Source organism: Heterocephalus glaber, unplaced genomic scaffold (genome assembly GCF_053883595.1).
Source record: "Heterocephalus glaber isolate CG9 unplaced genomic scaffold, H.glaber_assembly_v1.0 deba00001461, whole genome shotgun sequence".
In the NCBI taxonomy this organism is placed as follows: Eukaryota; Metazoa; Chordata; class Mammalia; order Rodentia; family Bathyergidae; genus Heterocephalus; species Heterocephalus glaber.
The window spans coordinates 48,675,350-48,742,043 of record NW_028258308.1 but is presented as its reverse complement, the minus strand read 5'-3'; the positions used below and the strand labels follow the sequence as shown (position 1 = coordinate 48,742,043).

General features: G+C 39.1%; 2 protein-coding genes and 2 pseudogenes across 2 annotated transcripts; 1 reads left to right on the top strand and 3 right to left on the bottom strand.

The window, feature by feature from the left end:
* Positions 1-16,902: 16,902 nt before the first annotated feature.
* Positions 16,903-17,891, bottom strand: LOC101707957 (olfactory receptor 2AJ1-like; annotated as a pseudogene).
* Positions 17,892-23,132: 5,241 nt separating this feature from the next.
* Positions 23,133-24,074, bottom strand: LOC101707593 (olfactory receptor 2AJ1-like). Its single transcript, XM_004870972.2, has one exon. The coding sequence runs from the start codon at positions 24,072-24,074 to the stop codon at positions 23,133-23,135; it is 942 nt and encodes a 313-aa protein (XP_004871029.2).
* Positions 24,075-31,704: 7,630 nt separating this feature from the next.
* LOC101706861 (olfactory receptor 2L3) lies at positions 31,705-32,643 on the bottom strand. Its single transcript, XM_004870971.2, has one exon. The coding sequence runs from the start codon at positions 32,641-32,643 to the stop codon at positions 31,705-31,707; it is 939 nt and encodes a 312-aa protein (XP_004871028.1).
* A 16,789-nt stretch (positions 32,644-49,432) lies between these two features.
* Positions 49,433-55,342, top strand: LOC101706495 (olfactory receptor 2T33-like; annotated as a pseudogene).
* The last annotated feature ends 11,352 nt before the right edge of the window (positions 55,343-66,694 follow it).

The window sequence follows — 66,694 nt, the reverse complement described above, 5'->3', positions numbered from 1 at the left end:
TTCTTTTCTTAGTGCCTCAGGCTAAAAAAATTTAAATCTTTCTCATTTTATTTGTTTTTTTGTCATTCTAAATATTGTTAATCTGCTGTTCTCATTTTTTTTCTAAATATGGTGAATTCTTTATTTGCTATTTCTTCATTGTTCAGAATTTCCTCTTTTCCTCAATTAATAATATTTCAATTAAGTTTTCCAAATTATTTTTTTTCTTGAATAAAGAACTCCTTTTCCAGACAGTGTATTTTAAGGTAGCCCTCTCTCATGGTTTAGATCTAAACCTACCCCACCACCCTATCTTGTGTGTTCAGAGGTGGGGCTTTTGGAAGATGATTAGATTGTGAAGGCTCCATACTCATCATCAGACTGACCCACAGACAAGATCAAAGCTCAGTGTGCTCTTAGCAGGCAGGGCCTGTATGCCAGAGGTAGCCACTGTGTTATGACCTGGAAGGGTGTTTTCCAATCATCCAGTCCTCCCTTCTCCTTTGCTTCCTGCCTGCCTTGGGTAGAGCAGCTTGTCTCCACCATGCCCTTTCAATGTTGTTTCTCCCTTGGAGCTCAACAGCCACAGCCTGAGCCTCTGACACCGTGAGGCAAATGCACATCTTCTTCAGGCTGCAGGTGTCAAGTATCTTATTCTAGTGATAGAAAGTGACTAATCACTCTCCAAGAGCAAACTGTCAAAGCCAGTGTTAGTGAGGAAGCTCAGTCCTCTTCTCCTCCCTCACCATGAACATCCTCCACAGTGCTACCTGGTTGAAGTATTTAGAATATCTTGTGCACATTTAAATTGCAATTATGGTTCCTCTTCTTATAATTTCTCCTCTTCAAGTAATTGCCAACAAAGTAGCAGGTTCTCTTTTTAATGAAGGTATCATTTATGCTCTTACAATAAACAAAATCCTTCAGTGACTCTTCACATTTCTACCAAAAATAAAATAAAATAAAAACTGAAGTTTTGCATCATTTTTTATTCCCTTTCATTGTATGAAGCACATTTACACTTACCCTCACTTTCCATTATTCCGCAAACCCATTTTACACATAAGACACTCAGGGCTGTTTCTTCATTTTTCACATTTTTAACAAGTACTCCTTAAAACACTCATCCCTACTTTCTGTAGTATTATAATGTCATTTTTTCTGTGATCAACAAATGAAAATCTCCAAGAACCAGCAAATCATCTATCTGACTCATAGGTATCATCTTATCTCCATGTCCTGGAACTTTCTCATATATGTTACATTGAAGACATCTGGGTGTTGAAAGATTATAAAATGTTGAAAAATCAATACCTTCATTCATAGTTTTAAATCTTAATATGTTTTGAATCCTTTAAGTTGATTTTGTCTATGGAGAAAAGTACGGGTCTAGTTTCATTCCTTGGCATGTGGGAACTGAGTTTTCTCAGCACCATTTGTTGAAGAGAAGGTTTACCCTCAACCTGTGCTCATGGTGCTTTTGTCAAAACCCACTGACAGTGAGCACCTGCTATAGTATTGGTACACACAGTGTTTCTCTACTTTATATTGTGTAAATCCTCTTCATTAGTATATGTGCTGCTGAAGAGAGCACATATATTAAGAAGTTCTTAATGCCTGGTCTACATATCTAGATTCTGCATAGTTGGTCCAAGCCAGCAGCCCTCCCAATTTGATTCCACATTCAGATGGCATTTTTACTTCTAATTATCTTGATACTCAAAGTACCTCAGTAGCACACTTTCATTTTTTCTGCTTTTTATCTCAAATATCTTCTTTTTTCTGCTTTCATTCAATAGCCATTAAGGCTCTACTTAATTTTAAGACCTAATGCAAAGATTTTTCACACAATGCTGCAAGGAAATTTTATTTCTGACATAAAATCCTTTATTTCCGGTGTTGTACATTATTTCATCACATGTGTACATCAGCTGAGGTTCAAACTCCACAAGGTATTTAAATCACTGCTATAATTACAGCAGGGATTCTATAGTACTTATTATTTCTTTTTGATAAAGGAAGCCACCCTTACATAGACTTTCCTTAAGGAGTGATTGCAGTTGCATTCTTCATTGGAACCATGATGTGTTCATTTTTAGAGCTGCATATCAGTTAGTAATTTTAAAAGAATGAACCCTCACAAGGACATTTGGCACCTGCAAACATGTTTTAATATTGAAAATAATATAAATCTCCAAAAATATGCATACATTCCTATCTGCTTAAAGGAACAATAATATTACAAATAAGTTGACAAAATATTAAATATACGCTGAAGCAAAAAAAAGAGAAACAGCAGTGTTTTTATATTCTTAAATTATAGCATGTTTATTACCATCAATCATCAGGTGTATAATTACACGTAGTTACAAAAACACTATTTCCTTACCTGGAAATTTAGATTGTAAGTTCCTACCTCAGGAGATTTTGATGAGAAGCTACAGACTTTATGTATGAAATACTTAGCATACATGCTGTGAGCAATTTATCGCATGTTTTTCTTAGGGTTGTTCATTGACCCTAAAGAATCAGGTTTAAAATGTTTAGAAGATAGCTATTTCAGTTTTATAAAATGAGGTTTACAAGTGTCAATAGACTATTAAAGAGAATAAGTCTAGTAAGAAATAAATGTTGGTCCACATATTAGGAAGTAAATCTAATCTGAGTATGTGACTGAGTAATTTCCATGGGTGTCATACTGATTGGGTTCCATAAACATTGGCTGTGGAAAGAGTACATGACTTAATGATTGTTTCAAGGTGCAGGAAGGTAGGGATATCAGAAAAGAGAAATAAATAGTCAGATCAATGGAACAAATAAATATGAGCTTGAAGAGTAATGAGGGGGTTGAAGTAGGGTAATTGGAAAACAATCTCTAAAGAGTAGCTTTAATTTCACATTTTCATTCTCTAGAGCATATCATGACATATGAATAACCAAGGTGTTGTAAAACCAGAAAATAAAAACACAGCAAAAATGAAACACAGTACTTTCTAATAAATAATCTGAACATATCTTCTTAGAATCCACTTTATACTAGAAGTTCTTTCTCAGGATTTTTGGTCTCTACAAAATTATATATCTTAGAACTCTATAAAAATGGAATGATATACCAAACTGAAACAATTAAACAAATGTGTTTGTTACCTAAGTCGATCTTGGGGGATAAAAACACAAGAAATTTTTTTCTGCCCCCGAGACACTTAAAGACACTGACATATAACAAATTAACAAAGAATTGTATTTGGTCAATGATGTGGAATTATACATTGAGCAATTTTATACTTACCCAATTTGTATTTTGAGCTAGTGGATGATATGGACAGACTCAATCACTCTTACTCTCAAATTTATTTATAGAACCTAAATTTCAAGTAGACAGAAAAGGCCAAGCAAATGGGACTGACTGCACCCTTCTTTACTGGCTCCAGAGCTACCCCCCTACAAGTGCTGCTGCTTTTACTGATGCATCCGGCAGCTTCCAATGGGAATGGACTTACTGTTCTTAACCAGGTGTTTCATATCTCCATGCATTTCAGATGAGTAGTGAACTTTGCTTAGATATCTGCCTCATGAATCTTACTGATTATGAAAGTATTTAATAAATAGTGCACAGCATCTGAAAACACCTATTTACTTAGAATCCACTTTATACTAGAGGTTCTTTCTGGGGACTTTTGGTCTCTTAAAAACATTACTTCAGGTTGAAACCTTCCAGTTGAAAGATTCCTTTATGTTTTCTTGCTTTAAGAGCAGCAGCTCTCATTAGCTGTGCTGCTCTGTGTCCACAGCCTCTGCGACCTGGAATCAGCATAAACCTCATCTCTGGCTTTGCTCCTCTGTTTTCTTCAGTTTGGATGGTGTCCATTTGTTTTGCAGTGAACTATTTCAGTTTCTGCTCAAATTAACTTTTCAGAGACATGTCTGCATCCACATATAAGCATTTATTGCAGTAAAAAGAAACAGGATTAATAAGACACTTTTATTCCATTTCATGGTAAAAAAGTCATGGATCCTGGGTCAACATCTGAGGACATTCATCAGATATTCTTTCCCAGAAATCATAGATAACGTCTGTCAGGTTTCCAGTTGGTTTTGCATAGTGTTTTTCATGTCTGCCTTAACTTTTCCCACTTCATTTACTTTACAAGTCACGTCCCCATTATATCACACTTGGTTAATATAATGTAGCATCTTAACATTGTCCTTCCCTTCCTTTCTTATATACATTGTCTAATTAGGAAAAATTATGAAATATAACTTTAAAATATTGCACATTGCAAGTCAAAGCTTCCACTCTTTCATTTTACTTGAGTAGGAGATTAAAACAAACTTCCTTGTTAAGACAAGATGTGATCATAATTTGTTTTTGAGCATCCACTTGTTTTTGACATTTCTTTCTTGGCAAAATTATCATCAAGTTGACCAATTTCAGATAGTTGAATATCATATTTTTTCTTGTATATAGAATCTAAGAGAGGAGGAGAAGAAGGAGGAGGAGGAGGGGAGAGAGACAGAGAGGGAGAGAGAGAGAGAAAACATGAAACCAGAAGGGGGAGCACTAGAGAAAAGCAAGGGGATGGGAGAAAGTTATGTTGGGTAATGGGAAGTGAAAATAGCTAAATTATGCTCTATGCATTTCCAAATATGACAACATATAACCCATTATTCTATGTAACAAATATACATTAATAAAATAAATGAAATTTAAAAATTATGTTGACATAGTGCTTCATCCCACAGTTTTTATTGAGACAGTAAGTTTTCCACTGAAATTAGAGCTTTTCAATTTCTTTGTCATTATTAGCATGTTGGAAGAGGAATATAATAGAACTAAATAAAAATAAATGTTCTTAAAATTAAATCTTTTAATTTTTTAAATGTAATACTCTACATCAAATCAATTTATGGTTACATTATCAAGTGTCATAAAAACTCTAGATGGGGATTTTGGTTGAAAAGAAAATATCAGTTCCTTTAAACACTTATTTATATTATGCAATCAAATTAAATGTTGTAATAGAATATGTCCATTAAGATGGTTTATGGTTTGGGTCAGAAACGTTCCTCAAAAAGCTCACGGTTGGATGTGGGGCTTTGGTAATGAGTAGGTCTTGGGGTGTGAACTTCTTCAATGGCTTAATCCATGGATGAGCTCACAGCAGAATGTCTGAAAGGGGGTGGGGGCTGGTTAGAGGTAACAGGTCACTGGGATGTGACCAAGAGGGTGTATTCTTGTCCCTGAAATCAATTTCTCCCTCTCTCTATATCTCTCTCTCCTTCTTGGCTGTCATGAGGTGAGCAGCTTTCATCCACCACGCCAGTCCCATTCCTTCTTTGGAGCCAGCTGGTCAAGAAGTGAAACTCTGAAACAAAACACACCTTTCCTCCTGTTGCTGTACTTCTGACTATTTCGTCACAGTGATGAAAGCTGACCAATACAGGTGTGGACCTCATAAAATATGAATGCTATAGATGAACACTTCTCCACTGCCTCACTCCATGAAATCACTAAATTATGGCTTTGTAACCCAAATGCCAAAAGTTTCAATATTGCAACAGAAGGAACACAAAGATTTATACTGAAAATAGCACATCTAAGGCCTACTGGTGTATTATATCCTGAATTAAATTCCTATCTGAAATTAAATTGAATCTAAATGAGGTGATCGGTCTAAGCTAGTCTTCATCATTTATGTGTATATTTGTGTGTCTGAAACTGTACAATATTGTAGGTTATAACTCAATAAAACTGGGAAAGGAAAGCAGATCATCAGAGTAGAAATAAGTGCTCACTTACCAATGATAACTGTGAATATAAATGTTTTTAAAAATTCACTGTAAAGCGCAGTGTTCCAGATTAGAGTAAGAAATGTCTCAATTATAAAATGTGTCCATGTAATATTCACTTTAAATGAAAAAGCACAGAAACTAAATATAAAAGGATGAAGTAGGATAATTCAAAGAGAGTAGGATGATTCATGCACATACTAACAAAAAGAAAGCTTTGTGGTCATTTCATTGACACACAAAAAGACTTTTGGTTACAAAAGATTACAGATAGTGAAGAAGAGAGCTGTATACTAATGGAAGGGTAAATTACCAAGCAGATATAATTATAAAGGCTTACATCTTTGAAACACAGCTTCAAAATATATGAAGTAAAATCGACAGAATCAAAGGTAGAAATAAACTTTTCCACAATAACTATAGAAGCCTTCCACATCCCACTTTCAAGCATGGACAGAACTGCTGCAGGGTTGTCGTGTACAGACGGACATGAGGCCTTTCCCAGGAAGCAGATTTATTGGTGGACACTGACCCCGTGGTCAGGTCCAGGCTGAGTGCATAACATGGCATAGTCGCACCATTTTATACAGTATTTGTGTCTGTGTCTCCCTTATGTGTGCATACACCAACCCTCCACAGTCTGCTGGGTGTGATTTATATTGCAGAGTCACATCAGCTACACACGTGTTCTGATACACACCGGCTGGTATCGCTGCATGGTAAGAAGTTCCCATGCCACACTGGGAGGGGCGCTGCCACAGAGCAGGTAAATGGAAATCCATAGTGAACACCTCTACAACCCAACTGGACCTGCCAGACACACCCAGGAAGTTCCACCCAAGAGAGGAAGAATATGCTTTTTTCCCAACTGTACATGGAGCATTCTCCAAGGGAGACCATATTGTAGGCCAACAAAAATAGTTTCTATATATTTAAAAATTCAAATCATACAAAATTTCTATTCCCATTACAAGAGAATAAAACCAAAGATGAGAGACCTCCAAGGTGGGTGGAGGCAGCTGTGCTCAGACGGCTCAGAAGACACAGCAACTGCGGGTGCTCAGAAAAGGGGAGGTCAGAGGCCCAACACAGGACAGCAGTTGCAGAGAAGCTGCGAATGAACCTGGATTTGAGGTATTTCTCACAGCCTGGGTCGCCAACAGGCCACCAGGAACAAGGTTCATGCCAGGGAGTGGCCATAGGGCCCCAGCTCCAGGCCCTGTGCTCAGTGCCTGTCCTGTCCTGACTCTGCCCCCAGAGAGGACTCAGAAGTAGGATGTCAGGAGAGGCCCTCAGATCTGGCCACCAAGCAGTGGCCAGCTGGGGTCACCAGAGCATCAAGAGAGCCAGGCTGCTGAGCTCCAATCAGAAAGGACACAGGCCAGTGCTCATCAGGGACCTGGATCCCAGCCTGGGGATCTCCTCTGCAAGTCACAGGGTGCAGTGGGTGCGACCACAAACGGTGTAATGGTGTCCAGGGGAGACACAGGAGCAGGGCCACAGCTAGGGTACAGACCCTGATTTCCTTGAAAGAGCTGAATTCTGGGTTCCCTTGAGGAAGAACCCTGGTGCATTGTCAAGAAGTTACACTGTCAATCTTTCTGTCGACCTTCCCCTAAAGGGGCCAAGGGCCCTTTATCGGGTAAGTGTACTTAGGGGAAAGAGATGAGCAGACATCTGGGGGTCTACTGGACATCAGTTCTGAATTAACACTGATTCTCACAAACTGAAATCATCACTGTGATCCCAGTGAGAGTTGGGGCCATGAACATCTGGTGATCAATGTGGTTTTAGCCACAGTCTGAATCACAGTTCCTGGTCCATGCTGTCGTCATTTCCCCAGTTGCAGGATGCATAGTGGGATAGATACACTTAGTACTTGGCAGAATCTCCACACTGGCTCCATAAGCCAAAATGTGATGCTACTGTTTACAGCAGGAAAGGCCAAGAGGGGGCCATCATAGTTTAACCACATGTACACTGGTTTGTACCCAGTTGTGCTGAGTCCATTTGGTGAGGGCTGTTGTGAGCTGCCCTGAGGTGGAGGTTGAATTAAAGCAACAAAAAGCTGCATCTTTTCCTATAATTTCTTATCTCCTTTGCCTCTCCTGCCTGTTCCCAGTTATTACAGACCTTGAAGGCCTCTACTCTAAGGTAGATAATAGAGTTTGGGCCCTGCCTCAGCTTTTTGTAAATTACTCCCAATACCTGGAGCAGATGACATTATAAAATGTGTGGTCAGGAGGGCTCTGCTCACCACTGCCTGGGGCAGTGTTAGTCTAACAATTGACCTGAAAATACAGCAGCGTCCTCCTCCCTGTGTTACCTCTTTCACTCTGTCATAATTGACAGGCTTAACTGTATATCTTACTTTCCTTCTGAAACCCAAGTTACAAAATGTTCCATTCTCTCCTTGTAGGTACAACTGTCAGGGTCACATTCAGGGCTGTACAGGAGCCTGCATTCTCTGCAGATCTCTGTACATCAGGGTCTGCAGTGCCAGCTGCCAAACAGTCAGCTACTTCGGCAGCTTTTTTGTTTTGTTTTTATAGGTTAGAATTTTTTAATAAATATGGTTGGGAACATTTTATTTATATCAGTACTTCAATTTTTTTACTTCTCCACTTCTCTCACTGCCACATCACCCTATACCTCGATCTCCTTTGTATTTGCAAAAGAACTATCTCCCTATTTCCTATTATCTATCTTTTATTTGTTCTTTAACTTATGTATACCTTTTGTTTCTCATATCAAACCATGCAATATTTAAGCTTGTCTTTCTAATAAGTACTCAGGTAGAGTACTAATACCTAAAATATATAAAGAATTTAAATAAATAGACCCTTTTCCAAAAGAAGAGATTCAATCAAAAAATGAGCAATGGAAATGAATTGAGAATTCTTAAAGAAAAAAAAGATGAGTTCTGGGAAGATGGTGGAGCAGCAAGCAGAAACAAATCAACCTCTACAATATTCAGAATGCAGACTCTACAGATGACAACTTGTGGAAGAAAAGAAGGAAGGAGGTGGATCCCCAGGACTCAGGCAGGACCTGAAGGAAAACTGGAGCCCATAGACAAATTGAAGAGACAGACCACAACATAGAAAATAGAAAGGGTAGTGTAAATTTTCTCCTCCTCCTGTTTCATGGTATGAGAAAAGAGGATCAAATCAACAGACAGAGTGAAAGTGAATGACTCCAGAGACCTGCAGGGAGAAACACACCAGTGGAAGAGAGCAGTGAATGGTGTGCGCTACACCAGCTGGTGAGCGACTCCAGTCCAAGGGACTGCAGTGTCCCTCACCCAGGCACTGTGGGAGCTTAGCCCTGGGAGCCCTGATTTGAAATCAACCAATGGCTGCTCTAAGTCCCATGTTCAGTTGGCCCCTCCCTACAATGGTGTCTGATTGGCAGCTTTTAAGAATAGGTTCTTTCTCTTCAGGACTGCAACAGTGAGTTAACACTGCAATCACTTCCTGGATATTTCCCTTAGGTCTATACAGGAGAGAGCACTATAAATTGAAAATGCAGGATGGTGGCTGTGGTCACCAGAAGAGACCCTGAACGAGGTGTACCAGTCCCTGGGAGTCCGGGAGCAAAGGGAAGCAGGGAGGGAAGGACGTCCCTTAGCAAACCACACTCCCTTCTGGCCGGCCTGGGAAAGCAGAGCAGTCAGGAGCTTTTCTATCTCAATAGAGGAAGAGGTGCGCTTAGCACCTTGGGGAGGACCTGGCCCTCAGGAATTGGTGCCAGCGCCCTGGGGTGCCAGAAAGTAACGGCTAAGAGGCTTAGCTTCTGGACATATCCAACGGAGCCAGGGCTGCTCCTGTTTCCTACACAGCATCTCCTGGTGAGAGGAGAAGCTGAGATCTGGACCTGAACCCCGCGGCCGCCTTACCTTGGGAGGTGAACTTCTCCTCGACCCCACCAGGGGGCGCTGCCCCCAGACCAGGGCCGCTGCCCCTGGACCAGGGCCGCAGTGTGGAGGAGCGGATCCGCTCCCACAGGAGGCGCTAGTGTCGGGAGGCAGTGCACACAGCCTGCTCAACAACACGCCGTTCCCTCCAGTGTGGTGACTGACAACTGCTGACCGGGTGCCGGCGCCCACTCTTTCTCCCCGGCCTGCAGACCTGCTTTTCTCTGGGGAGCCTCAGCCACGCCCAGCGACCTCTGCTCCCTCCGCTTCGGCTCCTCTGCAGGGAACACGTCTGTGCTTGCGCACTCCCGCTCTGGCGCAGGGAGCCTCGCAGCTGCGGGCCGTGCGTGTCCTCACCCCTGCAGAGGGTCTGACCCAGGTCTTGCTCTGCACAAAGTCCCCCATCTGCGGGGCGGCGGTGTGGAGGGGAGCTCTCGGGGCTCAGTCCCGCCTTTTGGCTGTCGTCCTCCGCTGCACAGTGTCACTCTGGGGAAGGCAGTGCGGAGGCGTCTCAGGGTCCCGTGACAGCTCAGGTCACGCGTGTGCAGAGAGGGAGCCTGGAGGGCGGCCGGGCAGGGTCTCCCAAGGGTCCTGGGTTGGGGGCACCCGGTGTGGGCGGGGAAAGCAGAGCGGGGGAACCGCACACACAGGGAGGGTGAGAAACCAGGGACGGGGCTGAGGGCGCTGGTCCGGGACCTGACACACAAGAAGTGTGCTTTGCCAATCCGCTAGGTGGCGCACGAGACGATCAAGTTGACACTACAGGTAAGGGTGACAAGTGGGACAGTGATACAAAGAAATTACTATTCTTTATGTCAGGAAAGCACAAACTGCTGGCCAGACACTTCAGTTTCCTATAATGGAGCCTAGAGGCTCGCCTGTCCATCATGTTTTGATTATAAAAGCAGATGTCCCAAAGCTCAGCATGACCACTAAGTCAGGTTGAGTATATGGCAGAGCGAGGTAAGGTCCCCTGAGGTGTTCTAGCTGCAGCTCTGGGCGACCTCCCCTGGCCTGGGTTACTGGCATGTCACCATGGTGCTGGGACAGGTCACGTGTCCCCAGACCCACTGAATGTCTGGGCACACTCAGCATTAATTGAGTGACTACCAGCGTTTTTGGAGTACGGGAGCCTGACTATCAAGCACCAGATATGATGAAGCTTGATGTCATCTTGCTGATTTTCATCCTTTGCCCAGGGCGTTATACATCAATATGAGACTCAACGATCCTATTGCTTTTCCTCTCAGTCTCAGGGGAGAGAACCGACCACCCATCCACTCCTGGAGCTCATACTGGTCAACAACATGACTGAAACCTACTCATTTAATCCAAGCAATACATGGAGGTGTTACTATGAGGAACAAAGTGTCCTGCACACTGTGAAAATATTAAAATCTGCTAGAATTTCAACTTTGTTTTTAATACAATGCAGTAAAAATTAAAAATATTGTTGCAGCAAATCTACAAAGTCTAATTGCATTGGGATTTGTTTTCCTCCTTTTCACTCACATAAGAAAATGTTATTTTCACCACTTAAAGTAACTTCATTCTTATTCTATAAAAGTTTTTTACTATGTAAGTCATCCAAATATACCAAAACAGTGGGCTCAAACCAATATTAAGACATCAAGGTACTAATAATATCACAGCTTCTTTTTAAGAAAAAATGCTGCCTTTTCTTAATTTTGATGCTCTGCCAAGAGGCTTGTCCATTTCTGCTCTTGAAGAGCTGATGAAGTCCACACCCCAGAGCGGTTGTCTTGGTTTCACGTTTGGGCCACACCCCCCACCCACCCACCTGCTGCCTGGCAGCAGATAGCACACAGCTGGGACAGACCTGTGCCCCAGAGGCCAGGACAGCATTCAGATTAGCCAGTCCACAGGGTGCAGAGAGAGTGGACCCCAGAAGCCCCACTGCTGTTACTTGTGTGCTCCTCAGTGGCCCTGCCGGCAGCTGCTCCCTTTGGAAAGTGAGTAACACTCCTGTTTTCTTCTATCCAAGGGTCCCTGTGCTGTGACTCCTCATCAGGAAGACCTCAGAATGACACAGCACTTTGTCCAGGAAGCCTGCATGTGTTGGGGTCAGCGCCTCCTCTGAGGGTCTTGAGGCCATTGGCGAAGACAGCAGTGTCACAGCATCGTTCCTTATGGAACTGCTGCATGACCTGTGGGTTTTTATTGGCACTGCTTATTTTTTGATTTGAGTTGTGTTTATTTTTTGTCATCATGTCTTAATAACCATCTTACAGGTTTAACCCAGAAACCCGGGCTGTGTGTCCCCATGCTGTGACTGTGTCAATCCCTTCCGAGGTCCATTCGCATGGCCACCTCCACCATCAGGATGCGGCACGGCCCCTTCCCCTTCGCTCATGCTGTCCTGGTGTCCTCTCCCTGACTGCCCTCTGCCCTGGGTCTCTCCCTGGTCTCCTGAGCTCCCGCACACAGGTCAGGGAGTGGAGCTCATAGCAGGGAACTGGAGACCAGCCTCGCTTATGCAGCACAGCGCCTCTCTGCTGCAGCCCTGTTCCCTGGGTCACTGCTCATATTCCTCCCAGAGCCAGAGCAACTGTCCATGTCCACTGTGGACTCCTGTGTGCTGTTTTTGAGTTTGAGAAATGTGAAGGAGGCTGCTGGGGGTGTTTATGCTCAGGTTTGTGTATGGACCTGTTATTTGTCTTCCCTGGAACCTGAGATAAGGGAGTGTTGATAGGAAATGACAAACTATTCTCAATAAGCACTGGGTGTGCCTTCTTATTAGCACTGCATCAGATTAGTATTTGCTCCAATCCCCACCAGCCTGTGAAATTTGTTATCAGTTTCCCTTTTCTGTCTTTGGCCTGAAGATTGTGCAATGTTTTCCCATAAGGTTGTGCTGGAGATTCCTAAGGACTGACAGTGTGAAAATCTTATAAAGATCAAATGAGTCGTTATCGATTTCAGTTCAGAAAAACAGTCCCAGAACTGAGCAGAGTTCAGTGCCTCTGCTTTCAGTTTGCTGGAAAAGTTGACCATATTCTCATGTGCTTGTTGCTCGTGTGCACATCTTCCTCAGAAGGATGTGCCTTCAAATCAAATGCCTACTTTAGGATAACGCAGGGCAGTGAACCTAGAGCCTCACCCCTGCTGCCCCAGTGCCCTACCACTGAGCTACACCTGACCTTTGCTTGTTTATAAAGATTGTGTACTTGCTTCTGTAGTCACTGTTGCTGTTCAGTAGGAAGTAATGTAGATACTGTTGATGTTTATGACTATAATTTATACAAATACTTCTCCAGTCCATGGAGTGTCCTTTCCCCCTATTGAAAGTGTTCCTTGGGGAGTTTATTTTTTAAATTGACAGAGTATTATGTATCTATTTTTATATCTGAGCTTTTGATGTTTTACCTATGAGGTCTTTGCTAAAATCCATGTGATAAAGATTTTATATGAAGACTGTATTTTTCTTAAAAGTTGCATATCTCTTGTTACTACATTCAAGGCTTTAACCCACGTTCAGAAAACTGAATATATATATATTTTAGAATGATTGAAATTGAATGGTTTCATGTTAATACCAGGTTTGGCTAGCATACTTATTGAAAACATTATACTTTTGCAATTGAATAGTTTTAGCACATTTGTGGAAAATAATACAATCATTTATGTGATTCTTTTTTCTGGGCTCCATGTGCTGCTCAATTGGTCCCTGAATCTTTTTGTCACTACCTCACTCTTCACTACTGTCACTTCACAGGTGATTTTAAAATCAGAAACTCTAAGTTGTCCCATGCTGGGCACTCTAAAGGTTGCTTTCATGCTTGGGGTGTCTGCCTTTGATCCCTGTCCCAGAACATGACCTGGTGCACTCAGAGTGCTGGGTTCAGTTCTTCCCCAAAGCACAGGACACATTGGGCTGGAAAGGGGTTGAGGCCCTTTATGTGGTGCGGGTGCGGCTGCATCACAGAGGATTTCCATGGGGAAGAAGACATCAGAGTTGGCCACATCAATGTCCATTCGAGTCACAGTCATCGCTGCAGGAGCCCAGACAGACAGTCACAGAGCCATGTATGGGTGACACTGAGGGGCTGGGGTCCCAGTCCCAGGGACACTTCTGCCTCTGAGGACCCCTCTGGCCCCACCTGACCCAATGCAGGCAGAAGCTCAGGTGAGTTCCTTGCTTTGCTCTGAGCAGTCCTGACCAAGTGCTCACAGCTCCCAAGGTGGCAGCTGAGGAGCCAGAGCCAGGCCATGGTGCTGCTCAGGAGCCACAGGGGGCTGAGGGACTCACGCCTGCCCCACAGACCCCACACCAATGTGGCCTGGGCCCTGGTGCTTGGGGCTTAATTAATCCTAAGGAAGAGAGAAGTGTATGGGACATAATAAACACAATGACAATGTGTGTGAGGGTGAGTGCCTGTCTGTATGTACATGTTTGTGTTTACAGCTGTGTCAAATTTTTATCTTCAATCTACCTATATCATTCACTAAATCACACATGACCTTAAATGATTAGCATCCATGCTGAAAGTGACACTTCTCATAGATTCCCAAATTTTACTCACAGTAGCCCCAAATGAATGACATAGACCCTGATTCAGCAGAGGAAATACAGAATGTTTAACTTTATTTTGTATTTCCCCTCTCTTTAGCCACATATTAGACTGTAGAAGTTCTAGTATCCATGCTAGGACTCAAATAATCTCTTACCTGTCTCAGCCACAGCCTAAGCACATGAGCAGTGTCTTTGATGGGAGACTTTCACTTGAGAAGGGGTTAGTGGGTGAATCAAGGTGCACATCCACCCAAGATCCATGGATGCCACAGGGCCAAGGTCACCAGGTGTCCTTCTGTCCCTGCTGTGACACCCTGTGGGGCACCAGTGGCCTATTTGCAAGACAGGTCTCAGGCACATACTGGGCATTGTGCATGCTTGGGGAGTTGCAGATGGGATTCTCCGTACTCCAGGGAGATCCTGCACTCCTTCCTTCTACTGCTGTTGCTGCAGTGCTGGGGATGGAACTCAGGACTTTGCACAAGTTAGGAAAGTCCTCTACACTGTGCTGCATGCCTGCCTTCTATATTACTATTTTTATTATTTCCAAATTTTGAGGCAGGATCTGCTTAAGTGGAGCAAACTGGCTTAGCTCTTATAATCCTCCTCCTTCAGCCACCTGTGTCTCTGGAAAGAGGCATGTGCCCCTGAGCCTGGCCATCATTTGCTGTCAATATTATACTTTGTGTTGCAGTAGATACATTAATTTATGTGATTTAAACCAAGATGCACAGTGATTCTGCTCCTGATTCCATTTCGATTCAGTTGTAAACTTGGTAGGAGACAGAGATGCTCCGTGCAGTATTTGGCCATTAACCTTATTCAGGAAATGTCTTGTTTTTCCTCCATATGAGTTAATTCTGTGATGTGAGGGAAATGTTTCAACACCAGGCAGCTGATTTCTTCCTAAAGGTGCTACTCCATTCTCATATGTTTCATATTGACAATATCATCCACATCGACAATATCATCCACATCAGCTGTGTTTCCAGGTGCATCCATTGTTTTGACTGACTTGAGTCACAGTAAAGAGCAGTTGTGTGAGTTCACATACAAGATATGGAATGTGTGCAGTATATAAGTAACAAAATTCACCTTATTATATTTTAACTTATTATTATATCATTTACAAAATAATACAAGTCCAAGTTTAATAGTAAATCAACACATCTCATGTCACAGCTCAGGGTCTCAGACTGGACAGGAGATCAGCCTGTCATGCTCACTGGCCACGCCAAACTCAAGCTATTGATCTGCTCTTTTAAAAAAAGTCCATCAAAGGTCACTTCTTTATATGAACATCATACAGACCCACAAAACAGTCTCTAACATGCTGACCTGGTCTGGAGAAGTACTTATTTGCAGTCTCCATCAGTGCCATGGTTGGAGGACCGGAGCTCTCCTCACCCTCTCTCTGTCCTCCTCACCCAGGCTCTCAGGAGTGAGCAGCACATCCAGACTCACTGCCCAGGCTAAGGGCCTTCCGCATAGCGCAGCTCAGCTGGAGGAAGTGGTGGGACCCTCTGTGTCTGTGAGTGAGCAGCTGGACTCCTGAGATAAGGGGCAGAGATCTTGCCTAAGCCAAACTATCACACTGGGTGGGCAGGAGTGGGGAATGGCACAAGGGCAGGGATGTACCTGTGATGGAAGTTACCTCCTCAGGGTGACAGCATCCATGTGGGAGCAGGCTGTGAGGGAGATTTGGAGCAGAGCTCTAGGTTGGAGCAGAGGTAGATGAGCCTGCACTGCATGTTCTGAAACATCCATTCATATTTCATAACGTGATGCTCAGTCCACTTCTCACTGTTCATCTTCCTAAGCCTAACAGTTTATGCTGTCATAGCATTCTTAGTAAGTTAGTTTCATCAGATTAACTCAGGTCCCCTCAAGTGGAAAATATAAATTTGAATTTTCTCTCTATTGGTATAAGGGCTTCTATTTTTCTAGCTTAATGCCTACCCAATATCTCTAATATTTCTCCTGGGCCAGGAGTTAGCTCAGTGGTTCCATCACCTGCCACGCAAGTGCAAGGTCCCGAGTTTGATCCCCCGTACAAAAAAAAATCAGCAGTCTAGTATTTCTCCTGAAAATTAGATTTACATGAAGGTATTTGTATTTCTCACTTTAATAAATAAAAAAAATCAGTATATATGAAGGTATCTAGAAGGGATTTCAATTTGTGGATTTAAATAGCAGATTGTAAAATTTGAAAAAGTAGTTTACTCACTTTCAAAAAACTACCAGAAATACAGATATGTTTTTCTCAGGTAATATATACAGGATTAGTGTTTTAGAGTATTTCCCTTAAATTATTATAATTTTATTAGAAGTTCAAAGCGTTGTTTTACTTTCTTTTACTGCCTACATATACAAGATGAGTATAATTCATATCATATCATGATATATATTAAAACTATGCATTCAAAATTCAAAACGTCTTCCAAACTACTTTTTTCATCAATTAGTGTCTTAGAATATATGTTTCTTCCCCACGATGTAGACATGTAGCATTTATATTCTTTCCAAAACAAGTAATATCTACACTCTGGGGATGAAATATGAATATATAGAGTTCCAGCATCTTTCTTACCTCATTTTTATTTGTGGTACTGGGGATTGACCCCAGGACCTTGTGTATGCTCACCAAGTGCTATGCCACTGAGCTACCACCTCAGACCCCTACCTAATTTTTATGATGAAAATTACTTTTGAGCATGTTTTTCATGGCCTTCAAAACATCTTTATTCTTGAAGCTGTAGATGACAAGGTTGAGGGTGGGTGTGAGAATGGTGTAGAATATGTAATGGAACTTATCCTGGCCTGGAGTGTGGTAGGATTTGGGTCTCATGTATGTGAAAATAAGGAGCCCATAGTTCATGACAACCACAACTATGTGGAAGGAACAGGTGAAAAAGGACTTTTTTCGGGCCTCTCACCATTTGGTTTGCAAGACTGTATGTAGAATTTTGACATAAGATACAGAGATCATGGAAAAAGAGGTGAACAGGAAAATAACAGCATTAACATAAAGTCCTTGTTCATAGTGTGATGTGTCCACACAAGACAACTTCAGCAAGGCAGGAACTTCACAGAAATAGCGATCGATCACCCTAGGCTCACAGAAGGGAAAGTGGAGCACATAGGCTATGAGGACTATGGAGTTCAGGGTCCCCCACCAGCCAGGACCCCATGGCCTGGAGCATACTGACACTGTCACTCAGGAGCATGGCATAATGCAGGGGGTGGGTGATGGCCATGTACCTATCATAGATCATGGCAGCCAGGAGAAGGCACTTGCCACCTGGCAGGATGATGGACAGGAAGACCTGGAATCCATAGCCTGCAAAGGAGATAGCTCTAGTGCCAGACAGGAAGTTAGTGATCATTTGGGAATGATGTTGTGTAAGATGTCCATGAAGGAGAGGTGGCTGAGCAGGAAGTACATTGGGGAGTGGAGGTGGGAGTCCCTGCAGATGAGGAGGATCAGAAGGGCATTTTCTGTGACAGTCAGGATGAAAAGAATGAGCAGAGAGGAGAAGACCAGGCTGGTGTGGGAGGAAGAGAACAGTCCCAGAAAAATGAAATCAGTGCTGGACGTCTGATTCTCAGGGATCATCTTGAATCCTCTATTTTTTCCTTTAAAAAGAATAATCATAATGAATTAATTAGTTAGTTAAACAAGTGCCTGGATTCAATTAAATTGAAATGATAAAAGTAATTAAGTGGCAATCACCTTCACATTTGACTACATAATACATTGAAAGTTGATTATGCATCTTTTCTGATCAACACCAAGGGCCTCTCAACCAGTGTTGTCAGTGCAGATTCTCTAAAAGGTGAACAATTCCTTTTCTGATTCCAATGGTGACACTGATATGTTGGCTGTGCTCCTGGTTCCACACTGAGTCTCAGGTGTAGCTAATTCCATGTGCTTCACTCTGGAGCACCCTGTCAGGGAACCTGGCCCACTCTCTCTTGTGAAGTCTCATTGCTCCCCCTCAGTTCCTGGCTCTCCTGGTCCACCTTATGCTGATCATTCTCCATATTTTCATGCCCAACTCTGTCACACCTGGAGTAGTGCACAGTAAACTATGTGTTGTGGGTGTTGCCCTGATGTGCTCCTGCTTCCTGCTGTGGGTGAAATGCTGTGGGAGACACTGCCTGGGGCACAGCCAGCCCTGCCTTGTCTGTCTCTTTCAGAAGTGCAACATATGAGCTGGGGAACATGCTTATCATATTGTGTTTTCACTCATACAAAACTTTTAGAAAGTAAAGTACCTTATTTCTAAGACTACTGATATGAATAAGTGGCAAAGTAACACCATTTAGCTTAGCCTGTGTATGCAATTTGAAACATCAGTCAAACTTTATCAGAGAAAATCAAAGGCTTGAGTCAGGGACAACCAATAGTCCATCTTCAGAAATATATTTTAGTTTTGTCTGTTTTAAGATTTTAAAATTTGGATTATTTAAAAAATTTTTATATATGGCAACACAGTGTGAAAGCTGCAATGACAAATTTCAAATAAACAATTTGGCTCATAATCAATTAATTCAAAGGATGCAACTGTTTTATACCTTGAGACAAACTGCTTGAACTTATTGATGGAAATCCTTTGGACATACACATTCAACTGGTAACCGACTTGCTCTGGCCTGATTTCTGTGCAAATGTTCCACTGAATTCACTCCTGGATTGAAATAATTCTCTTCTTATAAACAAGGTCATATCACAATATCTCCTCCAAAGAGAAATAAATTCTATGGTACCTTTTACTCTCTACTGATTCTACACTCAAGTTTTTATCATTTGTTTTGTTCTTAGTCAAGATTTATGAAATGCCCTATGTATCCACTAATTTTAACTTGCTGAGACTTAAAATATTTTCCTTTCCCTTCCCAGGTACTCATTATACAAATGAATAAAACAATCTGTTACATTTTGATGGAAGATTCATGTAACTGCACATTCATGTGCTCAACATGTCTTATTCAGTCCTACATTATTTCCTGTCTTTATAATTTTGACTCTAATGTGTGAAAAGACAAAAATAACACTGTTGATTCTTCACTGAAAAAATTATTGTGACAGGTATTTTATATTGGAAACCTGGAAAATATTAATTGTGATATGTTCAGTTATATTTTGTACTATGCGGAGGTGACAATTTATTTTTAAAATACAAGCTATTAATATTAATGACCCTCTTGGTTTCAATACTTCTATGTTCTATGAGAAAATTTCAAATAGGGATATATCCTGTGTTGGTGACCAACAGAATAAAAGTAGCTGGCTGTTGCTCATAATTGTCTGACATACATCGGAACTATTAGGGAGAGGCATGTGTTGAACACTGAATTGCCCTAAATGCAGATTTCATACAATTGAGGACTTTATGAGCATGGCATGGAGGAGGTACAGTAAATATATAACACTCTGCCTTGCCTAGGATTGAGTTTCCTATTTTTTCATGTAATTATGTTAAGAAAATAGCAACATAAGCAATTTATTTCCTATTTTTTAAAAAGAGGAATAAGACCCAAAATTGGGTGAAATGCAATATTCTGGAATGAATTGATCTGAAATCAATTTCTATTATATGAAGTGCCTCATAATATTTTGGAAATTAAAAGACAGTTAAAAACACAACAGCCACACACACACACACACACACACACACACACACACACTCACACCGGAACCTGGTACTGGCAAGTACTCTGAGACAATGACTAAATTTTTTTCAATTATTGCTATATCATCATTTTTATTATTACAGTGTGATTATGATAGGTATTCTTTCTGGATAGTTTAGATAAACATTTGAGCTATTATTGCTAACTAGGAAAGAGAGAGGTTGAGGAAATGATAGAATATAAGTGAATAAAGTGGAATGGAATACACTTCTGCAGGTCAGAATTATGTAATGGACTCACACCCTGCAAAGATCCTTGTTTTTGGAGCTCTCTGAGGGCTGGAGGACATGATTGTATCTGGGGAGAAGGTGGAGTTAGGTTTCTCTCTCACATCCACACAGCTGTGTGTGAGAGGGCAAGGCCCTGCTCCTCCTGTTGGAGGTGGTCACCCCATCTGCTCACACTTTCATGTTTACCAGCCACTGCCAGGTGTAATTAAGTATTCTGCCCCTGTGACTCTTTGCAGCACTCCGTATCTTCTATAAAATCATGGTATAGTGTATCGACCCAGAAAAAATCTAGGGATTTAGCCTAGTGTTCCTGAAATGCCCTTCTGTCTTCTGAAGTTCCTTGCCAAGTAGAAGGAACACTCTAAGGGACTGGAGCTGGAATGGGGCATCTGTAGCAGTGTTTCCTGACTTCCCCCAGGCAGAGGACTGGCAGGTTCCCCCCACCTATGGGAAGGCTCTCCCTGTCCCTTGTAATGCTGGGCCTATGAGGGAACACACAATCAAGTGATGCCAGTGTAGCTTATGTTAACCTGCAGCAGCCTCCCTGTGGGTCCAGCTATGGGACAAGGCATTGCAATCCAGCTGGACTCCATGGCACTTCCAGAATTCTACAGCAGTTTCCCTGTGAAGCCCCTGCCTCTGGTGATGTCCAGCCAGGTGCAGTGGGCATACTGAGTGCCCTGGGGTTCCTGTCTCATCCATTCTGGCACCACTGGGCTCCATCCTTTCCCACTAGCCCTTCACTAGAACATCTCCCTCATAGGACACTGGGAATTTTCTCCCATCTCCCTGTAACCTGCCCAGGACAGCAGGACTGTGGTCCTGATGCACACTGCCCCCATCTGCAGTGTGACTGGTGTCCCAGGGTGAGGTCACTGCATCCTAGAGAGCTGCATCTGTGCAGTTAGTTCCCCAGCAGTGAGTGTCACCACCATGTGCAGCAGCTCAGACCTGAAATAAAATTGCATCCTGGGTTTAACCTATGTGTCCCTACCTTGCATGCAAGGTAATCTCCATATTCTTCCTCCGTAAGCACCTCTCCCAAGTTTCCCATCTGGCCAGTCCATGTGGTCCTGATGGCTGGAACACATCTCCCCCTTCCCTGTCAGACACACAGTGCACAAGTGCCCTTGTCCCTCCCACATCAAACTTAACCATTCTCAGCACTCAGCAGATGCAGGACTGAGACACCACTGAGCTCTGGACAACTGAATGTGGTGTGGTGGGACCTGCGGTCACAGACCTAATTCCTGCATCTCCCTGGCTTTTCAGTGGAGGGCCAAGATGGTGAAAGCTTCTGCAATGGTTCTGTGCTGTCCTACAGAGAGCAGCCCACAGAGACTCTGAGACAGAAGGCTGAAGCCACTAGGACATTTCCTGCTGATGAAGGGGCACCAGAGCCTTCTGGGGCTGTTACATCAGCCCTTGCCTCCAATGCATGGCTTAAAAATGACTTCTCATTTTATTAATTGAAATAAATTTTACAGTCCATATTTGGCATTTATAACATGGTTCTCTAGGTTATAAGTTGATAGGAAAATGACTAGCACACACATAGATATGTTTTGTGAAGATAACAATAGAAGTATAATTATTAAACAAAGATGCTTCATACAATATAGTTTTATTAACTGTGGCCTTGTTTTGTACCTTAATTCTCTAAATATGTATATCTCTTTGTTGTAAAATTTCCTATCTAATAGTTGTATTATACTGAAGACAGAAGCAAATTCTCTCTGATTATGCACTGGGAATTTTAAAAGTAAGTCCTTTGAAGGAAGAAGAAGATAGCAAAGATCCAGCACTTTGGAGAAGGCTGAGGGATGTGCAATGTGGTGATTAGCAAAATATTCAACTTTTCTTTCTTTGCTTTTGCCTAGAAGACAAAGGTGCAGCAATGAGTTAGTAAACCAGATAAGAATAAAAATAGTGCTGATTAATTTGCTGTTTTCAGTGAAGGCCAGCAGGAATAAGATGAACTCAATCTAGAGTTAGCAGACATGAGGACATACAGCATTACAGAAAAAAAGATATGTCTGCTGACCCATGCAGAACATGCTGGCCACCATGCATTATAATTCAACACACTCAGACTCTAGGCTTCTGTGTGCAGGGTTTATGCAATGCACATGCAGTCAAGAAGATGAAAAGTTCCTGTGAACTCCTCTTTCCAGACACAACCTGAGATTTTCTGAGTTGTCAGGGTGGGGAAGGAAAGGCCTATGGAAGTGGCTATGTGGGGAAGGGGCAGTGAGTCACTAGCTATGCGAAGAGGGTTGGGACACCGGAACCTGTCACAGAAGATGGGCATGTTGTTTGCAAATACAGTCAAATACACACCTGAGTTCATAAGAGCAGAAGATGCTCAGGACATCTAATTGCAAAGCAACTGTCTATCCATAAATAAATTTATAAATATAATATTGTATGTGTTTACAGAAATACGCATCAATATTAAAAGATGAGTCCCCAGGGATAAAACAAGATTTTATTGTACTCTTCCTTTTATAGAAAATGAAAATTTTCATTATTGTCATGCTAGGAAACTGCATATTATAAGTGATATGATTTGCATGACTTATTGCAAGTTACCTATGAAATAATTCATCCTGAGATCTGAGTGCATATTAGATATAAGGTGAAAATCCAGACAAGATAAGAATTCATATTTCACATAGAAAGTCTGTGTGAGTGATTCTTTAAATATGATAACATGAAGTTCTTATAAATTTATTAGAAACCTTGGATCAACTCTTACCATAAGTACATCACAATTAGTACCAGAGAAGGAAGAGTACATTTTTAGAGGTTTGTATTTACAAAAACAACATATTTATTGCTTAGTTATTGTCAGCAAGCTTCCCAACAACACACTTTGAAAGCAAGAAAGAAGCTTTGATTGTCTTGCCAGGTAAACATAGTGAATATCCTGGAGTTACAAGATATGAAAAGAAGAGAAAACCCAAAGTAGAGGCCTATTCTCCATTCACTTTTTAGCTAGGGGAAGACATTTGAGCATGTTTTTCATTGCCTTCAGAACATCTTTATTTCTGAAGCTGTAAATAACAGGGTTGAGGGTGGGTGTGAGGATGGTGTAGAATATGGCCAGGAACTTATCCTGGCCTGGAGTGTGGTAGGATTTGGGTCTCATGTATATGAAAATAAAGGGCCCATAGTACATGACAACCACAACCATGTGGAAGGAACAGGTGGAAAAGGACTTTTTCCGGGCCTCTGAGGATTTGGTTTGCAAGACAGTGTGCAAAATTTTGACATAAGATACAGAGATCATGGAGAAAGGGATCAACAGGAAAATAATGCTGCTTACATCAACTCCTTGTTCATAGTGTGATGTGTCCACACAGGACAACTTCAGCAAGGCAGGGATCTCACAGAAATAGTGATCAATCACCCTAGGCTCACAGAAGGGAAAGTGGAGCACATAGGCTGTGTGGACTATGGAGTTCAGGATCCCCACCAGCCAGGCCCCTGCAGCCAGGAGCACACTGACACTGTCACTCATGAGCATGGCATAGCGCAGGGGGTGGCAGATGGCCACATAGCGATCATAGGACATGGCAGCCAGGAGAAGGCACTCGCCACCAAGCAGGATGACATAAAGGAAGACCTGGAATCCACAGCCTGCAAAGGAAATAGTTCTGGTGCCAGACAGGAAGTTGGTGATCATTTTGGGGACAATGCTGGAAATTTGCAAGATGTCCATGAAGGAGAGGTGGCTGAGCAGGAAGTACATTGGGGAGTGGAGCCGGGAGTCCCTGCGGATGAGGAGGATCAGGAGGGCATTTTCTGTGACAGTCAGGATGAAAACAATGAAGAGAGTTGAGAAGAAGACCAGGCTGGTGTGGGAGGAAGAGAACAGTCCCAGAAGAATGAAATCAGTGCTGGAAGTCTGATTCTCAGGAATCATTTTGCATTTCTGTGTTTTAGCTAAAGAGAAAATGAAAAGATGAAAAAGTAGATAAATCCCAAACTCATTCCCATGGATCTATGTAACAAAATGAGGCCTTTTGAAGTATTTTACATCAATATCAAAGGTCTACTAGAGAGTTTTACTGATGCCAAACTTACAGAATGGGCATTTATGGGTGTCAGTCACCTGGGGAGACTTAGCATATTGAATCTACCCTGGCTCTACATTGAGCCTCAAGGTCATAGTGAATTCTGTGAACTTTCCTCCAATTACCTCTCAGATGTGGCCTGTAGTGGCCTACCCTTCACACCTCTGAAAGTCTTGAACCCTGACTTTCCTGGTCCTCTGAACCTGCTCCATTTCACATTTTGCCTGCCCAATTCCACTTTCTATCATATTAAATAATGAATATGAGTTGGGTCTATTCCTATTGTCATTTTCTCCACCAGAATTTTTAGGATACCTTTGCTCTATTCACTGGTTGAAGCCAAATGCCTAGTGCATTGCCTGGTTCATAAGAGTTGTTCAGTATCTGTCGAATTAATGAACAGAATGAGTTGATCGTACTAAGTTGGATTTTCTCTTGAGCCTGTGATCTGGAGAGTACTACTACTACTTTCTTTGTGCTCTGGTCCTACTATGAAAAGTGAATAAAACTTTTCCTTATTCATTCATCTGTTGTAGCACAGGTGTACACTCCATCCAAGATCTAGGTATCATAAGTTGTGTGCTGTAAACATGGATAGGCATGTATGCCAGTATAATGAGTTTAACTCTCTTGAGAAGTTACCTGCAAGGAGAAATAACTGGGCCAAGTGTAACATATTTTTAGTGTTTGACAGAATCACTGTATTGAACTTCATAGTGGTTGTACTATTTTACATTCCCACCAACAATGTAGGAGATTTCCTTTAAAAGGAAAATGACCTGGGAGCATTCAAACATAAGTGGATACAACTTGAGACACAATATTAAATGAAATAAGTTGGACACATAAGCTTAAATATCTTGTGGTTTCTTTTATATGAAGAAAAATATATACGGAAAGAGAGAACGAGAGCAAAATAGAAGACAGATAAATAGGAAGTAGAAAGGAGTTCAAATAATTCTCCAAATTATTCCATTAAAAATACATGCTAATTTATTTCATTTATTTTATTAGTTTCTTTTAATTTACCAAAAAGAAAGTTTAAAAAAATGTTATCTGTTATTTTTTGTGAGGCAGAATCTTGTCTATGTGTTATAAAGAACTACTTTGAAGATTATGATACACAGTGTATTATCTATTGATATTCTCTTATTTTGTTATGAAATTGTATTGTTTCTTTTCATAAAATAAATTTTTAAAAGTAAATATATATTGAGAAGAAGGAGCTTAAGTTTATAAATAAATTTTTGAAATCTGAACTTCTGAAATTGAAATGTAAGAATTCTAAGGAATTGAAAATGATAAGTGATAAAATGTTATAAAAATATTTATAGTGTTAATTAAATATGTTTATATATAAGAAATCATGTATACTTAATCAAAATAACAATACATCTTTAAGAATATATTTTAATTTTTTTCTTCCTGTCTTATAGAAATTGAACTATAATTCATTAATCTTTTGTATGAGGAATCCTAAGTCTTCATGTTACTAGTACTTATAATGTGGTGCCTTAAATGTTTACACACCCTCTGTGTCTATGATGTCTGGCTTTATATATATATATATATATATATATATATATATATATATATATATGTATTTGCAGTCATGCACATATTCACAGATAAATGATTATATTTAACTTATACTGCTCTGGAGTTCTGTCCTTCAATATCTGCTCTGATCACCAAAATTAACAAAATGTTGGACACTAATTTGCAGTGATTCACAAATTTGACTATAATAAATTTCAGTTTCACCCTTTGGGAAATTAATGTGCAGATGATGTTACTGAAATATATAAGTGCCTCATAGATAGTTTGTATTTCAGGTGTATAAATGTGATTCTTCACTGTGAAGCTCAATCCTGTTTTGTCCTGCATGTTAGCCGTGGTTTGCTCTGGTCTTCAGAGTCTGGAGAGCAGCACCTGAGTGAGGTTCAGACTCATGAAAGTGCACTGCATCTGGCCCACAGCTCTGGGCTGTGTGATCATAGACACAGATGGAGAGTTAGGGGCATGGTGCCTCATGTAACCTGGTGAACATAAGTGGATTTTCAAAATTAATGAAAATGACTGTCAACTCTAATTCAACCATATTTTACTCAAAGTTGTTAACTTTCCTTTGCTCAGTGGAACAATATTATAATTCTGGGTTTTCTTTTAAATACATGATTTGCTTTATTGAAGTCATTCTGTGTCCCTTTAGTAATTAATTCCCAATTTTTACAGAATCTCTGGCCCATAGTAAGTTTCATTAAATGCTTATTATAAAAACAATTCATTTATTCGTATGGGCACACGTATACCAGCAATTCAACTATTCATCGATTCTTCCACTTCTGCTACTTTACCTGATTTTATATTTTATAGAGTTCATGTTTTCTATACAACTATATTTATATTTTCTCTTTATTGAAACAATCTGTAGTTTATTTCTTATTTCACCAGCTATCTTCTACCATCATATACATGCTTCTAAGGGACATCTAAACATTCTTCAGTCATGTTTTATAACACTTTGCACAGTCACTAAAAATCCTGAATAAACCCCAAGAATGGTAAAATTATCAAACTGTGCTTTCAACACCAACCAAGAGTTTCTGGACTTTGGATAAAATCTACACTGGAATCCAAAGCAGAATGCTCTGGCAATGTAACTCGTACCATGGAGAAAAGCTGCATCATACAACATGTGCAGAACTCTTCCCAAGGAAAATCTGTTTTAACATCCAGGTCCCAGCATTTCCTGTTAATATTGCTAAGTAGGAAAATAGCTGAAACACACACTTCTCACCCATATCTTTTCTATAAGATTTGAGGCTAATCAGAAAACATGGTTTTCCATAATTTTGCTTCCACTTTTTCAAGAATCCTTGCAACACATGGTTTTTGAGAAGTTCTTACAGTTTCAAAGAGTCTCTCCATGTCTTTATATTTAAGTGAAGTTTCAGAATTTGGAAGAAACACTCAGTTCAGTCTACAAGATAACAACATACATTATTACCCATGTGAACTGTTTATTTTAACTTAAAATACCCATTTTATTTTAGGGAAACAAGCCTCTGATTGTGGAGTAAGAATAATACATCAGGGAACAACAATGTACTACTTTCAAATGTAAATTCTGAGCCAATAGCACACCAATTCCTAGGGTAGACTCCTATTATTACATCTACTATATCACATTCCATGTGGACTACTTTAAACAAAGCCATGACTTTATTCCACATTATTATGGCAACTCAGTGTATGAACTCTGTGTCTTGTGTTACATTGCAATGTACCTGAAAGAATTACAGTACCATCACCAAGTTTTTCAAATCAGTTCATCACAAGGCAGTAAGTACTATACTTGAAATTTTTAAGAAAGATATTATAATGTTTTAAAGCAACATTACATTAACTCATGTAGTTCATTTCATACTAAGAAATTTTAATACAATGAAACTGAGTGGAACACAATCATTTTGTCTATGTGTATACTATGTCTTTTAAATGACTGTATGCGATTAAATATTAGTGTGTGTAGGACAGAGACAGAGACAGAGACAGAAGGAGGAAAAAGGCAGGGAGGTTTTCAGTAATTGTGTGTGTGTGTGTGAGAGAGAGAGAGAGAGAGACAGACAGACAGACACACAGACAGAGAAAAACAGAGACAGCAGGACAGAGATATAGAGTTAGAGACACAGGGAGGAAAGAGGGAGGGAAGTTTCAACTCAGGCTGTCCTCATTACTTAGCAATCAGTACCACTGGTTTGTTCAGGCAGCCTCATTGTTTCTGATTGTTTGATCTGCATGAAAGAAATGACACAGGACATAATGCATCTGTTCCACTTAGGGAATCAAACTGTTACAGCTAGAACTGTGTAAATTCTGCATTAATCATCAGCCCCACTTTGAATCAAGTCCTAGCTGTAGACACAGCCACACCCTCATCTCCTAGTGCACCCCTTAACCACGGCCTGTATGTACCCCAACTCTGCCAATCATTTGGTAGTTATGTGAGTGCTTAAAATATTCTATAGATTTATTAATTTAGTCATAATTACACAAATTTTACAAGAGATATCTCCTATGGATAAATCATACAAAATACACTTTTAGTAAGGGGCCCTTGTTCACTAACTTCATTTCAACTGCACATTAAATGTATTTATTTACTCTTCTATGATTATAGTGCAATTTCTTTAAAAACTTTAAACTGTAAAACAAGCAAAAGATAAAAAAGCATAAAATTGACTTTTGTAAATGATTTGCTTCAAAAAATATTGGATATGAAACTCCTGGAGAATAGTACATTTACCTGAATATTTTACATTGTATAAGAATGTACTTTAAGTTTGTGAATTTTCAATAAACGTTCAATATCAATGAATTATATGGTACAATCATTATAAGTTCTGTCATTAAAATTTTAGGTATAAGACTTATTGAGATAGTCAGCAAATTACCCAAAAATGTTATTTTTCCTCGTAATGCATTCAGGGTCACTGCAGACTAATGAGAGAAGCAGAAATCATACACAGAATAGATATAATATGTGTGGAATAAAGTCATTATTTTAAGTAACTGATATGGAATATTGTATAATAGATATGATCAGTGTCTAGCCTAAGAATTGGTGAATTATTCCTTCAAAATATGTTTAAAAATTATCTATTTCTTAGTTCTTTGATAAAAGATAAATAAGCACATTTATACAGCACAATATAGAGAAAACATATTCTCTGTCTTCTCTGTATAGAAAATACCGATCAGTTACAAATTATACCTGAAAAATATTTCTACTAAGCAATGACAAACAATCTTCCATTGGACCAAGGTGACAGCAGACTCTGCCTGAGGACTGCTCTCTGATGATAGAGACACAGAACTGTGTTCCATGAAGAGCCCAGACCCACACAGTGAGCCCTCAGAACAGAGCTCCACAGTGCCTGCTGGTGCTATTAGTCTTTCTGCACCTGCCCTGCTTGGCTTCATATCTCTGAATTCTCAGAACATGGAATTAATCCTTTGTGTACCAGGGAGGAGAGAAGGTAGAGGAGGAAGGAGGAAAGAATAGAGGAAGACTAGGAAATCAGACTCAGGCTAGGACCGAATAAACCCAAGTAATGGAAAGTATAACTCAGGGGGTGGACTGGAAATACCTTCTGGAGGATTTCAGCATGAGGGGGCCTCGGAGTTCCCTTGGATTTTCTGCCACCCCTGCTTCTGTGACCTGGCACCCAAGGCTCCTGGAATAGCAGCACCCAGACCTGCACAGCTGCTCTGGGCTGTCCCCCACTGTGACCTCTCCAGCGGGCTCCACACAGGTTGGACTCTGGCTTCATCCACACTGTCCTACCAGGCCCCAGAGCTTCAGATGTCTGCACCCCAAGCCTCTTCACTGCTGCTGCCCTGAGAGTCCCCGGGGAGTGGGGAACCTTGGGGGACCCATGCTGAGATCCAGGCTGGGGATAGGGGGCTGAGGGTTTATGGAGCAGCAGGGGAAGGAGGAGGGTGGTGCCACCTGCTGAAGTCCCCTGGGCTGGGGCTTCTGGGGACAGCACTGCCACCTTTACCTAGGGGAGCAGGAGCAGAGGAAAACAGGGTGTCCCAAGGAGCCAGAAGGAGTTGCTTCTGCCTGAGGCTCTGGGGCCACCAGGAGTCTGGGTGTTGCAAGGGAGGAGATGGAGTCTGGCTCAGCCTTGGCTGATAGATTAAGATCAGGAAGAAGCATCTGTTGTCCCCATATAAATAAATAAATAAATAAAACCACTTCCCTGCACACTTCTGCCTCATGTCCTCATCCTCCTCCTCCTTTTGTTTTCATTAAACTTTGTTTTAATGGGTCTCAAAATTCTGTGACAGATTTTTGGTCAAGTTGTTTCTATTAAAAAGTGTTGATTTTAAAAACTAATAATTTAAAACTGCCACACACAAACACACACACAAACCCAAATGGTCCTCAAATCATTCTGCATTCTCCTTTCCTTCTGAAGGTTTTAGGATGCACTGTCATCACTAACCAGTCTTTCACTATTAAAGTTAAATGGCCAATTGGAGACACAGCTCTGAGGCTGCTGTTCAGTCTCTAATGAAGCCTGTGGTGGCAGGGCAGGGATAATATTCCTTTAGGCTTCTGAGCTCTCCAGGCAGACCTGGTCACCTGACCAGCTGCCCCAGCCTTCTTGTCCACTGCTTTGATGACACCACAGAGAGCTGCCTCCTATCATGAACAGCGAAATGACCCAGAGGAAGAGAGAAGCTTTGGACACTCATGGGCTATCTTGGAACCCTGTCAATGACAGCAGCATCACCAGATTTTAAGAATTTGAGCCCTTCTTCCATATTCTTACCAGACTTGTGGTCAATCTTTTCTCTTGGCTCAGCAAACTTGCAAGCGATGTGAACTGTGTGGCCATCCAGCACAGGCACAGCCAACATTGACCTGGCCAGGATGGCTCAGGAAAATCCCCCAGTCGGGAAACCAGCTGTTTCCATGGCTGGATCATTTTTGCTGTCACCAGCAATGTTGCTCCCTTGAACATCTTTGACAGACACATTCTTGACATTGGAATCCTTATTGTGTCCAGGAAGAGTTCCCAATGCTTCATGGTGCATTTCAACAGACTTTACTTCAGCTGTGACATTGGCTGGAGCAGAGGTGATACCATGCCAGGTTAGAGAACACCAGTCTCCACTCAGCCCAAAGGGATGGTACCAATACCACCCATGTTTTGGAACTCCTGGAAGGGCAGCCACGGAAGCCTGTCAGTTGGGCAACTGTGGGAGGATGCAGTCCTAAGCTTCAAGCAGTGTGGTTCCATTGGCATTGCCATCTTTATGAATGACCTTTTGTCCCTTGAACCAAGACATCTTAGCACTTGACTCTAGCATGTTGTCACCATTCATCTGTGCCTTCACATTGTGTTAGTGTGAGTGCCAGATGTACACTAGTAATCGGCATGTATAGGTGAAGATGTGAATTCAGATAGCTTTTCTTTATATATTCCTACTACACAGGAGAAAATTCAATATCATGATTTATCCAATCACATACATTTTTGAGAGGTCAGAATAAGAGGTGTAGCAAGGACAATGGGATAAGTGTGCTCAAAGGAGTGTGAGTATTTGAGAGGGATTCAGAGCAATGTGCTTTTTACTGTAATTTTTTAAAAATTAAAATATTCCACAAAGGTTTTGATCACACAACATATTTAAAAGGACTGCAAAGTTTTCTAGATTTTCCATTTCAAAATCTCCATAGTAAAACAATACTGTGCTCAAAATGATGAAAACTTCAGGACCAATATTTTTATTGGAAAGGTTAAACAAGGAAAGCAGAAATATATATACAAGAACACATAATGTTTATCATGTTGTAGCTCAGAGTTTTTATGTCTTAACCCTAAATTCTAGTTTCTGAGACATCAGGATTAAACAGGTTTCTAGTGCCTATCCACTGCTGAATACACTGAGGCAGAAATTCACCTACATTGTTGTAGAGCAGAACTTCCCAGCCACTCTTCTCAGGGCCCCCAGAACCTCCTTGTTCCTAAGGCTGTAGATCACAGGGTTGAGCACTGGGATGAGGATGGTGTAAAAGGCAGCTACCACCTTGTCCTTTGCTGGAGACTGGAAGGACTTTGGGCAGAGATAAGAGTAAGCAAAGCGTGCAATGTACAAAGTCACCACAGTGAGGTGGGCACTGCCAGTGGAATAGGACTTCTTCCTGCCTTCCCATGAGCACATGCAGTAGACAGTGAGGAGCACTTTCCAGTAGGAACCCAGGATGACCATGAAAGGGAACAGGAGAAAGCTGATGGTGGTGAAGAACACAATGTACTCATAGACGTGGGTGTCCCCACAAGCCAGCGTCAGCATGGCTGGGATATCACAGAAGAAATGATTGATGGATCTGGACCTGCAGTAAGGAATATGGAGGACATAGACTGTATGAGGAAAGGAGTTGATAGCACCCATTGTCCAGGATCCCAGGATCATCAGCACACACACTCTTCTGTTCATGTGGATGGGGTAGTGCAGAGGGAAGCAAATAGCCATGTAATGGTCATAGGACATAGACATCAGGAGAAGTGCCTCTGCCCCTGCTAAGGACATGAAGAAGAAACACTGAACCTCACACCTGATGAAGGAGATGGACTTCTGTCCAAATAGGAAAGCAGAAGCCATCTTGGGCACAGTGGTGCAGATGTAAATGAGGTCCATGAGGGAGAGCTGACTGAGCAGGAAGTACATGGGTGTGTGGTGCTGGGCATCCAGGAGGATGAGCAGGACCATGCACAGGTTGCCAGCCAGGGTCATCAGGAAGATGGGGATGATGAAAGTGAAGAGGAAAAGGCCAAGGCTTGATGGAGGTAACAGGCCCAGGAGGATGAAGTCAGTAGAGGTCTCATTGTAATTTTCCATCAGGCATTTGCTTAGCTTTTCCTGAGAGCACCTGCACCAATGTGGTACATATAAATAAGAAGTTATTTCAACTCATTACTTTATTAAGGCTGGCATATTCAAATATTTTAGCTCTTTAATAAAGAACACATTTCTTAAAAAAGACTTCCATTTCCTACCTCACGTATTTGCTTGAAGATGGCAAACACATTTTAACAAAATATAATAAATCTGTAAATTTATCAAAATAACATATTTCTCTAATCCCTTTATTCACACTCAGATAGGTTGTTCACTTGCAAACTCAGATGTCTTCAAGAAGAAAACTTACATGAAATGTGCACATATATAAATGAATGGTAGTATCTCAATTATGAACCCATATTTTAATACATGTTCATGACACCTAGTGATGCTTTTACTTCCTGTTTGAGAGCCAATTTTTATAATTTTTTAGCATTTACAAAGTAATTTTTAAGTTTGGTTCACTAAAAATTTTAGGAGGTGAAAGATAGACTTTTAAAAGAATAGAAATATCAAAAATGAAAACAGAATAAAAAATCCAAGAAAATTCTCCACTGTGTTTTGCCAACAGCTCACTTCCTCTGTTTTCATGCCCTGCAGGTTCTCCTCATGACCAGGAACTTTGCAGAGGGACTCTTTCTAATCACCTAAAGGCAGAAACCTTATAACCCAGGAACCAGATCAGCCTTCCCAGGACATGGAACCCACTGGCTCCCAGCACATTTGTCTTGGCTCTGAAAATCTGACCATGCCTGTGTCTGCATGCCCACTTATGAGAATGAAGTCAAATTGGCAGCAGGTTTGTGAGCTTGCAGTCATAAAATTGAAGCTAAGTGACCCCGAAAATTGTCCTCTTCAGGATCAACAAGCATTGTTCTGCAGTGTCCTGGAACAGAGTCCTTCATGAAATGCCTCCCTCCTTCAAGGGCTTTTATACCAGATTCTAGTAAAAAAGAGAAAAGAATGTAATTTCTTTTGTGGTTTTATTATATATCATGATAGTTTCTTCAGATGAATCAAAGGAGTTTTTGTTTTCAGCCATGTAGAAGGATGCAAAGCAAGACAGATAACTTTTTAGGATTTAAGGGATTTGGAGGGCACAATGAGGACATATGTTACTGTGTCCTTATAAGTCTTAAACATCCAGGAAACCCCAGGAGATCAGATCAGCAACAGACAGAGGTGAAACATAAACAGGTAAGCAAGTGTTCTGAGAGAAGAGTGAGCAAATCACAGTTTCCTCCTGTGAATGTGGGTCAGGGTGGGGTGGATTCATGCTGCTGTCTGCACAATCTGGGCAAAGAGTCTGTCACAATTCCCCTTCTCCCACTCAGCAGGGAAGTGCACTGCCCTGGTGGACAGGAACTGTGGGTCCCTCCCCAGCCTGCACAGAGGATGAACCTGCTCTAGGCTGGTCCATGGGGGAGAGTCCACATGTCCTGAGTGGGGCCTGATGTCCAGGGCTGGCCTCAGGCTCTCAGCAGCCCTGTCAGCTCCCACGAACCTGGCTCCCCATGGCCTCACTGAGAGAGTTGCCCCTCACATCTCTTTTTCTAACTCAGCTCATGGGCCTAAGGTGTGCAGGCGCTGCTATGGTTTCCCTGACAACTGAGGTGATTGTGCAGCAATGAAGGCTACTAACTGCTAATGTGACCTGTGAAGCAGCACAATCAGGCAGCGGTGGGTGGAGATATATGGATGACTGAGATGCATCCAGGATTCCAATGAAAATCTCCATTATTTCCAATAAGTATTTTTAAATATGAAAAACACAATCTCACTCCATTACTATTTCATCTAAATGTGGTGTTTAGAAATTAATAACTCATAAAAGAAGCTTTAGTAGACAGTTTCATCATATAGTGTTTTATAAAACATACATGAGAAAGCTTTTATAATCAACAGATTAATATAAGTTAAAATACTGTGGAAATGAAAATGCATTTCCTTTGAGATCTTATTTTGCTCATAGGAAAAAATAAATAAATAAACAAGACAAAAATAAATAAAGAAAGAAACCTATGTTCTGTAACACCTAAGGAGAAACAGGACTCTCAAATGCTGCTTCTTCCATCTGATTTTACAGGAGCAGCCTGAGCTCGCCTGGATGTGTCCCATTGTCATTGTCACAACATCCTGCGCTCCCTTCAAATCCAGGGCCATATTCATATGTTAGTTCAAAAAGCACTTTTGACTGTAAACTTTCAGTGACTGTGCCTGAAACTCTACTTCAGTTTCATTTTTGAACTTCACCATTTTTATACAGGTTCCTGCACTCATTTTCTAAATTAAATGAAATATGGAACTAAATATGGAATGTTAGATTAAATGTGGAATGTTTCCAATGTAGACAGTAATCCACAGGACCAACGGGATTCATACTATCTGTTTCAACACCTCATGGACCTGCATGGAAATACTCCGACTCCTGGAGAAAATAATTCAACTTACCAAGTCCAAATTCAAGAATTTTCAAATTGTCCCAATGTTTTTCATGCCCAGAAGTTGCAGTACAGGTCTAAACACGATACACCTGCTCTTGCTACTTGAAGAGTATGTATTCTGAAATACTGATTTTCTTATAAATATCTTAGTTCATTTAATACTCTATGAAATCTCAAATTTTGAAATATAATTTCAGTTTATATAAAATTTCAATATATATTGTATCATATAGTGTTATTATTATTTAAAGCAGCCATAATTTCAAGAACAGAGGAGAATTTAATGTATACCACAGTCTTACTATATTTAAATTTCAAGAAAGGTAATTTATAGACAATATCAGCCATTCTCTGGATTTATCAATCAGTTTCACTATCAATTCACATTTCATATTCAGAATCACTCTCACCTTTTTCTACATTTTGTGATAATTTATGTTTTATATATAAACCATCTTCACATTTAAAAAATATTTTAAGTTACTTAATGAGCACGTTGACTTTATCTGTTTTAGGGAAAAACCCATCAATCATCTAGGATGTATCTATTTATTTATCTATCTTTTAAAGTCATGTTAGCCAAATAAAATTTCCTTTAAAGTTGTCTTGTTAAGACTGTCTAGTTTTAAAAATTACTTATCTCCATATTTTATTATTTTAAGTGCTTCCTCAAGAGTCTGTACTCCCCAGACAACTGCATCCAAATGAACACCCAGAGCCTAGCCACATCCTCCCCTAGACATACAGTGCCAGAGCCCCAACCCCATGTTAGCAGAGCCTACCTGGTTCTGCCTAGTCCCTGCAGCCTGAATGCACTTCTGCCTGGCTTCTCTGCAGTGAGCCCCAAGCCCCAAATCCAGCAGTCCTGATGCAGGTGCTTTGTGGCCTGTGTGTTCCCCAGGAAAGTCTTCAGAGACAAGGACCACAGAGGCCATGTCCTATTCACAGGCTGGGCTTGGGCCAAGACCTGGAAGGAGCCTACAGTTCCTCAGTGTTTCCTCAGGTCCTGAGGGCCAGTTCCTGGGGAGATCCAGGTATTCTACTCAGACTCTCCCAGAGTCACTGTATCTCAGTCCAATGGGACCCACGATTTAATATTCCTTATCCATCCTGCACATCCCTAGAATGTATCTCCATGGGTTTGCCAGTTTTGATTTTACTGGTCAACAAATTTACCATATTATAATTTAATATGATAAATTTAAGATTAGCACAGTAGAAGAAATTCTTGAAATATCTGACATTTGAAGATTAATATTTAATTTGCCATAAATATTATTTATTATCAAATTTTTCACATATTGACAACTATTAAATCACAAAAAAAGTGTTTTAAGTGCTAAAAAAGATAATAAAGGTTTTGACTCAGGGTTTATCAATCTGCTTTATCTTTTCAAAGAAACTATTCTTTGTTTCATTTTTTGATTGTATTGTATTTTAGTTTTATTACATTAATTTCAGCTCTGATATTTAGTACTTATATTCTTCAATTGATTTGGAGTTTGATTTCTTCTTATTTTGTTACTTTGAAGTGTATCATTAGGATTCCTCTCTGATATTGCTCTGATTTTCTAACACAGACACTAATATCAATAAATATCTTCAGAATACCTTCAAGGCTTTACATAGTTTCTAGGGTGTTTTATTTTCATTTTTATTTGACTTTATGAATTCTTTAAGTCTTCCCCTTGCTATCTTCAAAGACATACTGCTCATTCAAAAGTTTATAGTTTAATCTCCAGATATTGCTGTATTCTTGTAATTTCTATTATTATTGATACTATTATCCTTTCATCATTATTTGATTTACAATAACCTATATAAATTTTTAGCTGCTAAATTAAGGCTTAAAACACAGTTTTAGCCTATTTGGAAATAGTTTGATGAGCTGGTTTTGTTGGAAAGAAAATTCTGAAAATGCCTGCTAAGCACAATTGAGTTATACTTCAGTTTAATTTCATTGTTATTTATGAATTGTTTTTTTGGTTTGGATGATTCATCTATGAATGAGAGTAGAGTATTGAATTTAATCATAAGTGCTATCTTGCAGCTTATCTTTTCTTTCTTTTCATTGATATTTATTTTACAACACTGAATGCATCGAACGTCATTGCATATATTTTTATGACCATTAAAGATTCATGTTATATTCTCAAAAGACAATAGCCTTCTTATACACAAATAGCAGACCCATTGAGAGAGAAATTTGGGGAATAATTCCTTTTACAATAGCATCTAAAAAAATGAAATATCTAGGAATCAACCTAACAAAGGAAGCAACAGACCTCTACACTGAAAACCATAGCACTCTGAAGAAGGAGATTGAAGAGGATATAAGAAAATGGAAAGATATCCATTGTTCCTGGTTAGGAAGAATCAGTATAGTGAAAATGGCCATACTTCCAAAACTGCTATATAGATTTAATGCAATATCAATTGAAATTACAATATCCTTCACAGAACTAGAGAAAACAATCCAAAAATTCATTTGGAAGCAGAAGAAACCTAGACTAGCAAAAGTAATTCTAGGCAACAGAGACATGGCTGGGGGTATCACAATCCCCAACTTGAAACTATGCTACAAAGCTACTGTGATAAGAACAGCATGGCACTGGCAAAGAAACAGACCCAAGGATCAGTGGAATACATTAGAAGATGCAGAAACAACTCCAGACATACTCAGCCACCTCATCTTTGACAAAAGAGCCAATCACCCCCATTGGAGAAAAGATAACATGTTCAATAAATGGTGTTGGAAAAACTGGTTTCAACCTGCCAAGGATTAAAACTAGACCCATACCTATCACTGTTCACTAAACTAAGATTGAAGTAGATTAAAGAGCTAAATATCAAGACAGAAACAGTGAACATGCTGGAAGATAGGTAGAACTCTCAATAACATTGGCAAAGGAAAAGACTTTATGAACAAAACTTCAGTAGCAAGGGAAGTAGCACAAAGAATCAACAACTGGGACTTCATCTTATTGAAAAGCTTCTACACTGCAAGAGAAACTACCAATAGAGCTAAGAGACAACCTATAATATGGGAAGAAATTTTTAGCAGCTGTACCTCAGACAAAGGTCTATTATCTAGAATATATAAATAATTGAAAAAAAAATCAGATCTCCCAAATTCAAAGACCCAATTCAAAAATAGCCATCCGAAATGAACAGACATTTGTCAGACAAAGAAGTAAAATCAGCAAATAAATATATGGAAAAACTGTTCAACATCACTGGTCATTCAAGAGATGCAGATGAAAACAACACTGAGATTCCACCTCACCCCACAAAGATTGGCTGCTATCAAGAAATCAACCAATAACAAATTCTGGTGGGGGTATGAGGAGAAAGGAACCCTTCTCCACTTTTGGTGGAAGTGGAGACTGGTCCAACCACTGTGGAAATCCGTGTGGAGATACTTCAAAGAACTAGGATTAGAAGTCCCATTTGACCCAGCTATTCCCCTACTGGGTATCTTCCCCAAAGAATTAAAAGAATCATGCTACAGCGATATATGTGCATCTATGTTTATAGCAGCACAATTTGTAATAGTTAAGGATTGGAAACAGCCCAAGTGCCCACCAACTGGAAACTGGATAAAGATGATGTGGATTTTTTTATACAATGGAGTACTACTCAGCCATAAAGAATGAGAAACTAGAGTCATTTATAGCTAAAAGGATGCATATTGAGGACATACTCTTAAGTGAAATAAATAGGACATGCATGTATAAATACTGAATAGTAACTCTGGTGTGAAAAACTGAAAGTGTATATAAGGATGAAAATGATTAAAATGAATAATTGATAATTTGAAATAGGAAAAGTTCCAAGGGTGGAATGTTGGTGGGAGAGGAAGGGGAAAGGGAAGAAAGGAAAGGAAAAATTATGAGAAAGAAAAAACATGGAAACAAAGCCTATGTAAATAGGGGAGGATGGTGAAGGTGAAGATGCATAGGTTTTGGGGAAAAAATAAGAACTAAGATACATCATGTTCTGGTACAAACACCCAATGATAAAAGTAAATGTATTGTATACCTAAAATGTAACAATTAATATATAAATTAAAAAACAAAAACAAACAAAAATTCGTGTTAGATAGTTCTGTCCAAATATTTTGTGTTTTTATAACTTTTCCTATTAAATTTGTCTTGAGGTGTTTACCTAAATATTCTTGCTCCCTTTCAGAGTTCATTTGCATGGAATATCATTTTCATTTTTCAAGATGTGTGTATTTGGGATGTTGTAAGCAAGATACAGTTGGATCTTTATTTGATCCATGTTGTCAATGTGGCTTAATTAAAAATTAAGGCCATTTACATATAGGGTCATTATAGAAAAGTATGTCTAGATTTCTGTCCATTTTTGCTGTTTTAAATATTTTTTGGTGTGTTTGTTTCCCCTTCTAATAGTATTTATTCTTTTCTATGTACCCTGGGTTGTGTCTATATTATTATTCTGAGGATATTATTCCTTTAAGTACCTCATTGAAAATTACATGAGTAGTCATGAATTCCTTTAATTTATGCTTATCATGGGAGACCTTTCTTTGTCTTTTAATTCTGAAAGATACCTTTGTAGGATACAGTAATCAAAATAGACAGTTATTTTACATTTTTTCTTGAACTACATCATTCTTTGCCTTTTGAACTTTAGTGTATCTGCTGAGAAATCTTCTGTATTTCTGTAGAGTTAGCTATTATGCTAGTTGACATTTCTCTACTGAAATCTTCAATGGATTTTGAATATAATATACAGTGGACAGTTCCTGTTCTACTTGTGGTTTTTTTGGGTTATAAATGTCTTCAGTAACTGAATGTTCATCTCAATTCCGAGATTTTGGAAATTTTCTGATCCCATTTCATTGGATAACTTTTATTTTTCATTAACATAAAAGTTAATTTTTACTTGTAACTCCCAACTGTCTTTTTTTAAATTTTGTACTAGGATCTTGTATATTCTGTGTATAGAGTCTCATATGATCTTTTTCTCTGTATTACTGTAACATGTTCAAGCACTTTCCTCTGCTTGATCTAATGATGAGACTTTCAACTTAATTGTTTATTTAACTTACTGAATGTTTCTTCCACACAAGGGATAGAACATAAGGCCCTCACACAGAATTGCTAGCACTCTCAAAAAGATTTTGAGACACAGTTTCATTAAGTTCCAAAATTACAAGCCTAGGATCAAATTCACAATCTCTCTGATCAGCTTTGAGAGTGATAGGGTTATAGCTATGCCCTGAAAAACTTTGAGCTTCTCATTTCCAAAACTTCTGTGGTTGTCTTTTTTCCCCTCAAAAATCTCTGTATATAAATGCTTTTTCATAGGTTGTATTTTACTCTCACTTCTTTTCATTTTTGAAATTTTTTTCTTTTGGAATTCATTGTTTTAAGAATCATTTTTTTAGTTCATTGGCCAACATTCCATCAACTGTTGTATCAAAGCATTTAGGTATGGAAGCAATTTGTACATTGTGTTCTCATGGTTTTTGTGTGATTCTATGTTGAGATTTCCATCTGTTGAGTTGGGAATCTCTTCCACATTTACTCAGTAGCATTTGGAAAATTTCCTCCTCTTAACAATGTGTGATTGACTATTGCTTTGTTGAGAAGTATTAAAATTAATTATAAATGAACTCGGTAGTTTAGTTTCCCCATGGTTCTCTCCCTGTAATGGTTGGTTTTGATATGGTCCATACTCTTTTAAAGGATGAAGGACATAGTGTTTGCACAGATCATGCAAAATTGGAGTCTCCCTTGTAATTCATTCAAGAGAATTGTACAGAACAGATTATGTGGAGTGCTACCTTTCTGGTCAATTATTCTTGTCTATAATGGCTTCTCTCTGACATTTTACATGCATAAAGTCCTTTTTCCTATGGCATCTGCAACCACTGAGCTATTTCTCTTTTGTTGCAAAGAGAGTGAATGTTCAGGTCCTCCTTAGCCATGATTACTTGTAGATGTGATATTGTATGAAGGCTCTTCTCTACTCTTTTAAATTAAAGTAGGTGATAGGTAGACATGGGATTAGTGGTGATGGAGTTAGTTCTGATTTATCTTAAGTTGAAGGAGTGAGCGCCAACTCAAAAGAAGCCACCACTGTGTCCACTGCTCCAGGCTTGATCGTCTCCACTGGAGAGGAAGGAAGCAAACAGTAGCAACCACAATGCAGAGACAAACTAACTATAGACCCACAGCAGCAAAACTGTAACAACTATAATAATGTTAACAGGATCAAAAGAGATGGGGATAAAATATTATAGAATAACCTGAAAGGTGAAAAATTCTTAAAGTCAATTTTATCATAAAAATTAGAATAATGAAACACTTAGATGTGTGAGAGAGACCATATCTAATTAACTATATTGCAAAAAATGAAGCACAACAAAGTTAAAAATAATAGATGTATACAAAGAAGAGATAAAATATTCTAAATTCTTCCTGGAGAGGTGAGTGGATAAGGGCTTGTTCTTGGTTGTGCAATCATTCATTACGGGATCCTGTGGCAGCTACTCTCCAGAGTAGGGAAAATTCCAGGGCTCCATAAGGCCATCTCACTGGCAGAGCTGCAGCACCCCATGGGGCAGAACTGGCAGCCCACTTGTATGCATGCAGACTCATCTGTGTGCCTGGGTATGGGCAGATGCTCAAGCCTCAGCAATCCCTCTACCAGCCCGTGCCAGGAGGCAGCACATATTGGGCTGTGGACCTCAGTCTGTGAACTGTGGGCTGGACAGGGGTCCAGAGCGAACATCATATGCCCTGCCCAGCCCTCTTCCAAGGAGATTCTCAATATTACAGAGCCACACTGAGGGGACAGGATGCAATCAGATCATAATCCTCAGTCCATGGGCTTGCAGGCATGGAAGCTCTACGTACTGCAGTGAGTGCTACTCAGTTGGCCAATAGGTCATGGACTGTGCATCTTGAGGGTGACAAAGTCCATGCCATGTGGAGTCCCTCACATGCATAGTTTCATGTGTCACACTCAGATGTGGTGCACACCCAGCACCATGAATTCCAGTACATTAGTCTGTGCTACTGGGAAATGCAAATATCTAAGCCCCTCCTTGTATTCACAATGCTCAGTGGGCATGAAGGGAGCAGTCAGACCTTTGAGCTGTGCACTGAGGCATAAGGCACAGGCACCGAGACATTTGCCTCCCAGTTTTGGCCAAATTTCTACAAAAATGGAAACACATTCAGAAATAATATTTTGGATTACTGATTTCAACACAATGCAATTGAATGTGAAATTTTAAAATATTCAAATTGTTTCTGAATGTGAACTTTTTATCATTTACTTTTTCCGTTTTGGGGAGTACCTATCTTTAGTTCTTTATTACAGTTTTCTATAGAAAAGTTTCAGTAGTATATTAAACACAGATGCATTCATCCAGAAAAGTAAATAAATTTTTAGCAGACCTAAATAATGAGCATTTAAAAAATTCTCTGGTTAGATTTTGCAAGGTTACACTTTGGATTATTTTCTGTTATAGATATGTGTGCTGAATATATATAGTCCAAAAGCCATATAAACCCCACTTTATACATACTTTTCCCATTTGAAGGAAGCACAATATAATAACAATGGACATCAGAGAAACATTTAGTAGGACCAGACTGTATTCCAAGTACTTCAGTAATGCTTTTTTTCATTCTAACATAGTTACAGTATAAGCAATTTTATTATGAATATTTTATAGGAGAACTTGACATTTATTTACAATGATTATCCAAAATCATGAAGTGTGTAAAGAATGCAAATAAGATAAAATATAAAACTAAACCAAACAACAACACAAATCACTTAACCATCCAAAACATCGGTTCATAGGCTAACAAAGCATTGAAATCTATATTAGAATGTTATCAAAATACACATTCAATTGTGAATTAAGGCAAGCCTTTCAAAGCATAATTAACAAGGCTTCAGATGAATTCAGATATTCCCTAAAATTTGAGAACTTCTGATGTAAGGAAATATTAAAACCAAAGTTCTTCACTCAGCCACCCTGCACTGGTTTAATACAGATATATTACTGAAAACTATTAATGTTATTAGCATTCATGTAGTATGTACAAGTTAATAGATCAAATGCTGTTTCAAAGATAAAATGTGTAAATATATTTAAAATATGGAACATATTCACCAGCACTTAGAGATGCTTGATAAATAAAATATTTTTATAATCATTGTATAATATCAGAAAATTAAACAACCTCTTTCTTTCATGCACTTTTGTCACATTTGTTGAGCCAAGTGATTATCAATTAGCAGAATTCCAGTTTATCCTTTTCACAATTCACTGCATTTGCTATGCCTAAGAGTGCCACAATTTTCAAATTCTAATCCACAGACTTTTTGCTTTAGCAGAACCAGGGTGCTACATTATTTTATTGGATTCATTTATCCATATGAAACATTTATATCTGTGTTCCCTTGCCAAAGGTATTTCACCTTACCTTTAAAGTGGTATTTTCCCAGAAAAGTAATTTTCAGATATAGAAAGCTTTCAGTGGTCATGTAGTACTTTTCACTGTATATGACAGGAAGCCAAAAGCACAGAGCTGCATCCATGGCATTCATCAAATCAAACATTTACAATCAGCCTATGGGAGAGAGCTACTGCCATATATATGTAGATCTCACTGATGACAATTCTCAACTACAAAGGTGAGTCTAATTTGATGGAGATTTATTTTGTTGGAAGTCATGTGAATTTTGAACTGCAAATATTTTTGTAAAATTGTGTTTAACATATGTTAGATAATTAAAGACTCCCTGTTGTCCATATCAAATTTTGAACATATGAGGAGTTTATGTACATACAGAAACATAAGGTAAAAAACTCTTCTTTAAAAGAAATTTAGTCAAATGATTGTGCCCATAGTGATGGATTTTTTAAAAAAGTGAATCCTGTGGCTATTTTGTGATATTTACTATATTACACCAGTACCTTAAGGACATAGAAACAGTAATTTTGGGGAAGGCAAGAGGTAAAAGGAGGGCAAAAGGGGATTTTTGTATCTCTAGTATCTCTAAGCAATACTCAGCAAAATTAAAACAAGTCTTTCTTTCTGTAATAGATGATCTGCATAGAACTAGAAAAGTATTCCTTGTCCCTGGTAGCAAAAACTTTCTCCTGCGTAGTTCAAAAGAGACTTATTTCTATTACTTGTAAACATGTATTAATGAAAATACATTAATAGGGCACTCCCAACCACCGCCTGTGGAGTCACATGGGCAGAGCCATGTGGGCAGAGTGCCCAGTACTTACTGAGCCCAGCTCTGTCCAGATGGCTACACCTACGTGTGACTAGAAGCCAGTAAGGACCCTCCAGGCATGCCCACCAGCCACCTGTGGAGCCGTGAGGGTGCCTGCACAAACAGAGCACCTCCACCCCCATTGCTTCTGGCCTCTTGGCTGTGCAGTTACCTGATTAAACACTACAGAGGCACAGGGGTCATAAAGGTCATTGTCCTGAGCTGCAGAAGTAAACAACAGAGAGAGGGCCTCTCTCAGGCTCCCTGATGATACTGAAGCCCACTGAAAAAGTGAAGAGAATCTGCAATAAAGGCACATCAGACCACCATACATGGTAAGTTGGAGGGGTCATCACTGCCCATCAGAACCTGAACTATCTTCAGGGGAAAGGCAGCTGGAACCTGCAATAGAACCTCACAGAGTTCAACCCTGCAGGAGGACAGGGAGCTCAACTTGGGACTTGCAGCCAGAAACCTGCCTGAATCTCATGGATCTGTGACTGCCTTACTGAGACTCATTGACTTATAACTGCACACTGCTCCCCACATTGTCTATTATGACAGAAGTGACATACACTGAAGGATTCACTTCATTTTTATCTTTTATTTGTTATTTTCAAAATTACCACTATTTTTTGCTCTTCTTTTTTCCTTTAAAATTTTTATTTTTTCTCTTTTTTCTTTCTTTCTCTCTTCTTTCTCTTTCTTCCTTGCTCCTTTGCTGTCCCACATTGTTCTTCATCTCCCTTTGTGTTCCTATTCTGTCCCTAATTAGTATTTCTTCTTTATTTTTCTTTTCTTCTCTTTTTTTCGCTCAACTCTGTTCTCTGCCCTCACTGCTAACCTTCCCCTATCCTTTGACCTACCTATCCCTCCCTCCCCAACTCCTTCTAACTCCACATTCTGAAGGGTGAAGTTAATATCTTGAAGAGTTTATTCACTATAAACATATGTTGGGTCAGTCCTTGATTTTGATTTAATTCACACAGTTAAAGGTGATAGATTAATAACTACTACAAATTTTCATTTTCTAAGAAGTACTTGATGCTATTGTGTTGCCAATTGTATCACTTGGGCTAAGGTGTTGTGATTGATCTAATCAGTTGTCCTTCCTGGTATAATAAAAATGAGACAGCCTCAGAGCCATTAGAGAACCAAAAACTAAAGACCAGCTATATCTGGAAGACACCTCTGAGAAGCAATCATTCCATAAGGATTCTAAATACATCAACAAAGATATTTACAATAAGCACCTTCAAAGTATCAACTCAGAAACTAAACCAAGGACAGTACCAAAAACAAAAATGAGAAGGCATTTAAATAAGGCACAAACTCAGACTTCCACCCCCAAAAAAGGCAAATTCTGGGGGAAACGGGGTGGAAAAGTCCAATAATCAACCACATGGACACATTGAACTGATAGCACAGGAAGTAACAAAACAGATGAATGAGGCTTTAGAAAAATTCAAAACAGAAATAATCCCCTAGATAACTACAGAGATAGTAAGCAGAGTGAAAGACATGATTAGAGGATCTTGAATAGAAACAGATAAAAAATTAGATGAGCTTAGAAATATGCTGCAAGACACGAAAATCCAGCATAAAAAAGAAATGGAAACCATGATCACCCAATGTAAGAAAGAAATGGAATCCATGAAAGAGATTTGAACAGATATTCAGGAGATTAAAAACTCCATTGAAAGCATGTCGATCAGATTAAGGGAATCTGCAGATAGAATATCAGATATAGAAGATAGTATTGTAGTTCAGGGCCATGAAAACAGAGATTTCTGAAAAATAGTAAGGGGCCATGAGTAATCAATCCAACAGCTGCTAGATGATGCAAAGAAGAATAATATAAGACTGATAGGAGTGCACAAAACAACAGGAGAAAGTACAATTGACATAAAAAAACTGTTCACAGAAGTCATAGTAGAAAACTTCCCAGAGAGGTGGAGAATTAGACATACAAATAAGTGAGCCATATAGAACTCCAACTAGTCACAATAAAAAAGCTACACCCAGACATATAATAGTCAAGATCCCAGAAACCCAACAGAAGAACAAAATAATAAAAGAAGTTAGAGAAAAGAAACAAATCACCTACAAAGGAAAGCCCATCAGAATCATGACAGATTTCTCAACACAAACCCTCAAATCAAGGAGAGCCTGGCGTGAAGTAGTTCAAGCCCTAAAAGAAAATAACTTCCAACATACGCTGTTGTGTCCTGCAAAATTATCTTTCAAAATTGATGGGGAAATTAGATACCTCCTCAACAAAGAACACCTGAAAAATTTCATGAACACCAAACCAGAGCTCCAAACAATTCAAAGCAGTATTCTGGTAAAGGACAATGAAGATCAACATTTCATGAGGCCCACTAGAGGGAAGCTGCCAGGCAAGGTAAGACACTAAAGGGAAAGGGGGAAAAATAAGGAATAAAAGAGCCAACAAGAGTAAAACATCATGACAAGGATGAGCCAATATCTATCAATTATAACTCTCAATGTTAGTGGCCTCAAATCACCAATCAAAAGAAATAGACTGACAGAATGGATTAAGAAGCAAAATCCAGCAATATGCTATATACAAGAAGAAACACAGCTAACTCAAAAGGAAATTCATTGACTGAAAGTAAAAGGATGGAAAACAGTTCTCTACATGACAGGAACCCAGAAAAAAGCAGAGCTAGCAATCTTATTTTCAGACAAAGTAGATTTTAAACCAAAACTAATTAAGAGAGGCAAAGATGGTCACTACATCTTGTGAAGGGAACAATCCAAGAGGAAGAGATGACAATACTAAATATATATACACCAAATATGAATGTCCCCAACTATACAAAACAAAAATGAATGGACATGAAAAATCAAGTAAGTACTAAAACAATTGTAGTGGGGGACTTCAATACCCCACTATACAAATAGACAGATCATCTAGACAAAAAATTAACAACAAAATTCTAGAACTGAACCAAGCTATTGAACAAATGGAATTTAATCAATGTGTACAGGGTGTTCCACCCAACAAAATCAAAATACACATTCTTTTCAGAGCAACAAGTGTCATTCTCAAAAACAGACCACATGCTAGCTCATAGGACATGTCTAAGTAAGTGTAAAACAATTGAATTTAACCCCCGTATATTATCAGACCATAGTGCAATAAAATTGGAGGTCAATAAGAGAAGAAACCACAAAACTCCCACAAACATGTGGAAATTGAATAACACCCCCCTGAACAACCAATGGGTCACAGAGGAAATTAAAGAAGAAATTAGGCAGTTTCAACAAGTAAATGATAATGCCAGTATAACATACAGAAATCTATGGGACACAATGAAAGCATTTCAACACCGGAAATTCATAGCAGTGAATTCCTGTGTTAGGAAAACAGAGATAACTCAGTTAAATAACCTAATACAGAATCTCAAGGTCTGAGAAAAAGAAGAGCATAACAAACCCAAAAATTGTACAAGAAAGGAAATTGTAAAGATCAGAGCAGAAATCCATACAATAGAGACTAAGGGAATGGTACAAAAAAATTAATGAATCAAAGAGTTGTTTTTTTGAAAGAATAAATAAAATTGGTAAACCTTTAGCCAACCTTATCAGAAAAGGAAATAAAAGGCTCAAATCCATGCAATTAAGAATGAAAAAGGTGAAGTCAAAACAGACCCAGAAGAAATCCTGAGGATCATCAATACCTAGTTGGAGAACCTGTATTCTAATAAAATGGAAAACACCCATGAAATGGACAGATTCCTAGATATATATGAATTTCCAAATTTAAATGAAGAACATATAGAAATTATAAACACCCCAATTAAAATGAGTGAAATTGAAAATGTAATAAAAAATTTACCAACAAAGAAAAGCCCAGGTCCTGATGTCTTCACTGCTGAATTCTACAAGACATTTAAAGAAGTACTATCCCCATTACTCTTTAAACTCATCAAGGAAATTGAAAGGGAAGCAAGCATTCCAAATTCATTCCTAGAAGGAAGTGATACTTTGATTACAAACCCAGGGAAAGACCCCACACAAAAAGAGAACTACAGACCAATCTCCCTAATGAGCATAGATGCAAAAATTCTCAACAAGATACTGGCAAACAGAATACAGAGTGTCATCAAGAAGATCATGCACCCTGAACAAGTTGGATTTATCCCAGAGATGCAAGGATGGTTCAACATTCGTAAATCAATAAATATAATACAGTATATTAACAGAGTCAAAGACAAAAACTGTACAATCATCTCAATAGATGCAGAAAAGGCATTTGACAAAATCCAACACTTATTCGTGATAAAAATGCTACAGAAAATTGGAATACAAGGTCATTATCTCAACCTGAGTAAGGCTATTTATGAAAAACCAATAACCAACATCATATTAAATGGTCAAAAAATGAAATCTTTCATGCTAAAATTAGGAACAAGACAAGAATACCTACTATCACCACTCCCATTCAATATAGTTTTGCAAACATTACCAAAGCAATTAGAAAAGAGAAATAAATAAAATAAATAAAGATTGGAAAGGAAAAAGTCAAACTGTCTTTATTTGCTGATGATATGATACTTTATATAGAAGACCCAAAAGACTCAGTCAAAAATCTTCCAGACCTAAATGACAGATTCAGTAGAGTAGGTGGATATAAGGTCAACACTCAAAACACAATAGCCTCCTTATACATAAATAGTAGACTCATTGAGAGAGAAATTTGGGAAACAATTCCTTTTACAATAGCATCCAAAAAAATGAAATATCTAGGAATCAACCTAACAAAGGAAGCAACAGACGTCCACACTGAATAGTACAGCACTCTGAAAAAGGAGATCTAGGAGGACATAAGTAAATGTAAAGACATTCAATATTCCTGGGTAGTAAGAACCAATATAGTGAAAAATGGCCATACCTCCAAAACTACTATATAGATTTAATGCAATGCCAATTGAAATTCCCGCAATATCCTTCACAGAACTAGAGAAAAAATCCAAAAATTCATTTGGAACCAGAAGAGACCTAGAATAGCAAAAGAAATTTTAGGCAGGAGAGACATGGCTGAAGCTATCATAATCCCCAACCTGAAACTATACTACAAAGCTATTGTGAGAAAAACAGTAAGGTCCTGACAAACCAATAGACCTGAGGATGAGTGAAATAGATTAGAAGATGCAGAAACAGTGTCAGACATACTCAGCCACCTCATCTTTGACAAACCTTTAGCCAACCTTATCAAAAAAGCCACGTTCATTGGAGGAAAGATAGCCTATTTAATAAATGGTGTTGAAGAAACTGGATTTCAACCTGCCAAAGATTAAAACTAGACCCATACCTATCACCTTGCACTAAACTAAGATCAAAGTGGATTAAAGATCTAAGTAGTAATACAGAAACACAAAACTTGCTGGAAGATAAATTAGGTAGAAGTCTTGAAGACATTGGCTTGGGAAAAGACTTTATGAACAAAACCTCAGTAGCACAGGAACTAGCAGAAAGAATCAACAACTGGGACCTCATCTTATTAAAAAGCTTCTGCACTGCAAGAGAAACCAACAACAGAGCTAAGAAACAACCTACAATGTGGGAAAAAATTTTAGCATCTGTACCTCTGACAAAGGACTACTATCTATAATATGTAAAGAACTGAAGAAAATTAGACCCCCCCAAATTCAAAGACCCAATTCAAAAATGGGCATCTGAAATGAACAGACATTTCTCAGATAAAGAAGTAAAAGCAGCAAATAAATATATGAAAAAATGTTCAACATCACTGGTTATTCGAGAGATGCAGATGGAAACACTGAGAAAGAATGGCTGCTATCAAGAAATCAACCAAAAACAAATGCTGGCAGGGCTGTGAGGAGAAAGGAACCCTTCTCCATTGTTGTTGGAAGCACGGACTGTTGCAACCACTGTGGAAATCAGTCTGGAGATCCCTCAGTGAACTAGAGCTAGCGGTCCCATTTGACCCAGGTATTCTTCTGCTGGGTATCTTTGCCAAAGAATTAAGAATTACACTACAACCATATATTTGTACCCATGTTTATTGTGACACAGTTTGTTATAGCTAAAGCTTGCAAACAGCCCAAGTACCCATCAACTGGAAACTGGACAAAGAAGATGTGTGTGTGGTTTGTTTTTTTTTTTAACAAAATGGAGTACTACTCAGCCGTAAAGAATGAGAAACTGGAGACCTTTATAGCTAAATGGATGCATGTTGAGGCCATACTCTTAAGTGAATTAAATAGGACACACACACGTAAATACCAAATCATTTCACTAGTGTGATGCACTGAAAGCCTAAATAAGGATTAAAATGATTAAAACAAAAAATTGATAATTTGAAATTGGAAAACATCCAAAAGCAAAGGGGTGGTGTGAGGAGAAGGGGAATTCAAAGAAGGGAAAGGAAAAACTATGAGAAAAGAAAAAACTAAAAATGAAATCTGTGTAAATAGGGAAGGGTGGAGGGGGTGAAGGCTGCCAAGGTAATGGGAAAAAAATAAGAACTAAGATACATCATGTACAGGTACAAGCACCCAATGATAAATGTAAACTTATTGTACACCTAAAATGTACCAGTAAAAGAATTTAAAGAATACATTAATAAAAATTGAAAAAGAAAACAGGAAAAAAAGAGAAAGGTAACAGTACAAGCCCTACTCCATGTCTTTTTGTGTCCATTTCTGGCCACTTATCTTGAACACATTTTAGGATTTTTACCTGTACGTATCACAAAATCTTCTTTCTGATGAAGGTAGGTAACTTAATAACAAACTTCTCTATATATACTTACTTGAAAACCCAAGTGATTTTTCATGACTACTGCAGTTTCAATAGTTTTACTATTTGGGTACCAGAATTTTCATAAATGTTTTACTCACATAACAGCTATCCTACTAAATGGTTTAAATCTTCTCTCTCTAAATTAAGTTTAAAAAATTAACCATATTCATCTGTCCACTCTTTTCACAATTTTCAGAGTTAACTTAGCATCTTAATTGAGAAATGTTTCATATGTCAAATAAATACAGCTATTTGTTTATAATGAGAAAACAACCTTTTATTTTGAAAATGGTTTTTGGTGACATAGCAAAGATTATGAACCTGTAGTAGCTTTATACATGAACAATGATAAAGTAATGTATGCAAATTGATTTCCTATTAAATTAGGTGACCACTATTGAGTTCAACAAAGTAAAATTTATTAAATATTATTTGTAGCACTTCTCAAAACTACAAATTATTTATTTATTTGCTACATTTTCAGAATCATGGTTCAAAATTAAAGTGCTATTTTATTTCAACTGAGATTTATGTGTAACAATATTATGCATTTGTTTCTGTTTTACACTTTTTTTCTCTATCTTATATACAAATCTTTTATGTCTACCTCTATTTATACATCTAGTCTAAAAACATTCATTCTGGAAATTATAAACTTTAGAATGTGGAGTTTGTTCTTTTCAAATGAAAGAATTCAAGTTCACATTGATATATCCCTTGGACAAATTCACAAATTCACACATTCTGCTTTACCTTTCAAGCTTCTAGGGAAAAATAGCAACATTTAATCTAGACTAAAAAGTTAAATTGAAAAATTTTAAAAAATGTTCAAATGTATAACATGACATGCAAAAAATTTTAAATCCTTACATATGTAAAAGGTCATTTAATTCATTGATTATATATTTACATTTTAATACATGTAAGTAAAAAATACAAACAAGGTTAAGTAACTTGCTCCTCATCTCATAGAATAATGATAGCAATGACTATTTTCTACTTGTGATATAGTTTTCAATTTTTAGCAAGTACAAAAATTCATACCCAACTGTGCAGGTAGGAAATAATGTTACCTATATTTTCTAAACCTGTGCATATATCAACAGTGGTGCACTTCCTGTAATTACTCTAATTTGGAAAAGCTGACTGCAGAGCAATGCTTCTAACCCAGGATCCTAAATCCCTGGGCCAATGTTCTTCGCTCAGTGCATTCTGTCTGGACAAGTGGGTGTGGTGGTGATTCACCATGTAATGTGGTTAACAGAGCCATGCACTGATCCATTGGCACCATCCTTCTGTAGGACCCTGACATGAAACAGAACTCTGCAGGAAGTGTGCTCTAGTGTCCCCTAATCTGTGTAGCAGAGGAGGACTCACAGAGTCACCTTTCAGATTAGAAGAAACCAGAACCACCTCTGTGCCTTGAGGAATCAAACGCCAGACATGTTCCATGGAATGGCCTCAAGATGTTGATGCGGTTAAAGCAAAATCAGTCTGAACTGTCCTTCCAGAAAGAAGTCTTTTGCCCCACCCATGACACAAGAGGTGGCTTCCCTTGTGCATTTTCCTTCTAGGATAAGAGGGGAATTGGATCCTGGCACCTGTATGCCCTTTTGGTCTTCATGAGTTTATATATTTGTTATTAGTGTAGAATACAGAAAATGGTAAGGACTAAAACATCACCTTGTGTATTTAATGTGTAACAGATTTCAAACTGTAAAACCTTCCAAATAAAGCTGTACTGCTTTTGGTGGAGTTAGTCAACTTGACTGTGTCTCCTAGGAAAATCAATTTTATTAAATATTAAAATGAGATATCAGAATGCCTTCAGTTTTGTTCTTTTTGCTCATTTTGCTTTGGGTATAGAGACTATTTTGTGCTTCTCTATAAATTTTAGGATTGCTTTTTTTTCCCTAACATTGTGAAGAATGATATTTGATCTTTGATAGGGATCTGTAGAACACTTTGAATCTGTAGGTCATGTTGAATAAGATGGACAGTTGAACAATATTTACTCCTCCAATCCCAGAACACGGAGAATCATTCCTTTTTTAAATTTTGTTTTCCATTTCTTTCTTTGGTGTTTTGGAATTTTCACTGGAGACGTCTTTCACTTTCTCAAGTAAGTTTATTTCTAGGTAAAATTTTAACGCTTATCATGAATGTGATTGCTTTGATGGCACCTTCCTCCAATTTGTTATTGGTATATGGAAAAGTTACTGATTTTTTACATTGTTTTGTATATGGATACTTTATCAATATATCACTTAACAAACAAGTAGCAATTACAATATCTGAAATATATGTTTTTCAGTTCAAGTCTTTCATTCCTTCTGAGTAATGATGATGCTTCACAGAGATGAAAGCATTGATGTTATTTTTACACTTTAACCACCTTTCTCCCTGGATCTCCTGCTGGTCAGTGCAGCATTTATCAGCATCAAAGTTCTTTCCTGCCTCCCTTTCACATTTATTTGCTTCTGTAGGTAATCATGGCAGTAGAGTCAGGGTAATATGCTAAACATGTCTAAAGCCCAAGTCCATCTTGGGAAAGAGCTTTCTATTTTATTTAAGGGGAGTGGATGAGCCAATGATGAAAGTTTTAGAGCAGACAGAAATGAACAAAAATATTTGCATTTATAAAATCAGCAAGCAATCAGGATTACCTTTTGTAAATCAGGGTAAAATGTTTAATGAGAGAAAGAATAAGGAAACTTCAATTCATTATTTGGGATATTGTTATTATTGATGGAAGGAAGAAAGTCCTTTCATTTGTCCTCCTATGCAGTTTTTCATTTTTTTGGAAACAACAGTGCAATAAATTTAACTCTTTTTCATTTTTTGAGAAAATTATTAAGGTTCTACAAAGTTAAAAAGAAATCATCTGTGGTACAAACCAATATAATCACAAAATTCTAAGTCAGCATTTCTTGCTGATTGTTTTTGGTTCTGGCAAACATAACAAAAACACAATAGTGGTACAACAAGTAATTTCAAAAGAGTAAAATTAACCCTATCAGTTGGTACAACTAAACGTTAAAAATATTTGTATCCATAATTTTATACCAATATATTCCTGTGTGGAGTATGTGCTAGCTCGGTTAGGAGGAAGGAGTTTGAATAATACCTTTGATTTTAGATCCAGTAAATATAGACAAATTGTGAAATAAGAATTTAGATGATATAATCCACCTTGTTCTCGGCTTTTCCATTTGCAGAATCCAACCAGTAGGAGGCATGGAGAAGAGCAGCAGCATGACAGACTGCATTCTCCTGTGACTCTTAGGCATAGGAGACTTCACCTCTTTCTCTTCGCATTGGTGCTGGATGTAACCATTGCTTCCTTCTTGGGCAACACCCTCTTTGCTCTCCTGATTCACAAGAACCCTGCACAGCACACATCCATGTACTACCTGCTGAGCCAGCTCTCTCTCATGAACCTCATGCTAGTCTCCACCACTGTGCCCAAGATGGCTGATGGCTTTCTTTCTGGGAAGACGTCCATCTTCCCAACTGGCTGTGGGCTGCAGATCTTTGTCTCCCTCACCCTGGTCATGGGGAGTGTTTCCTCCTGGCAGCCATGTCCTATGACTGCTATGTCACTGTCTGCCACTCTCTGAGATGCCCTACACTCATGAGCTAGCAGTTGTGTTTGCAAATAACCATGGGATCTTGGTTCCTGGAGACAGCTGATGGGCTCATGCAGGTTGCTGCTACCCTAAGTTTCACCTATTGCAGTGCTGGTGACATCGATCATTTCTTCTGTGAGGCACCCACGCTGGTGCGCTTGGGCTGCAGTGACACCTCAGTCTTTGAAAATGTCATGTACATCTGCTGCATCCTAATGCTACTGATTCCCTTATCCCTCATTCTGACATCCTACAGCCTCATCCTCGCTGCTGTCCTGCACATGTGCTCCACAGAAACCACAAGAAGGCTTTGACCCTTGCTCTTCCCATTTGGCTGTGGTGGGACTCTATTATGGCCCTGCCATCTTCATCTACATGAGACCCACATCCTACAGGTCAGCTGACCATGATAAGGTGGTGTCAGCCTTTTATACCATTTTCACTCCTATTCTGAACCCCATGATCTACTCTTTGAGTAACAGCAAGGTCAAGAGAGACCTGAAAATGTACTTGGGAAAACAAGTCACCCTAAAACACCAACAAACTTAATTCCATTCCTTACTATGAATTTAAATTCCTTTTAACATTTAAATATATTGTAACTTTCCTACTTTAGTATTATAAAAAAAGAAAGTGGTTTATATGTCAGTTTCCTAAGAAGTATTTAAGGATTAAGTGAGCAATTGCATTTTTGATACAACATGTTTTGAGAATGTATTATTTATTATGATTCTAGTTAGGCAGTTTTTATATATCATAAAACATGAAATTGTAAATGTTATTAATGTCATCACCTTTCTAGGTTAAAATATAAAGGCATGATAAGTACATTAAAAATGTTCAACATCACTTATCATTTGAGAGATACAAATTAAAACAACTCTGAAATTGATTCCACCTCACTTCAGAAAGAATGGCTGTTATCAAGAAATCAACTAATAACTAATGCTGGAGGGGATATGGTGAAAAAGGAACCCTGGAAGGGAGGGATAAAGGAAGGAAGGACAAGAAAAAAAAAAGTAAAAATAGGAGAAAAAATTGAAACAAAGCTTTTTATGTAGGGAGGGAAAGAGGGATTGAGGAGAGGAGGGAATGGGAAAAAAGAAGGGCAGGGTGTATCATATACGGGTGCAAATTCCCTATGATGAGTGTTATCATTATGTATATGTAAAATGTACTAATAAAGGTTTGCTAATGTATATGTATATAAAATTTTGAAGGGCATGAAAAAAGTATTGTTCTCAATGTTACACAGGAGAAAAATATTAATATGTGACCTCAAAACTTTTTCTCTAACCTAGCATATATTATTTATGTCAGGTCATTTACTTTTAATGTTGCTTCCTATATGTACAGTGTATGAACTTCTAAGACATATACCAACTCCAATGAAGACAAACAAGATCATTGCTCTTTTGTTACAATTTAAGAAACTGACAGTGGATATCAGTAAGATAGAAGAAAAAAGTTGCCTAGTCTTATCTCTACACATCAAAACCTCTACTCTTGCACTGACAAAATCTGTCTTTGTTCCCTCGGGTGTCTGTTAGGAGATTATGAAAGTGTGGTGCTCAGGTCCTAGGAGGGTAGTTTTGAGAGCAAAGATTGACAGTCAGCAACAGAATGAGAAGGTGTGCTGCTGGGTTCAGGTCTAATACTGGTCCTGCTGTTACTCACCAAAGTGTGTGGCTGAAGCCCCTTTGGCCAGGAGATGCACATGTACCTGAACTACTGAGATGGGCTCAGCAGCCCCCAGGGGCCACTTGGACATCCACATGTCCAGTCATTACTTCCACCCCTGCTGTATTTGGGAAGGTCTCTCAGCTGTGTGGAGCTGGATAAGCGGTGTCCACAGTCCTGATCCAACTGATGGGCTCAGTGGCCTCCACCCACCATGGATCTTGGGGGAAAGGGTCAGTCTTGGCTGCAGCACAGTTCCCTCCAGCCAGGAAACCATCCTGTGCAGAGATCTGCTGAGAGGTGTGCAGCTGCCTGGCAAGGAGAGGCCCAGCACACTCTGTGATACAGGGCTCCTGAGCAGGTCCTGTGTAATCTCTTTGCCCCTCCAATTCAGTAGGGAAACCACCCTGTTCATATAGGGAATGTGGAGGCTTCCCTGTCTGGGTCAGTAGGACAGGAATTGAGCTTGGGTCTCACACAGTCTGGGTATACTCTGGGCTCCCCTCAGGTGCATCCAGGCTGGGATTTCAGCCAACATAGAAGTCACCCCAGGAATGGTGGTGAAATTTAGTTTAGGGCACGCTAGTGCTGAAGGGACTTCAGAGGCCAGAGTGGAGGTGATGCAAGCAGCAGAGTATTCAAAGTCTCTGGAAGGCCCACTGAGGAAAATCAAGCACTCAGACCATTTGTAAAGTACAGAATGAATAATTATTTATTATGCTTTTACACAGCATCAAGAATATTTAGGAAATTATGATATTATAGAATTAAAAATAAGGCACTAAGACTGATCACAGACAGCTGTGTTCTCTCAGACAAATAAGTTAAACAGTTTGAAGGGAATTCCAGAGACTTCAAGAAAACAGAGAAACAATGCAGAAATTTACCAGATACACTTAACAAAGGGATTGAAATAAGAAAAATAAACCAAAACAGAAATTCTTCACCAGAAAAATGCAATGTAGGAAAGGAAAGCTGTGTGGAGGAGCTTCAAATGCACAGTTGATCAAGAAGAGTTAGGGAGCATGAAGGTGCCTATTTGAAAATAAAGAGTGTAAACAAAAAGCATATCCAAGAAATATATAGTTTTCAAAAGTAATACAAATTTAAGCTGCATGGGTTAAAAAGAAATCGCTTGACTCAGTTTTACATAATTTCACATAGTTTTTGATAGAGTTCTCTGCAAGATAAAATGGCCCCGACAACCCTGCATCCTAAAATGGCTCCTGCCTATAGAAAAGGAGTCACTCCAGAGAGAACAAAGACCTGCTTTTTCCTGCCTTACCCCGAGTCTTAGCCCATCATCTTCTTCCACCACACTCCCCCAGCCCTTATAAACCTCAACCAGCCAGTCCCTTCTTGCTGCTCTCCTCATTGTTTGTGACAGCCAGGCAGCTCTGTCCCTTTATAAAAGCCTTGCCTAGAGTGTTCATATTTTGGCTCATTTTATTTCTCTCAGCTTTCACTTAGCTTTACATAGTTATCAGAGACATTTTGGTGAAGTTTATTGGATGCCAGAAACCAAAGTATACTGATTTTATTATGGCAGATATGAAATAAATGCAACCATAGCAGGGCCATTATATTGTTTTGCACTCTTATGACCCTATGGGAGAAATAGTACATGTTGGCACCCTCCAGCACACAGGATTTAGGAAAGCTATCATTAATGATATGTCAGTTCCATGTTATGTTTGGGGTTCTTGCTGAACCAGTGACATGGCAACCCTGTATCACTGTCTTGTATCAGAGTTCACTCAGTAATCCCCGCTGTTCTTATATAGTGACATGTTGGACAGTTCCCTCACCCAATACAATTTATAAGTGGTGTACCACAAACTGTGATGTTGTTGTTGCTTTTTAAGAAACAGTATATAAACAGAGTAGTGACTATTTCCAAAATTGATACCCAGTGTTTTTAAGTATAGTTTCATGCCATCCCAAACCCTGTGCCTTCTACTTGGAGACAGTTTTCAAAAAAGAAATTTCTATTGTATTCTATTGTATTCTATTGTATTCTATTCTATTCTGTTCTGTTCTGTTCTGTTCTGTTCTATTCTATTCTATTCTATTCTATTCTATTCTATTCTATTCTATTCTGTTATATACCTTTAGCTTTTTACAACATTGTTATAGCTCCATTTGTTCCTGTCAGGGAAAATCACTTAACAGTGCTGTGACAGTACCCTGAATTCCTAGGCATCTCTTCTCTATGGAGAAGTAGTGTAAAGGCAATGCTAACATAATTGTTGGGGAGGTATTTCAAAGTTATGAGGCAGAAGTAATTCTTCACAGACTAATATTGATATCAATGTTACATTGAGGAACCTATATGTGATTTTCCCCCCAAATTAGCATACTATTAAAAAGAAGTCTGTCCTGCACTTAAGTGATTTTATGTGGTTATATCCTTTAAAAGAGTTGAATCCTCTTTTTTTAAAAATGAAAAGGGAAAAAGCTCACAGGATCTATGAGGAAACCTCAAAAAACAATATGAAGATCACTGGGATTCCAGATAAAATAGAAAAAGACAAAAGGGTACATAAATAATTTTAAAAAATAATAACAAAATGTTTCAAATCTAGAAACAAATAAATACCAAGTTACAGGAAAGTCAAAGCAACCATTCAGCTCAAAGAAGTTTAATTCAAGACCTGTTACATTCATATGCTCAAGGGAGAAAATCAAAAATTGAAATCTGAAAATTTAAAGAGATAAAAATACCACAGTTTTGATAAAAGGAAAGAAAAAGTAAAACAAAAACTGTACATTTGTTTTCCCTTATACCTAGGTGTCCCTCTGTGCCCCACGCACTCATAGGTGAGGCTTTTCAGAGCTGGCTGGATCTAGGGTGTGTGACATGAGGATTTATGGTGTGAGATACCAAAGTGTCCACTGATTGGACCTAGTATAGTTCTAGGTGGCACCACCCAAAATGCTGGCCTCCTGCAGGGAATAAAATGGAAACCTGGAAGTTGGCTGCTTCCCTTGCTTCTGCTGCTGCTCCTCACTGCCCACTGCCTTCTGCGGTAGACCATCTGTCTTCTACAATGCCCCCCAGCCATGCCAACCTGCCATGGAGCCAGCAGACTACAGCCTGAAACCTCCATAAACTGTGAGCTCTGATAAATCTTTCCTCCTCTAACTTTGGATATCAGGTATTTAGTTTCAGCAATACAGAAAGTAACTAAGATGACACTTTACTTCCATTATTGACATTTTGAATTTTTATGTCCAGTGGTCTATCAGGTCTGCCCCTTGACTGATGATTGTGAGGTCCTTGAGGCATTATGGCCGTGAGGTTCTTCACATGCAAAATATCGGTAGTTCTGGTGTAACCACATGAATTCTCATGAGAGGGTTGTGTTTGGCCCTGTGCACACTCTGTCACCTTCTGGTTGAAGAAGTAGCCATGTTCCAGCCTGTTCCAATAAACTGCTATTCACCACATTGTGATATAGCCCTCACCAAAACTACAAGGATGGAGATACAGTGACCTAGAAACTCCAAAACTGGGAACTAAATAGATACTTTCTCTTTATAAAGTTAAATTCTTCAGGTATTTCATCATGGTAACATGAAGCTGCCCACAAGACTTGAACTAATATATACAAATCAATATACGTGATACATCACACTAATAGAATTAAGCAAAAGATGATCATTTTAATACATGCCAAAATTTTTGAGAAAATGTATTATTCTTTCAGGTTAAAAACTCTTAAATTAGGTATAAAAGTCTCATCCTTCACTACAAGAAAGACCATGTGTGATAAATCCACAGCTAGCATCATACTAAGAAAGGAAAAGTTAAAGGATTTTACTTTAAGAACTGGGAAAAGAGAAGAATGCTCACTCTAACCATTTTTATTATAATATTATATTCATATGTAATATCATCTATAGATATCATATGTGTTTATCATTTAGTTACATGTATGTATGTCATTTAGTTACCATTCAATATCATATATATGTATATATGTCCATATATATGATATTATATAGAATACCATAAATTTGTCTTGAAGTCTGCTTTTGCTGATACAAGGAGAGCTATCCTGGATTGCTTTTGTATCCATTTGCATGGAATATAATTTTCCATTGTTCATTATCACTCTGTGTGTATTGTACTAGTAATGTGTATAGGTTATGTGTGTTTCTTGCCGGAAACATAGTTGACACTATTTTTATCCAAACTGTCAGTCTGTGCCTTTAATTGCTAAGTTAAGACCACTTAGATTCAGGCTCATTATAGAAATGCATGTACTGATTCCTGTCATTTATTTCTCGTGTTTAATTAATTTCTGTTTTCATTGTTCAACTACTATTTTAATGAAATTTATTCTTTCTCATGTGTTCTTGGTTGTATTTATATTTCCCTTGCTGGGTGTATGATTCTTTTAAGTATCTCATGCAAAGCTAGTTGAGTAGGCATGAGTTCCTTTAATTTATGCTTGGGATAGTCTTTATTTAATTTTTCAATCTGAATGATAGTTTTGTAGGATGTTTTAAAAAAGTTTGGCAATAATTTTCTTTCTGTGCTTGAAATACATTGTTCCTTGCCCTCATATGCTTTATAATTTATTTTGAAAAATCTGTTGTTTTTCTTATGAGCTTGTCATTATAATTGACATCAAATTTCTCTCTTCAAACTTCTAGTATTCCATGAACAATTTCTTTTCTGGTAATTTCTGGATTGTACATAACTTCAGTATCTATATAGCAAACTAAATTCCCAAATTTTAAAAAAAAATTTCTGATATAATTTCATCAAAGGGGTTTTCTGCATCATTAAACCATATTTATTCTGCTTCTTCATTGAGTGCTATTTGTTTTATATTTTGTTTTCCTATATGTCCAACAAATTTTGTATATTCTATTATTTATTATTATTATTGTTGGTGGTGTTGTTGTCATTATACCTTGTGTTTAAGTTTGATTATTCTCACTTCTGCTTGATCTGGTCTGTTGCTGACTTTTAACTGAAATTTTTACTTAACTTACTGAGTTTTTTGTTTGTTTGTTTTCAACACTGGAGATTGAACACAAGGCCTTCATAGTGAGCTATATCTCTAGGTCTTTCAGAAGATTTTCAGACAGAGTCTCACTAAGTTGACAAACTATACAAGCTGGTATCAAACTTGCAAACATTCTGCCTCTGCATTCCAAACACTGGGACCACAGACATGCACCACCACATCCACTTTATTGAGGTTTCATTTCCAAAACTTCTACTTGATTCTTCTTGAGAATCTCTACCTCTTTATCGAAACCTTCATATCCTGTATTTCTTCCTGAATTAAATCAGGTTTTTATTTTATCTTCATTGAAGTTGCTATTTTTAGAATTATTTTTAAATTACATGTACAAAATTTCATCCATTTTAACAGCTATTGATTCACGTATGAAGGCATTTTGTATTTTGTTTTCTTATGTTCTTGTGTTTCTACATTGAGATTTTCACATTGATAGGGATGAGAATCTCTTCCACATTTATGAAGGAGCCTTGTGTGGAAATCGTATTCTCTAGACAGTATGTGCTGTGGATCACTTTGTTTTTTTCAGTGCCAAGGACTGAACTCAGGACCTTGCACTTTCAAGGGAGGTGCAGCACCACTGACCTAAATTCCAGCCCTAGGTATCATTTTTTGAGATGTATTAGTGTTAATTATACTGTCTTAGTCACTTTTATTATTGCTGAGGCAAAATATACTACACTGACAAGTTAAGTGATGAAAGGCTTATTTAGCTCACAGTTTGTAGAGGTTTCAGTTCTTATGGGCCTGGCTCCAATGCCAGTCACATATTAGATGAGTAAGAATTCATGGCAGACTGAAGACAGTAAAAGCAACAAGGGATGACCATAGCTCTTTCTATCCCTTCTGTCTTATGCAGACTACTTTGGGTGGTAGTGCTCACACCCTTAATCCTAGTGCCCTTGGTCCTAGCATTGCACCAGGAATCAAATCCAGTGTCACACACTGCATCCAGCCACCTCTGCAAAAAGCCCCACCTATGACTGCATGAGGCTTTGTGGGGGACGTGGAAACATAAGCCACAACATTCTACCTTTGGTCTCCCAAAGACTCATGCACATTCTTTTATGCAAAAGGTATTCAGTCCATCTCTAGGAGGTGCTGAAGTTCTAACAATTTCAGCATTACTGAAAAGTCCAAGTCCAAAATCTCTTCTGAAATTTAAGGAAAATGTTTTTGGTATGAGCCCCTGTACAAATGAAAAGAAAGTGAAACACTTCCAACAGTTAGAGGCAAAAGATAGACATTTCCATTCCAAAATTTACAAACAGGGATAAAAAGGAATGGGAACAAAGCAAGACCAAAATCCAGCAGGGCAAACATTAATTCCACAGTTCCACTTCCAGCATGCTTGGATATCTGTGGCAAGTTGTGAACTCCAAACTGTTAGGGTTGCTCCACCCCTAAGGCAATTCTGGTGGTTGTAACTTCCATGGTTGATCTCTGGGGCCAGCTCTGCTCCTTCCATGCAGTTTTCCTTAGATGATCCACATTTCTGGCTTCTCCAAACTTCTGGGGTTTCCACTACACCTTTGGCTTCACAATCATAGCTTCACACACTGCCCTCTCAGGTGCCACACTAACTGGCCTCCCAGGACTTCTTCTGAAATCTGGGGCCTTCCTGACCCTCCAACTCTGGAATTCTGCATTCACCAAAAACCAGTGCCATGTGGATGATGCCAAAATATGCTGCCAGTTGGAGCATTACCAGGCCTCCTTCTCTCTTGGCTGTAGGAGATCAATGACTGTGAACCAAATCCAGAGAAACACCTTCTCTAGACCACTGCCATTCTGGAACATGGTGCTCTGGGGCTGTCTTCTCAAAGAAAAGTCTTTCAATTTTGCAATTTCAAGGCTGCAAAAAGATAGAGTCCTGCTTTTTCTGGTGATGTTCTCAGGCCAAATTTTCTATTCTTTTGTTCCTTCTCAGCAATCAAGATGTCCTCTGCTCTAACTTTGCAGTCCATAGATTTACTTAAGCTTCCTGGCTAAATTAGAACTTTAGTTCTGGCCAAACTCAAAACAGTTTAAATCATTCTACTGTGGTCTTTGCTCTTGATTTTCAACACAGATCTGGCTAAAAGCCCCCAACAGTAGCCATGCCACTCCCTCAACATTAAACTGCCCTGTAATTACTTCTGAAAGATTAATGAGTCCACTCCCCTTAATCTTAGTCTCAGGCAAAGTCTGTGGACATGATCAAAATGCAGACAAACTTTCTGTCAAGGTATAACAGACATTGTCTGGAGTCCAACAGCCAAAGGGGTCCTTCTTCCCAGAAAAAACATCCTGGGCCTGGTCTTTACCAGCAGGATTTCTATCAGCCTCTGGTCTTTTGACCTCTAACCAGAGTCTCCCTTCAAGGACACCAAAAGGTGTTGCAGTTCTACTTCTTCAGCCAGCATCTCTAAAGCTTTCCTAACTTTTCCACAAGCCAGTCCCAAAGGCTCCTGAACCACATGGTCACATGTAGTCTTAGCAATGACCCCACTTCTCTAGTATCAAATTCTGTCTTAGTTACTTTTCTTGTTGCTGAAACAAAATACCTGACACCCCCAAGTTAAGGGAGGAAAAGTTTATTTAATTCACAGTTTGTAGAGGTTTCAGCCCATAATCAGCTTGCTCCAAGGCAGGGTAGCACATGGCAGAGGGGCAACAGCTCATGACAGAGGTAGCAAAGCACCAAGGGACATTAACAATGTCTTTCTGGCTCTTTTGTCTTATACAGATTACTTAGGGCAGGCGGCACTCACACCCTTAATCCTAGTGTCCTCAATCATAGGATTGCACCATGAATCAACCCCAGCCCCACAAAGTCCAGATCCAGCCACCTCTGAAAAATTCCCACCTATGACTTCATGAGACTTTGGAGAGACCTCTACACAAAAGCCACAACATATATATTAACTTAGCACTTTGATTTCCCCATGTCTCCTCTTTCTGTGGTGCTGAGCTTTGATGTGCTGCACACTCTGTTGAAGCCAGAGGGGCCAAACTCCTTATGAAGGTATACCAAGTGTGTCCCCCTGATATGTTATGCAAGTGTACTTTAGAGAACAGTTATGTGGAATGGTTCCTTTGTGGTCAGTCCTCTGGTGCCCAGTAACATGCTCACTGACAGGTATTATCTATGCCTAAGTCCCTTCTAGGCATGGAGTCCACAACACTTGTGTTGGTAGGATGAATCCCCATGAGTTGGGACTGCAGGCCTTCCATAGCCATGATTTCCTGGGGAGGTATTGGCTGGGGCATCAATCTCCTCTCTTCCTCAGGTGCTGAGGTTTGCAGGGGATGAGGCTGTGCCTGGGAGGGGGTCTGGGTTTTGTCCTGGACTGTGGTGACGCTCAATGGCCATGCATCCACCACTGTGTTCCCTATTCCTGCTGGGTCTCCTGCTCCACTCGGGGCAACAAAACAAATAACAGCAGCAACTACATTATAAAGACAAACCAATTGCAGAGTACAGCAACAAAGCTGTAAAATGTACAGCAATCCAGTCAAAAGTAACAACAGTACAAAATATCATAGAATGAACTATAAGGTAAAAAATTGATGAAAGTAAAATTATTTACAAATGCAGGAATCATGAGGCATTACAAGTCATGTGAGATAGGGAAACATATCCTAGTAAAGTATAATATTTAAAGGATTAAAAATATAAATAAAAAAATAAAATAAAGTTAAAAAACAATGAGAAACATGAATAGAGTGATGAAATAAAATATTCTAAATTTTTCCTGGAGAAGTGTGTGGCTCAGCCTCTTCTTGGTTGTGCAATCACTACCTCTTGGAGCTCCCAGTGTGTGCTCAGGGGCATAGCAGGTATCTGACCCTCAGCAGGCCTCTCACTGGCAGAGCTGCAGCACCCCATGGGGCAGAGATGGCATCCCACTTGTGTGCATGCTGACTCCAGTCTGTGTGCCTGGGATGGAGCAGATGCCTAAGCCTCAGCAATCTGTCTCACAGGCCATTCCAGGAGGCAGCATATATTGGCTTGCTGACCTCAGTCTGTGCACTGTGGGCTGGATAGGGGTTGAGAGTTAACATCCATATCCCTGCCCAGCCCTCTTCCAAGTAGAGGCTCAGTGTTATATGAACCACAGTAAGGGGACAGGCTGCACTCAGCCCTCTGTCCCCAGTCCATGGGCCTGCAGGCATGACAGCTCTCCACACCACAGTGAGTGGCACTCAGTTGGCCAATAGGTCCTGGCCTGTGCACCTTTAGGGTGACAAAGTCCAGGCCATGTGGAGACCCTCACACCCATACCTTCCATATTTGGTGGGTCACACTCAGAGGTCATGCACACCCATCACCATGGATTCCAGGACATCAGTCTGTGTGCCTTAGGGAGTCACAGACATCTAAGTCTTTCTTTGTACTCATGATGCTCAAGAGTGTGAGGAGAGAGTGCTCTCACCTCAAAGCTGCACATTTAGGTGGGAGGAACAGGCACCAGGTCCTTTGCCTCCTGCAGCTTTGGAACTGTCTGCCCTGGCTCCCTGGTGACATCTCACAATCTAGGATTCCTACTTATATGCTGTGTGAGCACCAAATATGGTGGCCTCCATTCTGCCACAGCCAATGCTCCAATGTCACCAGGTCAGACACTTTCCCCAGCCACCTCCACCCTGTCTGCCATGTCCACCCATCTTCAGTGTTATACTTATTTCCTGGATAGTTCTAATATGCCAGTGTGATAATTATTAACAAGTAACAATTAATATTAATTCTTAATTATTTCAAGATTCTCGCTAAAATTATAGTTTTTAATACTTAATTATGAAAACAATAGTACAGAAATATTCAAGGAATAGTATAATAACATGAAATACAGGTACATAAATATTCTATAATGGTTTCATTTAATGCTTTCATTCAATGTGGTTTCATTTATCATATGTAATTCATCCTTCCTGTATTTTGAAGCATTTCACAGTAATTTACAGAAACAACAACAATTTGTTCCTAAAATCTTCAACAGATATATCATGAGAAGAAATACAATATCTATATATAACTATAATATTATTTCATCTCTGAAATTTTATAAAATTAGTATGGCTACATCTAATAATCAGGACCTTTTCAAATTTCTCTTACTTGTATTAAAAATTATAAGTATATGTCATGTATCAAAAGCTTGTCATGTTTTCTGAATTCTATTTATATGTTATGACATTT

What these genes read in the sequence shown, in the direction of transcription:
- LOC101707593 (XM_004870972.2), bottom strand. Translation starts at nt 24,074, where the DNA reads ATGATTCCTGAGAATCAGACTTCCAGCACTGATTTCATTCTTCTGGGA.
- LOC101706861 (XM_004870971.2), bottom strand. Translation starts at nt 32,643, where the DNA reads ATGGAAAATTACAATGAGACCTCTACTGACTTCATCCTCCTGGGCCTG.